The sequence below is a fragment of the Pagrus pagrus genome (genome assembly GCF_965226575.1).
Source record: "Pagrus pagrus genome assembly, chromosome: 2".
In the NCBI taxonomy this organism is placed as follows: Eukaryota; Metazoa; Chordata; class Actinopteri; order Spariformes; family Sparidae; genus Pagrus; species Pagrus pagrus.
In genome coordinates this window covers 28,539,561-28,611,649 of record NC_140186.1, presented here as the reverse complement: position 1 = coordinate 28,611,649, position 72,089 = coordinate 28,539,561, and the positions used below count along the sequence as shown (strand labels likewise).

The window sequence follows — 72,089 nt, the reverse complement described above, 5'->3', positions numbered from 1 at the left end:
ATGGGACAAACACACACACACACACACACACACATACACACACACACACACTTAACAAGCAGTGGAATCTTCTTAAATCTATACTAATCCATTATCCTCTGGGTGCGCTGTTTCTGTCTCCCTTTGGTGGGAGGGAGGGTGTGTGTGTGTGTTGTGTTGTACTGATGTTGTTAGTGGCAGCCATTGCAGTCTGTGTGTATATCCACATCTACATGCAGGGTACTTATAGGAATTGTATGCTCATTTTAGTTTCAATCAAATCCTCATTGCAACTAAAATTCCAGCTTGTCCTTTTTGGATATGAACAAAAAATTCAATAAAATGCATCATTTAAAAGCCAAGGCAAAAAATAAAAGCGACAAATGATCCATCACGCCCTCTTCCTGTGCACATTCTTGCGTGTGTGAGTGTGAATTCAGACAAGACTGTATGGGTAATGAGGCAGCATCTGTTGTGATTCTCTACTGCGACGAAACACCAATCAAAGATGATTATGATGTTGACAAAGTTACTCAGCAGATAGCACTTATTCAGCCTCTGCAGGAGTTGACTGTTTTAAATGGAGCCAGAGAAAACATTTTTATTGGGTAGGTTTTGGTGGAGTTGGTGTGTTTAGTGTCATACTTTCAAGTCTGTAAGCAATATAAATGATTTTTTGAGCTGGTGTAGTTATTAATGAATTCAAAATGCTGTACACAAGTAAATGATTGATGGACCATTATTGGGAAAATAACCTCAAGGATGAAAAGTACTCTCCCCCTCTCTGAACAGTTGAGCGAGTGAATCATCCTGGTTGTAGACAGCAAACACTGCTGTGTCTTCTGCCAACCTCTAGGCCAGATGAGGTCACGCTGGGTGTGTGAACAAATGTGTGAATAAATGAGTGAGTAAATGAAAGAATGATTGAATACACAAACAAATGAGTGGGGATTAAAACACAATGGAATGAAGAGGTACAGTAAATCATTCAAACACTGTGGCATTCTGTTTATACAAATAATGAATCACCAACATGTTTGATAATAAATCAATTAGGTCATTTATCAACCACCAATTTTCTTCTATGAGCTTCTCAAATCTGGGGACTCATTTTAAATTCAATATATTTGTGCTGTGGAGTGTTCAAACCTCCCGTGGATGCAAAACAATCAATCTGAATATACACTTTGGGCTCTGGGGAAAATGTTATTTTTCACAAAATGATGCATTGATTAATGATTAAAATAAGCAACAGATAAATACTAATGAAAATAACTTGAGAATTGTGCTTTTGGTAGACCTATAATGTCTGCACACGTAACATTTTTTTTATTATATATATATATATAGAGAGAGAGAAAACAATTTAAATACACCTTTTGGGGTCTGAGAAATTATAATTTTTCTATTTTTTTCACTATTTGGTGACAGTTTCAAGAGAAAACAATGAATAGATTCATGATAATCACAGCTCAGTTACACCATACCGTTTACACACAAGGCTTATTGTGCAGACATGTTCTTTTTCAAAGACATTTAGATGCAGGTATCCTGCACCACATCCTGTTTCTTCATCTAGTTTCTCTCTGTTTAATCTTTATAATTTCTCTAGAAATGGTCTTTATACTTTGAATTTATGATTTGACATCATATCGTTTATCACCAATCAAAGATAGTTATGCTATGGGGAGAGCACATGTGGATGAAATTGGTATATTAATAAACTTGTTAGATCTGAGCTTCAAAAGGCAGCAACAACAGATCTTGATTGTAAATGTGCTGACAACCAAACAGATGTCCACATGCATGAATATCCTCACCGCTAATGGTCTGATTCCATGAGCTTTAGGCAGATATATAGTACTTCTAATTCCAGGAACACATGTTGTTGAAGGATTGTTGCTGTATAATACCCAGGAGTCATCTAGGGATCGCATGAGCCCCCTGTGTTTATGACAAACTCTTAGCAATGACAGCATCCTCCTGACCTTTAGGCTGAAGTTATCGTAGTTTGACGTATTCATAGCATCATAACAGAACAGCTTGAATTCATGTATTTTAATCTTTTTCTTCTGAATACGTCCTCTCTTCCCTTCCAGCTCCACATTTCCATTGGATTTACTAATTCAATCAGTTATTGTTGACTGACTCACCACGCAGCACTTCACTGGTGAATGTTCACTCATACTGAGTGTATTTAAGGTTATTTAGATACAAAATACAAACTCAGATATATTTTTTCTTCTGGATGATAATTTCATCATCTGAAAAGCTACTCATCTCGGCTTTTATTTCATTTTGATGAACACTGAAAAGTCATTAATCCTTTCTTCCATCCCGCATCTATGTTCTTCCGACCCTGCCTCATCCATTATTCATGTCCCTATCTGCTTTATCCGTCTCTAACATAAACTGACTCCACTTGAGTTGAAAACAGATACATGCTACCTCCCTGTACATCTATTTACCCATATTTTCATCACCATGTCCTTTCGAAAAGAAACACATTGGTTTTTGACATGTGAATCAACTTTTTTTTCTCCTCCATCTTATTATAGAGCTAGACACAATGACTGCCCTATCTATTTACACAGCAATTATAGCCCACCAGTGCCAGAATGCTGTTACTTCTTGTGCTGCTCCTTGCTTTCTTACATTCATCATTCCATCTGATATTAAAGGATAATATATAATAATATCATATTGCATAAGCTTGTATCACTGTGCTTACATGTGGATACCTGCACTGTAAAAAGCTAAAATAAGTTTCTGTATACATTAAGGACCTAAATGTTGACATATGAGTGCAAAGTAAAAAAATAGGTTTGATATCTCGTCTCCTCATTAACCACTTGAAGACTGTTAATTAAATTCATGTGGGAACATCAGTAGCTACGTTAGCTTGACGATCTGGTTCATCAAATGTGTTTTGGACATACATGTTTGACATTTAGGGAAATACGCTTATTTGCTTAATGTCAGCTAATCAGTAGATTCAAACCTAACTCTTCTCTGTATCCTAATGCTAGAGCTAGAAAATCAGTTAGCTTAGGTTTGAACAGAGACCAGTGAGGTCTCTACTCAATGAGACTCTTGACAGACCTCTACAATCTGCAAGGCAAGGGTCATGTGACCAACAAAGAAAGCTGATTTGTAGCGTAAACAAACTGAATTCACGGTGACGACCGGGTCTAAAAACTAAAAGTGCATTGTGATAGTTGGGCGACTCGAACCAATTCAGGGCAGAGTAATACCGGATTCTGGGAACGCCAGAGCTAATAGGAAGAAAAGGTGTTTTTTCCTATTAAGCTGTTTTACCGCTGGATTGGGGCCAACTCAGGGCCGAGTGGAACCAAGTGGAGACAAGGTGTCTCTTAAGGTTATCACCGCTGGTTGGCTGCTTTTTCAGAATTTGTAGCGTAAACAAACTGAATTCACGGTGACGACCGGGTCTTAAGGATAAAGTGCACTGGGACGAGTGACAAGTAGAACAATGGGAGATTGCAAAAAACCAGGAAGCTGGTGTAAGAAACCTATTCTATTTTAGCCTACTTTCCTATTTCTTAACTTGTTTTAATGTTTTGTTTTAATGTCTATTTCTTAACTTGTTTTAATGTTTTGTTTAAATGTCTATTTCTCAACTTGTTTTAATGTTTTGTTTTAATGTATCTTAAATGTTTTACTGTAATTGTATGCGCCTGTAAAGCACTTTGAGTTGCCCTGTGTCTGAATTGTGCTATACAAATAAACTTGCCTTGCCTTGCCTTGCCTTGAAGATGTTAGTTTGGTATTGCAACTTTTAGCAGCTCACATGACGCAAACTGCTCCAATTTTGGCTGTTAAACAGCAACTAATTTTTTTTTCAAGCTTCAGAAGCCCCCGAAACATTTGGAAAGTTCACAATAGACATATGGATAAATTGTTTTATCCCATTCATGAAATCAGGAAGTCATGCAGCTCAGCAATCGAAAATCTTTTATCGTGGAATCCAGCTCTCCTTAAGACATCCATGGTAATTTGGCTTATTTTAGGTAGCCTTGCTAGCTCGTCCAGGGCTGCTGATAGCCTTCCCCAGTACAAGATAATCTCAAAGGCCCTCCCCAGCAGATTATTTTACTTTTTTTATTTGGGCCATCCCATAACCCAGGGCATGGGACATCTCAGCTGAATGTCATTGTAATAGTTTAAACAAAAAACATAATTTTCAATATTCAATTCCTGCTGAAATGTAATCATTGTACCCTTATGTACTCATCTTGCACTTCGTAGCGGTGCCTCAAGCTATTTCAACCTATTTCCTTCTGCTCCCAGTCTTTCTGCTATGCTAAAACTGCTTACTGGCTGAGGCTCCATACTTAGGCAAAGACATGAGAGTGCGTGTGTGAATCTTTTCATCAAACCTGTGTGAAGAAAGCAGATTAACTTGGCTTTTGTGCACCACTTTTTCATCAGAGTAATGACTTTGCCTACAAAAGCCTGGCAACAATATTTTTGCCCATTCTGAACTCCGCTCACGTCTTCATGTCTTCTTCTTTTCTTTCTCTTTTCTCAGCGTTTCTAAGAAAGTAGTTTGGGCATTTTCACTTTACCCCTTCAGTGGAGTCAGTCAAGAGTGATAAAAGAACATGTTACTGGGCACACAGATGCACCGAAGACAATGAAGGGAGAATCTTGGTGCTTCAGAAACACAGCATCCTGGAGTCTTCCAGTGTTTTGATGTGCGCCTCTTTGATCTTGTTGGCTGCTCCACTAAACTAGATGGCTCTCAGTCGAGACCCTACCTGTGCCAGTGCTATGTAATTGTCAGACTTTGCCAGCTTCACAAGTCAGAGTTTCTCTGAAAAGTTAATCATGTTTTTCCAGGCCTCATTACCAGCTTGTGTCACATGAGGAGACGTGCACATTTTTTATGTACTCGGGACGCATAGATGTGTCTGTTTACTGGTAATCACTACAGGGCATCAACACACAATACTTCACACCACAGCTCTTTTAAAGGGAGCATTGGAGCTGACCTTGTACTGCCGCAGCTTTTGCACTGATCTTATCATTATTGGGCAAGTTTCAAACAAACTGCTGCACACTGTCTAACTCCCAATTAAGATGGCTTCTCATTGTTGCAAACCATTGGACGGATGAAGACAGTACGCAGGTGTTAGTTTGCAACTCTGGACCCCCACCCATCCTTCTCCTATGCACCTGTCTCATGAAAAGATGTGTTCTGCTGCATACATCAGTTTGCCACTTCTGAAGTCACACAGTTTAACAGAGCTCTATTATGCTTTTCATTTTTTCCTCCTTTCCTTCAGTGTATAATAAAGGTTCTTGTGCATGTAAAAAGGTCTTGAAAGTTAAATTCCTGTTCAAGGCAACCAGCTGGTAGAAGGTATTTTAAGCCAAACATTGATCTTTTCCTGAACCTAACCAAGTGGTTTTTGGTGGCTTTCTTTTCAACATGTAAAGAGATGTTTCATGTTTATTATTTGTAACTAGAACCAGAGACTGTGATGTTTTCACAGATAGGTGAGGCTAAACATGACAGTGACACAGTTGACCGGCAGGTCTTTTACACGGTTTGGCATGATACCGAGTTGAATGGAAAGGTTAATCCATTTTGAATCATGTTTGTAGGTCAAGTCATGACCACACTGCCTTGCAGTCATTTGGTATAAATTGTCAGTTTGTCAGTCTGACCAACCTTGAGACAAAAAGATAAAAAAGATAAACATAGCCTCTGCTCGAGTCTTTAGATTTTGAAGGGGAAATCCAAACTGAATCACCATCAAGGCACAGACTGCTGCTGCTATGCTCTCAATGGCAGCTAGGCTATCAGTGATGTCACCTGCTGTTTTGCATCATCTGTCAAAATAAAACACTTGCAGTGACATCACCAGTCGGGGTATTGACAGTAGATCTCCACCCACGGAGAGCAGTACAGCAGCTGATGTGATTCAGTGCGGATTGAAGGAAACAAATATGTGACTGTGGAGGGGACGTGTTTTCCTCGTCTCCAAGAGAGGGAAGACACTGTGCAGTTTGTCCCCTATAGACACTTACAGAGGTTATTAAGTATAAAGAGTAGGCTAGGTCCATGGAAGTATGTGCAGCTGGAGCAGATGGAAACAAGCTGTAACACATTTACTGTAATAACACGTATTATATTTGTTAGACTGATCCCAGCGCTGTGTTCGCTACTCCCTTTATAATAGATGCAAATAGTTTATTCTATGGTGGAAACTTTGAATCGGGCACTTATGAATAACACTCATTTTGTGCCATTGCTGACGTCAGTAGAGTCGCACGACTGTAACTTCACAATCTTATTTATGTGATGCATTGCATTGGAAATAGAAAGCAGTATCCATGACTGAGAAAGAACTAACAGTCACGTTAGAACATGACCCTTAAATGTACAAATATACCACAATAGATTTTATTGTTACTAATGAATAAATGTGCCAGCTGTTGTGTCGTATACAGAAAATTTGCAGGATGCTTTGCGCAGATGGTTAACATCCCTGACAGTGTATTAGCACTAAAGCTTTGAAATATAAAGCTTTTATTTATGGGTCTTCATTTGGCAGACAAATGCAAGTTCCCAGTAAACAGTGATAAGAAAAGCCAAAGAAACTAAGGCTGGGTGAGCACAGTGTGTGTTTGTATGTGTGTGTGTGTGTTTGAGGAATAGAGAGAGAGAGAGAGAGAGAGAGAGAGAGAGAGAGAGCAATTTAAAGGTCATTGTCACGATGAGGCCTACTAAGGAGTGTGTATCTCACACAGCCTGACCCAGCATAAAACCAAGGCAATTAAAGCCCAGCCACGGACAGGGGAATCGACACGGCACAGCAGTGGAGCGATCCAACATGGCCCCGGTCGCACATAGTAAACAGAGACTGAGGGAGAAGCGGAGGCAACTGGCAGTGAGAGAGGGGAATAGGTTATGCAAATGACCCTGGCCTCCGACAGAAGGGAGTCAATGGAGTTCCTCCACGCTGACGGGAGCAGAAAGTTAACTACACAAACAAGTCACTGGAGCTCCGAAGCCATTCTCTCCCTCACTCCAACTGTCTCTTTCTCCAGCTTGACTTGTTTAACCGAGTTCACCCTCTGCATCTCTAAGTTTTGACCTGGATAAAAAGACATTTGGCAATCTTATAATTGCGCCCCTGATTCTGGCTTCAAACCACCCACGAAACAGATTCATGTAAATGCATTTTCGAGTATATTTTTACCCTCAGAAGGAGCATCTTGTGTCTCCATTGACCCATCGAATTCCTCTGTATCCTTTTCAACCCATCAACCCTGTTATCTGTGCTTGTAGTCTGCGGCTTGAGAGAGAGAGAGAGAGAGCGACAGGACGGCTGGGTATATGCGGGTATATTTTCATGCCATTCTGGTGGGAGAGACTTGGCCTGGTTTTCAAAGCCCGGTGCCAGATGGTGGGAGCAACTTGCGAGGCAAAGGAGGAGAAAAAAGAAAACAAGCTTGACTCCATAATGCCAAGACCAGATGAGAAGACGTAACCCAAATCACACACACTCATAAAAACACACACACACACATCTTGCATCTTGATCGCAACTTCAAAGCCCACGTTAAGAGATGTTCTTTCGCAGGAGCCTCAGATACGCTGAGGCATGCTATTGTTAGATTATAAACAAAACCCTATGTTCATCCCACTTAGAGGACCATACATTTACATTTACACTACAGTCGCATAGCAGGTTCAGCACATGTTCACCATTTACATGTTCTTACATGTACAGCACTTATCTGTTCCTAAGTGCCTTATACATGTGGATTCACTTTCATTACAGGATCTTATATGTAATTACATGTTCCAGCGCTGGGTTATGTAGCCTAAGTATTTCTCTGTGAGAGCAAAAATATACAGTCCGTGTGCTGCAGTGTTCTATATATTCAGTTTTGTTTCTTCCTCAGCCTTTCTTCTCATGGAGCATAGTTCATCCATACTGGCACTGTAGAAGTCGTAGATATTTCTGTAATCCGTTGAATCCATTTTGTTGGGGATTGGACCTCAAGGTTTTCTGTTGGATGAGGATATCATGGCAACCGTTCATGGCAAAGGAGCAGGTAGCAGGTAGCAAGCTCCCCGCCTGACAAGCCCATGTAAATTAACTGTTTTTTCCCCACATGGTGAAGACTAGGCTTTTTTAAAAAAAGGCTTTGAGTTTAGCTTGCTGAAGATCCCCTACACACATGTATGAAAGCAACACTATGGAACTATTTTACCTTCACAAAAACAGCTTCAAAATCATTTAAATGTTATTGTGACTTGTAATACGGTGATGGAGTCTCCCCCATCACTTAATTCTGCACTTTGTATCTTCAGTGAGAGTGTGGGATCAGAATCTGGGCCAATGATTTACAGCATTACCTGATGTCAGTGTTAATGTCAACGCCGATTGGCAGTCTCACGCGAAAAACTCACTTGAGTTCAATATTTTTATGTGTTTGTGTCATTTGCGTTGCCCGGCACAAATACATGCAAATTTGCATCTATTCACGTCGTTTCATTGACTTTGTATGTAATCTAGACGCACAAAAAATGTGCTTCGCATTTGGTCTGAACACACCATGGACTGGCTTTTTTTGTCATTGGCAACAGCTACGCTAAATAAACTTAGCAGACAGATGTCGAGCCGGACTTGCTGTTGAGTAGCTGACCTGTTATATGTCTTGTGTTGTTGCACATGCTTGATGTCTGGCCGTGTTGGCAAAGAGAGATTTAGCTGTTAGGGTGTTACAGCCAGTTGTGATCGTCTCTGGTTATTGGTTAATCGTGGTGTGCAGCACTTGTGCAGACTTTGAAAGCCACACAACAAAAATGTCCGAGCATGCATGTCTTTTTTTTGTAGGTTCCACAGTTACTGAACAACGACCAGACAGACATCATAAAAGGACAACAGGCTGCTCATACAGAAGACTATTTGTGTCAGTTTGGTCAAAGAGATGAACACAGAGGAGGAAACAGAGGGAGGATTGAGACCTCATGCTGCCTATGATGATATCACAGCAGAGATATGTGTATGGCTGCACCATGCCAAAAGATTGGGTTTCGCTACAAGGCAGTGCTGTGAACAGATATATGTTTGGATCACCAATGAGGTGTTGAGGGGGAGTCAAATTTTAATTGCTAAATGGTTCCTTATTCACGTAAAGTTGTTGTATCATGACATTTATTACATTTTTGTTGTTTTTTGTTTTACTGGACTGTTACATTTAAGACAGTTGCTATGAAAAGGGGACTCACACAAAAGCAAACAGTTACAGAACCTGTGAACACACTGTGAAAACTAGCATTTGTGAACACTGGTGGACAAAACGTGGTGAAGTCATGACTTTCTGCGCACTGGTGCCCTTTTTTTATTTTGCCCCTTGAACACCCTGAGTCCGCCACTGTTGTTTGTTCAGTCACCTGTAGAGGATATTGGGCCACTAAGTCAATGAGAAATGACAGAGAAACACAATTTAACATCATTCTGATGGTTTCTTAGACATCTGACTTTCATGATTTTAACAATAATAGAGGGCCATGTCACTTTGGCGGCAGTGATGCACTCATCGATGACGGACAAGTGAAAAGTTTTGAGTGAGTACCGTCCTTTTGTTGGACAAGTGAAGTGCTGTGCTGCTCACTATGAATTGATGTGATTGCTCTCATGTTCGGGGAACTGCAAAGCCATTATTGAAAAAGTCAATTATAAAAGCAATTGAGAAAAAAAAACCCTGTAATACAACAAAGGTATTGTCCCAAACAAATGTCAAACATAATCCAGTCCCACAGCCATGGGGGATTTGAAACTGACATGTTAGATAGTGCAAACCACTGCCAGGGACTATTTTTCAAAAGAATAGCGCTCATCCTTCCAGTCTCAGTCCAGAGACCGGTTGAATCTGTGACAAGGAGGTGACGGTGTCATGGTTACCTGTGGTGTGGTGGCACCTTTCTGACACACTTTGTCTTGATTTCCACTCATATATTTCAAAGAAGAGGAACGTAGAAGAGGGCCTGATGATGTGGTTGCAGTGGAGAAGCTGTTATGTCATTGAGAGGCCACTCGCTGGAACTGGGAAACAGCCCATTTCTGGTGCAAAATTGCCCGTCAAAAGCCTACAAAATCGTTCTAATCTAAGACACATTCAAAGCCATGACTATGTTGACTGCAGGTCTTCTGGTCTTCTGAGGCAGGGCTGAGTGGGTCCTTGATGGCAGGGGTGCTGTTAGCCGGCATATGGCGAGGCCAGACAGCTTAGACCCTATTTGGACCAGTAAAGGAGTACAAGTCAGGTCAGGCAGCTCAAGCACAAAGATTGTGCTGACATGACCTCACAAACAGATGATCCTGACTTGTGTGCACCCTCACACCTCAGCTCTACCCCCTCCCCTTCTACACACACACACACACACACACACACACACACACACACACACACACACACACACACACACACTGCATAAGATGAGCTGCTCCATTCAGCACAGTGCACTTGAAACAACCAAACACAGGTGTTGTCATATGCAGGATTTTAAGGCCTGAGATGAACTCTTGTCTCCACAGATGACTGGGATCAGACAAATCGGATGAGGCTGTACTTTGGTTTAATGCTGCTTTCGGATGAAACACTGTTGACACGCATTGTGTGCTTTTAAAGAGGTAATTGTGGTAAGTAATTGCATTAGTTAATTGCAATCTACTGCAAACGTAATTAAAGATTGGACTGTGATTGGCTAAATTAAATTATTTTAATCTGTCTTTCTGTATTACAAAAGAAGCAGACCTGAGGCTTAATATACATACAATGTGCATGGCTTAATAATAAGAGTACATCATGTATCTGCAAAATTGCCCTGTAATTCATTGTTTACATGGATTTCCAGATTCAGTACACAAAATGTAAATGCAAGTGTTTATTGCTCTCCACTACAGAGAGAATGCAGAACAGTTTTAATCACAGGGGCTCATTGCCACTGAATTTTCTCCATTTGTTCAGTAATTGGATTAGAACAAACAGCGACGATCACTGAACCCAGTCGACGGACTAAAGCCTATGCCACTCACAGTAGCATCATCGCCCCTGTCCGTGCACCAGACACAGAGAACCACCTGTAAACTGAACTAATGGATAGCTGACTTCACAGAGGTGTCAATCATCTCATGGCTGTGTCTGACAAGCTAACACTCTAAGGACTTTCTGAGTAGAAGTGAGGCCACGTTGCAATCTTCAGAGTGTAAAGCGATCAGAGAAGGCGGATGACAGCACGATGGCAGATTATGATGAGACATCAGGTGAAGGTTTTGGCTGGCTAAAGTCTTGATAAATTACAGATCAAAGCTCATCTTGCTGGGTTATATTATCCTGGTGACGGCGAATGTTTGGAAAATCAATAGTTAGTTGCACAACTGGGCACATTCTTTTCAGATCTGTCACTATTTGGTTCGGCCCGGTGTAGATATTTGAGGCACTTTCAGACTGAAAAGTCAAAGGGGAACATAAAGTCTGTTCACAGGCCTCGGGGAGTATGACTACCTGTGTGAAAAGAAGTTTTATGAAAAAGTTTTATGTTTTACCGAATCTGATTTCCTGAAGTGATCCCACTTTTTTGTCTGTACAACCTTCAATATCAATACATCCTAGTTGCTGAAACATTTCAGTCTGGACAAAAGTGGTTGACCAACCAACATCCCTTAAGCCACAGTGCTAGCATTGCTAAAACTACTTGAAACTTGCTGAAGTTTTGCAGCTTATCACACTGAACATCAAGTCTACATACATACTGTACAGTTATACATAAAGTTAAGTATCAACAATTGTATTGTCAATTACACAGCTTACAGCCTTGGAATGGTTTTTAACTTTGTGAACAGAGGACAGTGTTTTCTTTCTTTCCTTATCTACTGTGTGTCGGTGGCAGGATGCTGCCTAAAGGGAACTTTACAGAGCTCAATAAAGATGTATTGAATTCAACTGAACTGAATTGAATAGAATTGAAGCGCATATTTGAAAAGCCTGCACTGTGTTGCCTCACAACAATGTAACTTTATCAAAAATCAATAGAAACTACAACATGTGATGGATTGCAGAACTCAGCAAAATGTCAAGAGTCTGCCAATTGATTGCACTACCAAAGACAGATGAATGGAAACCAAAGGATGAATGGAATTGTGATATAAATACAATTTTCTGAAACTGTGGATTTGAAAATGTAGAATCATACGTGATTGATGTGGAACTAAAACAACTAACATTGCCAGAGATCCTTAACTGATTTGTTTGGGAAGATGGTTGACTCACGACAGATTTGAGAAAAGATTTGTTCAGTGTTGAATCTCCAATGGTGGTATTGTTTTGTTGAACTATGGATTCTTTAATTTTGGTGAATATTATTTGACCTTGCATAAAACCACCAGGATGAAGTCAAGCTGTTGTGAAATCTTTGTAAAGAAGAATTTGGAAATGTAAACGGCAGTGGTCGGTGCATAAAACCAATGATCTGTTACAAATCCAGTAAAAAAGAATGGCACTGCTGTCAGTGCTAATAAAAATGTGTATATAGAAAATTAAATTAAATCAAATTGTGACCTTAAAATCAATAACAGAGTCAATAATGTATTTGGAGAATTGTGACACCCCTGCTGCTTAGCCTGATTAGATATTTTCATCAGAGTTAAGTTGGGTTAAGAGGCCCAGAGTGAAGACGATGAGACGTCTGAGACTTGGAAGTGACTGGAACAGATATGAAACTCATCTGTGCCTGATTTGAGAAAGGCTCAGCCATAACTACCTCTTACTATTGAGTCTGTTGTCAACGCATTCACGTAATTCATCATCAATTTATAGCTCTGCTATGAGAGGGTTTTGTCTTCATTTCTATTCAAAGTGTGCTTCTGTGTTCAGCAAGGCAAATACAGGCAAGCTGAGAGACTCTCTCCAGCCTCTCCTCATTTAGCTCTATACGACAAAGGGAGATGAGTTGCATTTTCAGGATGCATTCATTATTCCTCCTCTGTCTCTCGCTCTCTCTCACACTCTGTCCTTGCTATTAAAATCTGTGGATATTTTTGTTCCCATTAAATGAATTATACCCATTACTCTCTCTGACAACTCTGCATTGAGTGTGCGCGCCCCGATTTAACATTGTTCTAATTCCTCTCACTATTATTGCAATAAAACATTCATCATAATAATTAACCATTTTGACATCTAATTTAAGCTAATTAATTTGAGAGAAAGAATGCTTGTGTTATAGGGAGCCCTGCGAATTGCTATGAAACTTCTGCTAATCACGGCAGCAGCGAGTTTCGCCGCGCTTTGAGACCGTACAGAAAACACACACATACACACGTTACATGGGTCACCTGTCCATTAAAAGACAATGACAGTGATCCATCTTGATAATGGCTGTCACGGCCAATGCCAGTGAGGATCGCCAAGGGTGGCCATTTTTCTGTGTGCCGACGTAATGATCGACGCTTCACTGAAATACTCCATTCTTGCATTGTTAGTACTGTGAACTATCTGGATAGAGGCAATCTAGCTTTTCAAAATCAAGTTATTGGTTTTCTCCTTATTGCTCCTGTGTTATGGATCCCTCTAGGCAGCACATTGATATACTATAATTTGCGTGTCTTTGTTCTCTATATTTGGCCAGAAGCTTTTTTTGTCGAAGAGACCTGCGAGCGCAAACAACAGTAGGCAGATATTGTTATTGGCACATTGTTTTCTTTATGATGAGGCAAACTCTTGCAAAGAGAGCATTTTGAATTCATGTATTGATTGTGGGATTGTGAAACTCCAGCCCAGAGAATATATAGATATTTTGCCAACTTGTTTGTTTGGCATTGGAACAGGTGCCGAGTGCAATAATAAAATAAATCTGATAAAGACATTTTTAGGTACTCTGTTTCTTTATCTTGCCAAGCGTATGCTTTCTATCAATCTTTCTATCAATCTATCGATCTATCTATCTATCTATACAAAGACAAAGCTAGGGAGTACACCATGTGTTGCTGCAACATCAGACAGGTTCCCACTCCGAATGCACATCTCCCACCACAGTGACACCATGAGATGATATTTAATGTGAAATGTATTCAGCAGTACTCCGACAGGTATATTTATCATACATGCTAATAGAGTGGAAACACTCATTTTGTCTCATGTAGTACAAGTCATTAATTACACTGACTCCCAAAGTGATTTGTTAGCATGCTCTACGGAAGCACACCAGTGATAAATACTTATGACCCAAGGAGAGCAGATTGTCAGACTGCAAATATAAATTCCTATTAAAAGTGCATGAGAGTGAGAGCTTGGGCGACTTTTCTGGTGATTTAGTTGTTGAGGTTTGATAGATGACAACCAGCTTTTGAATGGACTGCCATGAAATTTTGTTCGTGGTCCCCAGAGCAGTGGTTCTCAAAACTTTTTCATGTCAACAGCAATTAGATTACATATGCCAATTTGAACGCATCATAGGCTCTGTACCATATTGACAATTCTGCAAAAGATGTCATATCATGTTCACATTACATGTTTATGACCCAGTGGTGGAGTTATAGATGAGGGCTGCTAAGCCAGTGACCACAGTTCCAGACTGTTTTTCAACATTTAAGTGCGAAACCACTGGATATTTTTTTGAGAAGGGAGCACAGGGCTTCAATATTTGTAAGCGTGACACCACTGTATACACCTCGGGGCAACTTCCAGCCGTGTTTGTGGCAACACAAAACAAATTATGTTTGATGGGAAATCAGGACATCTTCAGCCGTGTTTGTGACAACCAAAGCTGGTGTTTTAAGCCAACACATAATATTTTCCTTATCCTAGCAAGTAGTTTTTGTGCCTACACCTAGCCAGACCATTTGCACTGTGTTGTCACAAAATACAATTTTAAATTGAACCTAAAGAAATGTTAAATCCAAAATTTGAGGAGAGGAGATTTCTGTGTTTCACTGGGGCTTGTATAGTGAGGTTTCTGCTGCCTTGTCCTCAGAGATGGAGTGATAGTGAAAGCAATGTGTGTGTGCTTGAAATCCAGTTATGTGGAGTTTTTCTGAATTACAGTCTTTTTTTTCAAAATATCTGTCCTTCAAATTGGCCATGTATTAGAGTTGCTTTTACACCGCACCTTGACTCTCAACAGCTTCTTCAAAACAACGATTCCACATCGCTTTCCATTCCATTTATAAACTCAAATGCCTTACCGTCAGAGGTTTTCTTTTGAAAATTCATCACAAGCTGTGTTAAATTCATACAAACGCGAAAATATTTTCTGGTCTTCTTGTGTGCACTTCATCATCATAGATCGGAATGGTGATTTTATTTTATTTTTTCATTTTTGGCATTTGTATTGAATTGTACAAATTCTTCAGAGATGTTTTGGGGTATTTTTTTAAGCAACTTAAATCACAGGGCATTCTAGATTGAGGACAGAATTACTGCAAGCAGGGATGAGATAAAGGACATGGAGATAAACATACTTCCTAAAAAAAGAACTTATTTTCCCTAAGAAATTTAAATCAACGAATGAAAAATATATAAATAAGTACAACACAAATTGTGCTTTGTGCTTTCGTTCCCTCTTCTGAATTCCTTTTCTCCTTATCCTGAACTGGTCCTTTATTATCTAGGTTTGTTCTGTGGTTGTTTTGACACCATCATCCCTCCTATGTTCTTACTTCCCAGTTCTATTATTGGTTGTATCTTCACTTATTTGTAGAAACCTTTTCCTCTTGTGTTTTCGTTTGACGCTGGTCTCTTTGGACCAAATTATTGTGTTGTGCATATGGTTAACAACCAAGCAGCTTGTTTTTTTTTTTTGTTTATTTTGTTTATATTTTGCTCTGAGATTCTGTTGTATGTCATCATCTTTCCATATGCCACAGTTTAAAGGAGCATGCCACAGATTTTGCATGCAAAGATCAAATTACAGTAAATGTTTTGTGTGGCTGTGGAGGAGCTAAGGGGCCTGTGTCTCTATAGTGTTTTTCTCTGCTAGCAGGGCACTGGTGAGCGCAGGGATAAACCTCTTGTACAGCGAAAGAAAAAAAGAATGCTACATTAACAGATGGTGGACTACAGTTAACAACAAGCTTACATAAACCCAACACTCACCAGCAGCATTCATGGTCTCAATTCTTCAAATGTCTCTGTTACAATAGTTCCTGCCTTATAAACTCAGGATAGACGTGGTCAGCAAGTCCCGTCCCATGTAATATATGATTGGGTGGACAGTAAGGACAACAGCACCACCACCATTTTCTGTCCGTATTTCAGCTGGTTGACTCCACAGGAAGCGGATGTATGTGGTCTAACGCTATGTTAATATGACTGCCTTGACTGATATTTAACTTTAACAGCTCTTCAGTGAAGTTAAATGAACTAAAGATGTGTAATGTTAAGTTACTGTTTGTCCTTGCATAAGCCTATAAGTGAAACATACAGTCTGAAGTATATGTTTATGGCCAGCTCGAAGGCAGTGTGTAGAGTGCTGTTAATTATCTATGGCAGAGTGTAACTTTAACTAGTGGTGCAGGTTTACGGCATATAACTACATATGTTTTAGTCAGCATTGCGTATACCCACTTCTGAATCCCCTCTGATGCGCATCTTCCTTACTTTGTGTGAGGGAATTATAGGTAACCGCATACTTGTGGACGAAACCGTCACTAATGCTAATGTAGCTCCTCAGGGATTTAAGCTGTTATTTTTCTAATTTTGACAATCTAACCCATGACAACACATTAGTTAAGGTTGTAAGGACTATGGCTGTTGGTAGCTGTTATTGATTTTGTTCAAATACGCCAAATTGTAGTTTTACGGGTTATTGTTCTTCAGATGATGGAGCCAAACTAGCTAATATGTGCGGTAACAGTGAACATCATGTCACTTTATGGGCTGATGGACTGTGAATACTGTAGAGTGCATAATCAGGCTATACAATACTGTGATTGTTGCCATATATTATTATCAATTTCTTTATTTGTTATTTCTGTTGTTATTATAGTAACTAACTAATGAAAAAAACCTACTAAGAGGTCATTTGAATGTCTATAAGTAGGCCCTACATGTTTTGTAAATGCAATTTTTAAGGTCATCACTATCCATGTTTTTCATCAATATTCATTTTCCTAAGCTGCTGACACAGTTGTGCAGCACACATCTGTAGTGTTACTGTACAAAGGCTGTTGTTCTCAGTTAAACAACGCACCTTTTGGGGGCTGGAAGACCTGCTGGACGATGGCCCATTAAGTGAACAAAAAGGTCCACGTAATGCTAATCAGGTGTTGTACTGTAAAATAAGCAGCTAATATCTGTGAACACAATGTTTAGCTAGTAACATCCATATCCCCAGACGCCCTTAAAAAATCACGCAATTTTGGGAGTTGTTGAGTTAGCAGAAACGTCTCTTTGTGAAACGACTTAAGTTATTTCTTCCTTTGTATAAATCCCACCCTCCAGGAAAGACACAACACTATGGTTCTTCAGTTACGGATGGATTTATTTATCAACAAATAAAATGTAAAACAATGCAGTAGGCCTAAAATACAGGAATAAACCTATAGAGGCCTATACAAATAAAGTACAGTGAAATATATAGCCTGAGTTTTTTCCCCCAACTTGTCTTGTGGTGTAACAAATCGTTCATTCCGAGGCTCACACATCTCTACGCGTTTTTTCTTTGTTTTGTATTGTTTTTTTGTTTCTTTTGGTCGCAAAAACAACACACTCATCGCATACAGAAGGCTATATGTGGACTGTGCACATTTATCTTTAAAAAAGAGCCTGAGTCATAGCGAGGAAAAGTGTCAACCAGTTAACACAAAGTTGTATTCAGTGTTGTCCATTCATTCATTATTTACCACATTTATTTATTTATTTATTTGTGCATTGATTTTGAGCCTTGTTTATTGTCTATTGCTGTTGCATTTGACATAAGATGAAAATAGCCATACTGTAAGTGCTTTACAATAATTGTTCTACCTGGAGATGATGGGCGAGCTCACACAGAGACCTGTGTGTTTGCACTGGGCTGGACAGCAGCCGGCAGCTCTGGTGGTTGCACTGTTAAGCTTTATTAGGCTACATTACAATTGCTTATTCATTATTAGTGAGGATTATTTTAGATGTTGCTTACTGTTTATAGCCTATACTATTTACAACACCAAGATCTAGTTTGTTGGCTAACAAAACATAGGTTTGCCCAGCGGGCATGGAGCCGATGTATGATAAACTAACCCTAACTTTAGATAGTCCTGAGTAACAAAATAATATCCAACGAGGATTTTGATTCTGACACACAGTAAACCCGCTACTTAATGCGGGTTGACACACGCTTTGATACACACTGAGTCAATGAGGAAATAAAACAGTGTGTCTGGTTCCAGAGGGAGGAGAGAGAAACTCGGGGCCTTGATGTATTTACTGTAGTCTGGATTGCTCACGTGCCACTTGGTGGTTGTTGGTGTACACTGCAGCTAATGCAAAATCAGCTGGATAAAAATAAAGTCCACCCTCGTTTTCTGCCCCGTCGTGGCACCTTTAATGCGCGGCAATAGTGTCCTCTGAAAGGATAAACATGTAGAGACAGGTGATTTCTGAGTAAATAACTCCAGTGGTGCCACAGTGATGTCATCGCAAGTTATCTCAGTTTGGGGTTGGAGATGATACATTCAGAACAAAAACGCCTAGGATACAAACTGGGAACTCGAAAGACGTTTTTTTTACCAGACAGGGACAGAAGTTATGCTACTGGTTACATTAAATGTGGGATCCACTTTTGAAAGTTCAACTTACAGAAAGGATGTCCTGGGCTCTGCTTCGTTGATTTTGTCCATTCTTTTTCAAACTGTCTCCTGTGAGTCCCCTCAACTTTATAAATCTACAGCACTAAAATGCCGGAGTAACCTTTTAAGGGAGCCTTTATAATTGCTTCTAACATGATTGTGTTGACCATCAGTGCTGTGCACAGGGGATGGAGGATTGCCACCTTTCTGCTTTAAGTGCCAAATTGTCTTTTTTAAAACCTTAATTTACTAGGCATGTGTGTGTCCTCAAGTGACATTTTCACACTTCATTTTTGCCTTAATATCACACCAGGTGGCTGAGGGGCACCTGGCGTGGTTGGGCTGAGTACCCTGAAAGGGCTCTTTTTGTCTGCCCAAGTGCCCCTGTTGTTATTTCAAGAGCTGTTCTGGTGTGATCTTTGTGAAAACACAACCCCTCACCTAATCCTGCACAGATAAGAGGTGCCCTTCTTTATTTTTGCACTTATCAGAGTCTGTCCATACCACTGCCCTCCTCTCTATGACCTGTATTCATGCATTTCCATAAGCTGAATTCTTTTAGTCATGACTAAACTAAAATTCACCACACATATCTCAAGAAAAATCTCTCATCATGTTCTTTTCAAAGCAGTGTCCTGTTGCCATTTCCAGACATGGTTAGCCATTAGCGTCAGTGAAATTGATGGGATGCACACAGGGTGGGGGTAGGGGGTGAAGCACAGGTATAGAACAGCACAACGTTCATGGTTCTGTCTGCCAGACTTCCATAGCTAACTGCATTAGTTATGCCTCAGTGACAGTTGGAGACCCCGCAGAGGAAGAGACTTAGCCACAATGAGCCACCCAGGAGAGAGCGAACGATCAACGCTCTCTGAGCGGAGCTGGTGTTTGTTGTGAGAGGAATCTGTGTAGTCATGGGTATTCTGAATCTGCTTTTACAATACCACCGTCAATGTCTCTGTGTGTGTCTGCGCAGGTGTGTTGTTGGGAGACGGTGGAGATGTGGGAACAGTTGAAATGTGGGTATTGCTGGAATGGGTTTGTGGAAGTGGTTTGGCATACGTATGCGTGGATTTGAGTGTCTCGCTGTGAATGTTTTTCATGGAGATGATTAAGGTTTATTAGTATGGGACCGTACAGACGCGCGCTACCTGATAGTCAGATGTCGCGACGGCTGTTGCATGAAATTCATTGACTTTATAAGAAGGGCATGCTGGGTTTTGGCTGGCAGGGGGGCACCGACAGCTTTGTAAATGTTTGGGAGATAAAAGGCGCTGTGTCTGTACGCTTGTGTGTCTGTCTGTGTGAAGAAATCTGTGTGTCTGGCTGGGGTGTGAACAATGGCTAAGGGAGTCTCAATAAAATGTCACCAGGTCGTTTGACCTTGTTTGACAAATTAAGGAGCAAATAAATAAATCGGCTTAGATTGCATCACCACAGGGGAGTAATGCGTAAGCACACACACACACACACACACACACACACACACAGAGAGAGGCACAAGTAGATGGAGGTGCCAAGGGTTAGTTTCAGACAGCTAGGTTGATACAAATGCTTGCATCATAACACCTACATTAAGGTTAACATGATGAAAAGCCAAAATGAATCCCTCAGCTATTCAACAGTTAATGTGCTCTCTCCAAGATGGTATCAGTATTTTTCCAAATATTGTTTCTCAGAAAAATTCCACAAGCACATGTGACTGTGTTTTTGCAGTTCAACAAAACAACAGTGATGTGTTTTCTGAAGTAAAAAAAACATCATGTGATGGTGCCACTACAATTTCAGTAATTGGAATCGCTCTAAAGACCACTGTAAAAACTGAGACTGGGGTTAATAAATATTTGGTAGATAAATAACAGTAAGATGTACATAATACAATAGACTGTGTGCAGTTTTGAATCACATTAAGCTCAATTCATCAAATTTGAATTAAATTAGATATGATTAGATTTGAGTAGATTAGATTAGATGCAATACATTTGACTATTTGGGCAGTCTTTAATGACTATTGTGTTTGCTAATATTTTATTGTATCACACTGCTGGAATATCATTCACTTATTACTTATATCTACAGGAAGTCATCGTAGCTTGTGATCTCTCTACATGTAGTATGAAGTCATTGCTTTTAAAAATGAGTGCCCAATATATTGTATAAAGTTGTTCAAGTTTATAATGTTGAGTTAAATGTGAGGTAAAGTTAAAAGTGGTGCTGTACTGAACTGCATTATTGTTGATAACAAATGTCCTCTTGATATATTGTAAAGTTCAAGTTTTTTTTCCCAGATTTAGTCATATGCATGAAGCAACACACCTACATTCCTCCATTTCCTTTTCCATCTCTGTGATACAGAGAGAGCTTATAAAGACTACAATACTTTACCACTCAAAAGTTTTATTTCTACTCCCACCCTCACACGTTATATTAATTTAACCTTGACATCAACACTAAAAACACTTTCTGAACAAATGGCTCAACTTTCTCTAAGAGGAATATGAATATGTTTCCAACCTGCATGAAGAATATTAACATCGTCACATCATTTGATAAATTAATTTTGAAAGCACAGTTATATGTGTAGAAAAATAATGAGGTCATTATGCTAAAAAAAAATGTTATTCTTTGAATAACTTCCAACGTTTTTTGGGTTTTTTTTTTTTGTGTTTGTCCAAATGGGGATACTTTGGTCAGAGGTGTGCAGGAGTGATTTAACATTAGCCAAAACAGAGAGAGCTGTCCCATTTTACTTGTAGCATTTTAATGCACAGACAGCCCAGATGCTCTTCATTCCCACAGTGCCCAACTTGGTGTGCAGCATGAATCTGTAACCAGATACTGTAAAAGAGATACACTCTGCTATCCAGCTACACTTCAGTGCATTAGCTGTCTGCATTAGCCGTTAGCTGAAGAAGGGGAATTTTATCAACCCCTAATAGAACAGGTAAAACTTCATGGGGAGAGCAATGAAGTACTCAACAAGTAACAAATGTTGCAAAGGTTACTGTCACTGTGTTCAAATTCTACACTATACAGTTACATGGGGCTATAATGTATATCAATATCAACTATATACTAATATGAAATACCTTGACAGTTAGTAGCCTAAAAAAGTTATGCAACTTTTGAAGTGCCATTTCCTAATTGGAAAACTTAACCGATAAGTGCTGAAACAATTAAGAATACAATAATGCATTTTATTTAAAGTGAGCAATAGTGAGAATACTACACTTTACAGGGCAAATACAAAAAAATCAGATTAGATTGCTGGTTATAGATTGGTCGATTGCCTGTGACTCCCAAAACAACATATATTATATTTTAGGCACTAAAACTACTTGGTTAGGTTAACCCACTAAAACTGCTTTGTTCAGTTTAGTCACTAGCTACTTTGTGGTCTTACTTCCTGAAATTACTTGGTTAGGTTTAGTGACTTACTACTTGGTGGGTTAAGTGACTAAAACTACTTGGTTAGGTTTAGTCATTAAATCTAATTGGTTAGGTTTAGTCACTAAATCTAATTGGTTAGGTCTACTCAACAAAACTACTTGGTTAGATTTAGTCATTAACTACTTAGTGGTTTTAGTAACTAAAACTACTTGGTTAAGTTTAGTCACTAAAACCAATTTGTTAGGTTCAGTCAACAAAACTACTTGGTTAGATTTTGCCAAAACTACTTGGTGGGTTTAGTCACTAAAACTACTTGGTTAGGCTGGAGTAGGCAGGAAAGCTAGTCTATACTGATATTATGAATTTGTACTGCAAATGCAATGCAATGGCTACATATTGCTGAATGTTTCTATAGGACCTTCGAGGTCCTATGACAGCTTAACAGCTTATGTTCTCGGAAATTGTAATGGGCACATTTTCCCCATTTTCTGAAACTTTATAGACTAAACAACATGTTAATTGGTAACAAAAGTAATCAGTTGTAATGCTTGAGTGACTATTGAGCAGAGGTGGACAGAGTACACAACTTCACTACTTGAGTAAAAGTACAGATACTCCTTGTCAAATATTACTCCAATACAAGTAAAAGTAGCTTAGTCAAAATATTACTTAAGTAAAAGTACTAAAGTATTTGTTTAAAAAATTACTTAAGTAAAAGTATTTAAAAAATATCTCAGGAAATACAGGAAAGGAAAGTAGCTTAATGTCATTATACAATACACTGATGCGATTCTGCTACAGACGTGTTTATAGCTCAAAAATAAGCAAATAAAGGCAAGAAGCCTCAGAACACAGACTCAGCTGCATTCATCAACAAATGAAATATATTGCAGACAGCTGCGGTCAGTTCAGTATATTTTTGCATCTGACATCCACGCTTTCTCTACATAAAAAAAGATGTAGATGTAGGCACTACAAGAACTGATATTGACATTTACAGATAAACAACTTATTGGCTAGTTTACTTTACTTATATCATACATCACAGCCAAAAATGAGCCGGATAACCCACATCAAAGACAGCCGCACCTCACTAACGCGTGCACATCCACTCTCTCTCTCTCTCTCTCTCACGCACACACACACGTGCGCGCGCGCACACACACACACACACACACACACACTCTCTCTCTCTTTCACAAACATTAAGCTAGCTAACGTTAGTAGCTACTTTACATACCGCGACGTGCTTTTTCCGGTTGGAAGACGAGTCTTTGTAGTCCGTGATATAATTGGTCCGCGGTAAGCACAACAAACATTTAAACTGAAACGAATCAGTTTTTGTGACAAAAATCTCAAACATGGGTTTGAGATAAGGCCACGGGTGCTCATGACGTAGTACAGGTACGGCAATACGGCTAAGACAAACCATACGCGAATCAGCAGAAACAGTTTATTTTCTCTGAATTTTGCAAAAAAAAAAAAAATCATCAGCTGACGTAAGATCAAAAGTAGCGAGTAACGAGAGCATTAATAGAAATGTAGTGGAGTAAAAAGTACAATATTTGTCCTTCAAATGTAGTGGAGTGAAAGTAAAAGTATCCCCCCAAAATAATACTCAAGTAAAGTACAGATACTCAAAAACTGTACTTAAGTACAGTACTCAAGTAAATTTACTTCGTTACTGTCCACCACTGCTATTGAGTAAAGGCTGCATTGCCATCAGCCATCACACCTCCATGCACACATTTGTTCCCTTTATTTTTCAGCTGCCCATAGCTGGGAGGAGACTCTGTCAATCAACAAATAAGAAGACTTCTGAATATCAAACAGTAATATCAGACCAGCTCAAGACAGCTATGTTCTTTCTGTACACTATGTTCTTACCCAAACAAGCTTAAGGAAGACATGTTTTTACACCAAAATATCAGATATTAAGGTATCGTAACTAGCACATGCTGTCACTGTGGTGCAGCCCAGAATAACATGCTCAACACATTCGGCAGATATAGCACTACTAAAAGAACTTGTGTGCATGTCAATCAAATATAGTAAAAAGTAATTTTAGCAATTTTAAATGCAAGTGTTCGAGTCCATTGGGAGATAAAATTCAGTGATCATATTTCAACTCTTTGAATATGCTACAAAAGTGCAACATTAAGCTGTGAAAATGCTCTTGGAGGCAACAACGCCGACTGCTCCTGCATGGGCGTAAATAAATAAACTTGCTTGCGAAATTAACTAACTCACAAATAATGTAGCGACACGAAACAGGCAGCTAACTGCCAAACCTAAAATTAGTTTAAAATTGATTGGATGTTATAATTACTTCAGGTTCAGGACTTGAGAGAGACTTTAGATGCTTGAGTAAAAGTGAGTGGAGGAGCACAGCTACCATAATTTGTACCATCTGCGGAATAGCGTCCTCTTTGAAATCTACAGTGTGAATTATGCACAATCCTCTACTCATCTTTCAAGTTCATGGAGAAATATGCTCAACCACAGACACGTGCACACACGCGCGCACAAACCCCTTTCCTCTTTCCCAGAGCTTCTCTTCCTTTATCTAATCTGTGTTTTATTGAATATGGTAATTATAATGAAAGGCCTATCTTGCACTTGGTTTAATTTGTTTTTGTGCCTTTTTTCTGCTCTCTTGCTCTCTTCCCTCTGGTGTGTGTGTGTGCTTGTGCGTGAGAGAGACACGGCATGTGTGCTAATGAGCGCGTGTGTGTGTTTGTGTGTGAGACAGTAGTCCCTGCTCTGACACACTGCGTTACAGTGGGACCTTTGTAATAGGGAAATAAGACATGGCTGCTGATGTCACTGAGGTTTAACTGTGGCTCGAGGGAAGAAGTCGCACATACACATACACACACACACACACACACACACACACACACTCACATGCAGTGTGCAGACAACTCAAGACATCAACAAAATTCTTCCAGCATCAGGCCTATGGGGGGTTTGGGGGATTAAATACAACATGTAACCTTGGAGACCCGCCTCTGGTTGGCTGAAACGTTTTCGCTCTCGGTGCTCCTGTGGGGTTGTTTGTTGTTTGTGCTCTCGTGTTTTGTCGATAAAACCTAGAATGCTTGATTATGCTTAAAAGGCTGAGCCATGCAGCGCCAATTCTGCCACCCAGGTAAGGACACATTTGATGTACCTTGTTCTTTTATTCTCTCTCCCCCTTATTCACTCATCAGGACCTCAAAGGCGGAGTGAAATTAAATAGAGAGAGGGAAAAGGGAAAAGGTTGTCGGTTCCTTTTCAACACTAACAAAACAGACTCTGTGCTCCAAGGAAAAAAAAAAAAACATAGACAAAGTCACAAAAAAGAGCCCATTTTTGCTCGCTTTTCACAGGAATACCAAGAGAATCAATTCCTTCTTTCTGGCCCTTATTTTTGTACCAATCCATGATTCTAATAAAAAACAACCCATCTTCAAAGAGCTTCTTCAAGATCCACACACTGCCAAGAAGGTAGCCTCTCCCCCCTGTTCTAGTTGCTATATATTTTAAGTGGCAATACAGTGAGAGGACACAGCAGGAGATGTATAGTTAGTGCAATGGGGAGTCTTTTTGATATAATGACTCCATTTGACTGGGGTCCGGGGAGCCTTGTTCAAAAGCATTACCTCTAATGTCCAGCAGCTTCCATTCACTCCGTCATCTCTGCTAGTCAATGTTAATAAGTAGGAGGAAGTTATCATTTTTCATGGCGTTTACTGTTACTGCAAGTCACAGCGAATGGCTGTGAATATGAAACCCTTGGATTGTGTACTTTTGTGCGTGTGTGTGAGAGCTGAGGGAGGGTAAGAGAATGTGCAGGAAATGTAATAGAGCAGTAGATGGCCGTAGCTGTCAGTATGAAATTACTGGCTCTGTGCTGTAGATGAAATACTGCACGCTGCTCTCTCTAAAGTTGACCAGGCAGCCAAGTATAACCACACATTCACATGCACACAGCGTATGCCTGGAGAACCTAATCTCCAGAATAAACATCGGAAATGAGCGTTTTCTTAAAGATTTACATTTCATTGTTTTGCAGCTTTAATTTTCAATTTTATGTTGTGACAAAACTGCGCTCATGTTATGGTTAGGTTTAGGCACACAAAAACACTTCGTTAGGGTTAGGGAAAGTTCATGTTTTAGCTAAAAACACCAGTTTTGGTCACAACAAACACAGCTGGAGAAGTGCCAACTTAAACCTACAACTACGAAGAGACGGTGTGGTAATACAGACAATCCACATGCAATTTCTCCACATGACAACTACGCACACCGGGTCCGGTGCAAATCATCCGCGGCCCCATCCCCCCTGTTCACGGAAACGTTAATAAGTACACATCATGATCAGATTTGGTCATTTACGTTTTGTGAATGAGGCCAAATAAATTCCCTCTGGACCCCAAAAGCCCCCTTTCGGTGACATAATCAAGTGAATATCAGCTACATGACCATCGTCATTGTATCCCAGATGCTAGTCGATCTCAAGCAATATGTTGTCCTTGACTTAGTTGATGAGTTAGTCGTTGTGGTTCTTGTCATACAGTATTGGATGTTGTGAGACCAAATTCAAAAGGTTTTCTCCAATTTTGACCTGGACATCAGCTGAAACGAAGGATTTTATTATTCAAATTTGTATTTCCACATGTGGAAATCCGCTGACATTGAGGTCCGTCCAAATATTTTTCTCTCGCACAAGTGTTCTGCAGCGGTGTGCATATGTTAATGAGAACCCATAAAATCAGTTTTTATAGATTTCCATGTTTATTTTTCAGAAGAAAATCTGTGCTTGGTGTTAAAAGGTTTTTACCGTCAAACATGATCAGTTTTCCCATGTCACCACAAACACGTCTAGAAATTGCCTCCAGGTCTGGAAAATATCCAGTGGTTTAAGACTTGCAGAGGTTGAAACACAGTTCTGAACTGCGGTCACTGGCTTGGCAGCCTTCTCGTCTTTAACTCCACCACCATCCCCTCCACTTACTGATATGAAAGTCAGGCCATAAACATGTGATCTGAACCTGATTTGACACATTTTGTAGAAATGTCAGTATGATACATAACCTATGACACGAACAAATGTGAACGTATTAGTGGTTGGCAGACAAGTTAACTGCCAAGATCTTATCCTGGATTAATACTCATTTAGTCATCTTGGATGTCCTCCAGTTTCTTTGCATTTTTTTGTCCGTGTTGTGTTTTCTTCACTTATTTCATGCAGATCATGGTGGATGTCAACATATTAATAACACAGGTCTGGACTCTATGTGTTTGAGTGTGTATGAAGCAGAGAGAGTGTTTTAACTGCTGTTTACACCAGAACCCTTCCCACCACTGCTCCCAGCAGCAGGGTGCTTTCTGTTCTGTTTTATTTTATTTATTTATTTTCTTGCTTTGCATCACAGATTATACACCATGATGTAATGGCATGCAACAGTTTGGTGTGTGCGCTCTTTATATTTTCTTCAAGATTGTTTGCTGTGTTTTGGCGTGTTGTTTGTTTCCTGTGTCATTTTCCATCGAGACGTGCAGCATCACTTGCTGACGGAGGGCCGGCGCTGCCTTTCCTCTCTGAGGGCAGACGTGACTTGTTTCCTCTTGTCTTGTCTGACAAAAGTGCCACACAGGTGTCACACCAGGGGTTTCCCATTGTGACTGACGGCGTTTCTTCTCCCTCCACCGCCACCGCCTCGCTCTTCTTTCATGTTTACATTTTCAGTCGATGCACCTTGCCTCTGTACATAAATATCCCACTTTTCTTTCAAAGACTATTGTCAAAGATAAACGTGTTCCCTCACAAACATAATCACTGAGGAAACAACACCTGAATGAGTGTATCACTGAACATAGACCCAGCTTTGATCTCCCATTGGCATTTGTTAACATTACAATGGTTGTTGGAAATAAAAAATATATGCTCATTTGCTGCCTCTCTATTACCCCTCTGTTAGTGCTTTTTACATCAAAGGCCCACTGACGAAATCTCTGGAAGGGAAGAAAGAGCCCTGAGCCAAAAGCCTGGGAGCCCATGAGGAATTGCACATTACTGTTGAACAGCCCTGTCTCCGGATTTACTGTATTTCAAGAGTGCGATGCTATCAGGGGAATGACTGCAACATAAGAAAGCAACAATATGTTAATGCCTCAGTGAAGCAGAAATCATTTCCAAGAATCAAATGTCGTTGCAAGAAAGGATTTCTGGCTTAAATTTTTTTTTTTTTGAAAAAGATTGAATTGTGACGTACAGTATTTCCTGAAATACCGCAGTGAGCTTGTGTCGTGCAACAGTTGAGGAGGTGCAGCGAGGTTAACATAACACTTCGACGATGAAGGAAATAAACTTATTCGCTTCCTTGCCTAAAGTTATGTGGGATGATTTATACCACTCCCAGGTGTGCGCATTAAGTACGGAGCTGCAGCCTGGAGGCGATAAGTGTGAGCGGGACTAAACAGTTAGTCTGGCTCTGTCCAAGTTAAAAAACAACTATATTTTCTTAATGTTTAAAGGATTCAAATTAACGTTTTTGAAACAGATTAAGTAAAAGATGTTTTCTTTTCTAAAGAAGTAAATGATAACATTTGTTAGGCTATGAATTCTGGACACATCACAACAGACCAGTTTAAGTTGGCCCAGGCATGTCACGGTAGAGACATCGCCGGTGTCTAATTCAATAGCTGCAAATGCATTAACTACTGGGACAAGAATAACCTAGAAGATATTGTAGGTTAGACAGGAGGCAGAGCTGAAAACTCCTGCCTGACTTGATTGTCTCTATATTGCCTTGAAAGCCTATAGACCATTTCTGTTGACAAAAGCTTATGAATTTACTGCACAGCGTGCCACTCTCTCTCTTGTTAAAAGTCAATCTAGCTCACCCAGCAGTCGATTTTTCTGTCTTCCTGCAATTCACTTAAACATAATAATCCAGTCAGACCACCAGGAGGGGCATTTCTTTATATAGAATGAAAATATCTGTTCTGAATGCATTCATTTAGTGTATAATGTGAAATGTCTGTAAAGTGACTTTACTTCAATTACCTCAGAATTACCAAGTAAAGTAGACTAAACTTATTAGCTCATGCAACTTCACTCAGTCTACTTTTCTTGGTATTTCTGAGGTAACTTTAGTAAAGTCAAGTCGGTTTCTTAAATTTTTTAGTGTTGGTGTACATAATAAAAAAGCAACAAAAACCATGACAGGATACCAAGTTTCACTGCTGTCTGCAATAAATGCAAACTATTGCGGGTAAATAATAAGCTATCTCGGCATTGAAAATGTTTCAGGAAAGAAGATAACTTATTCACTTCTGTTTCAGTGTGTCTACAAGTTGGAAGCTGTGAAACAAAGGCAAACACTGTCAAACTTTAATTAAAACCAAGATTAATTTGGCCCATCCAAAATTGAAATCCTGACACTGTACCTTCTATACACAACTAGATATGAACAGGAACTATTGCTGTGAGAACTGAGAGCAAAGAAGTCCAAGTCTGGGGGTGGTTGGGGTTGTTATACACTGGACCTTTCCTCTGGAGACTAGAGTTTGCCTCAAGTTTGTGACACAGAGTGATTTGTTTTTCAAGTTATGTTACATAAGTAAGTTAATGTACATAAATTACATAATTTATGTTACAGAGGTGATGTACTTACATTGCTTACGTCACGTCACTTTCCCTCCGGAGACCAGGAGTCATGTCCAGTTTGTGACCAGAGTCAAGATTGACTTTTTTTTTTTTTTTAAGTAAAGTTATGTAAATAAGTTACTTCCTTTAATGACGTAACTCACTTTATGTAAATTACCAGAGTGGACATCGTTATTTTAAACCAAAGCATGATCTTTACCTAAACCTAGCCAAGTATTTTTTGTGCCTGAACCTAACCAAACTGTGACCGCTTGACCATGCTAATAAAAGCCCAAAAGTCATAATAATTCATAATATGTGAACTGTTTGTCAGCAAGCTTTATATCGAAAGTCTAACTAGACATCTGATATTTCATATTGTTGACCTTACTGGGGAGCCCTTCACGTGCAAAAATTATGCTAGAGGGGTATGGGTATGCCATATTTAACCAGATGGGAGTGAGAACATGTTGTTGATTCACAGTCATTAGAGTGGTATAGATCTGTACTCTTCTAACTTGGCAAAAATACTGAAAATCGTTACATCCAGGCCAAAAAAATGTCCCATTTGGCATAAAAAAGGAACATTTTTTATAAAGCAGTCTTGCTGCTTCTTGAAATAAATATAAAGTTAGCTTTGACAGAGCGGGCCTCACAGACAGTTTTCTACATCCAGTTAATACATTGCTTCAATGTATCCATGCCCAAAATGTTGCGTGATTGGAAAAATATCAAACAACATGTCAAATTAACCCCGAGTAGAAGTGAGCATGAAATAACTCAGCCTTACAGTTCTTCTCGTTTTTCTTGTAATGCTGCCAGTTAAGCAGCTTCAGCCATACAGTATATTGTATTCGGGGGGGGGGGGGCACATTAAGTCTTTGATCAACTTTGAGGCTTATATTTTGGTCTTGGGTTACATCAGTTTTGACAGGGCCATAAGATCAATAGCGCAGGTCTGTTTTTGATGATCGAGTAACAAGTAAGTAGTCTGGCTTACGCAAAGTGACTCTGAACTTTCAATACACCAAATATGAAAAAAAAGTTGCAGAACAAAGTTCAGAGTCGGTGCTTACATTTTCTTTGATCTTGTCAGCATATCACACTGATAATGAAGGGCCTGTGTGCCCGCTGGTTTGATACTCCTATTTGATCTAATGAAGGCCCTTCTCACTTATCAGAAAACAGTGTCACGGACAGTTCATGTATGGTTATATAAACAGTGTTTATTCAACCTTGTCCACATGTGCATTTTTGGTAGAAAATGAAAGGATTAGTCAGAAGGGTTAGATAATAAAATTGACACTACTTCCATGTCCGTACACTAATTTTAAAAGCGAGGGTCAGAAGGTGATTAGCTTAACTAAGCATAAAGACTCGAAGCAAAAGGTAAACAGCTAGCCTGTCTCTGTAGGAAGTGAAAGAAAGAAAAGTACAGGAAGTTACACACAGGAAGTTCTTAGTGACCAGCGGCAGGGTGCAGTGACTTCCTGGAGTCTTAACTGGTTGCCCATAACATCTCAGTGACAAACCAGGGAGTCACTGCACCCTGCCAAGAAGTAGTTCCAGCATGCAATTCCCTGTAAAACCATAAAGTGTTGCTTTTACATTTTGAATTGTGAATGACTTACACAAAAATGAACTTGCTATGCAGCAATAGTTAGAGGTGCTGATAGCAGATTGATTACCTTTGGACAGTGCCAGACTGTTACCCTGCTTTCAGTTTTTATGCTAAGCTAAGCTAACTTCATACTTAAATGTAACATTAATAATATTTTATGTAGACAAATCTCTTATCCTTAAAAACATTTAATGATTGTGAATCAGTCATTTTAACATGTTTGTCAGGTCCAAAATGATTTCTGATGGTTGGTTCCGGCTGAGCCAATAGTATAATGCCATTGGTATCCCGTGGCATCTGTGTTTTGTCAGTGATCAACAGTCTTGGTAGTTGCCAGTTTGTGGAAAAAAATGCAAGAATGGCTGCGTTCTACCGTATGAGCCCAACATCCTGAACTGCCCTATGTTAGCTTGCTGGCATTAGCATTTCCAACGTTAGCTAGTGCTCAACCTGGCAACCACTTGAGGGGGCAGATGATTCGAACAACAGTTGGGTTGTGACGTGAATGCAAAGGAAGAGGAGGATGGAACAGCAGGCTGAATAATATCAATAACACCTTTAAAGGACAGAGATGAGAGCGGCCTTTTCATCTGACTCTCACCATGAAAATACTCACATAGAGCACATAGATCTGAACATTTCCTAAAGGTGCCTTTTTTTACATACCATACCGTAAGTGTTTGCTGCATATTTTGAACTGAAATGAAATGTGATTTTTTTCCCTCCATTCTGCTGTCCTCAGATGGAGCTCGTCAGCGCAGCACAATTACGAGAGTTGGGTCACAAACTTCCCTCTGGTGTTCCAGCCTCATCATCCAATTTTGATTGCAATCAACATAAAATATCTCCGTAGGAAATTTGTTTTTTCTAATGTTATCATATACATGTAAATGCGGGGCCACTGTCATGCACACAACACAATCAGGAGCACTGATTGGCTGTAAAAACTGACAAATGTCAATCATTCCGGCTACAGCTGTTTGTTTAGGCTGTGTCCTTCTTGGCCTGTTAAGGTGAAAACTCGTGCCATTGTGTGTAACGTCAAAATACGGAGGTGTTACACAACATGTGCGCAGGTTGGCAGGTGCTGACTGGTACACACGTAAATGCAGCATGTGTGTGCGTGTGTTTGTGTGTATGTGTGTCAGCGCATGTGTGTCTGGAGGCCTCTGTCCTCTCTTGCCCATCTCCCCAGGCAGAAGACCCCTGTCTTGCCTGCCATTTCTCAGTCTTGACAGCTGAGAGCTAGACAGCGGAACGAGAGAGGAAGGAAGGAGGGAGGGAGGGAGGAAGAGGAGATGCAGTGCTTGAATTTGAGAAAGGTGGAGAGAAATGTGAGAGAGGGGGGAAAGAGGTAGACATCCAGAGGGAGTGGCTATCGCTAGATCAGCCCTTACCCCTCCCCCGTCTCCCCCCTCTTTGGGGACCAGGTGTTCTCCTTCTGAGGGGGCACGACTGGAAAGAAAAGAAGCCTGCCCTCATGTTTCACTTGGCATCTCTGCACCTGCACCTGCAGGGTTGGGAGGTGGGGAGGGGGCAGAGACAAGGCGTCAGATAAGGCCGGTCTCTAGAGGCTACTAGCTTTGTTGTTACACCACCCTACAGCAGACCTCTATGCCCTCCCCCCCCCTCCAACACCCTCTGCCTCTGCCTGACACATCTCCTTGAAATGAATGCCAGGCTTTGAGTCAGCAACTCAAGCGTTTCCCTCTCCTCCGACCGAACTCTTTCTGTTTTCCGGTTGGTCAGGTATTTTCTGTTTGGCTTTTGCTGTTCCTGTTTTCAGCTGTTTCTGTGACAGCTGGGAACGAGGCAGGCGTTCTCTCTTGTTTTGTTTTTTTATGTGGCCTGTATTTACCTACGCATGCACACTTTCAATTGGGTTTGTCTTATTATGCAGCGGTGTGTTCGGCAGGCAAGTCGCAAAGCTCACTTTTTTTGTTGTTGTTGATTTTAAATTCTGTTTTAACAACCTTTACAATTGAATTTGTTTTTTCCCTGCATCCACGAAGGCAGTTTTCTTGTTAACTATCATACCAGCATTAACCCTGCCCTCTGTTTTGCTTTGCATGCAGGCAAGCTATTGCTCTCAGTGATGTTTGTTCTTTTATAGTACTCATTCCAGCACTGCGGTTAGCCTGTTTGTCTCTGTCAGGCATGTTGCATTAGCCTAGCGCTGGAGGCTGAGGTCTGTCCTCCACTGGGTTGTTCCCCCCTTGAGGTCAGGGCGTGAGTCAGAGGCCTGATTCCGTCACCCCAGGTTACCAACTCACTACTTCCTGTCCAGAATATAGAATGAGAGGGGATGGTGGCTGAGGGCAAGATGTTTCAGGCCCTGTGAGTGTGTGTGCGAGAGCATTTGTGTGTGTAGCTGTATTGGAAAAGAGGAGTAATTGTGATCTAGGCCAACAATCTTTTGTTTACTGTCCCAGTTTGACAGAGCCCAGAAGGGTGACATACCCTGTCTTTGTACTCAGAATTGTCATTTTACATACAGAATGATATCACACTGTCCACTGGCATTTGTCTTCAAATCAAAAAAGACCATAGTTTTTTTTGTGGCAGCACATTATCATCAGTTACAAAGAACAAAGGGTTTAGGCCTCTTAAAGCAGTGATATTTGATATTTTGATATACAAATGTTTAGTAACTATTTGCCCCATTATCACCTTAAAAAGTTAAAGTGCAGAGACACTGGATCCGTTTACAGATGTCAAGTCGCAGATCTTATTCATATTCTAGCTGGTGATCCGGCTGCACTGTGCTGAGTTGACCTACCAGTCCGCCGTATCTTCATTTACATAGTCGAGCCTGACCTCTACTTTATGCAACCAAGTCCATCCAGTGCAATTCACAAGGTTTGTAATAATCAAACTGTCAAACTAGGCATGTGCCGATAGAATACGAATCAAGATAGATACGTAGCCTATTGCTCACCTGATTTTTATTCATATTTTAACATATCTGTAATACAAGAAAGTTTGTAGCCCGGCCGCAATGTTGCAAACTGACGAGCCAAAACCGAGCGCCGTCCATCTCACCAGCCAGAGCTCCTAGTGGTCCCAAATGCATCCAAGCCGGATTCTGTGTCACCCAATAGATGCGTATTGAAAACATGGAGCAACATTAGCATCAGCATGTCTCTTTTATCTTGAATTTTTGCAATAAATGTGTGCAATGTTTTTAATCGGATGACCGATTAAAAAAAATGCACAAGAAAAAAATGGACTCGGTGTGTAGAGGCCTTAACTGTCCTTTTATCAGGTTTAGCTCTTGAGTAGTCTGACTTAAGCCGTCATTGGCGATTTACTTGTCTTCCTTCTGCTATTTGTGTGTTAGCCTACTGTTTTCAAAACCCCTTTGCAATGTGAAACAACAGCAGCAACCTCCGAGCTAGCAAACAACATGCTGAAAATGCCACATTAACCTAACAGGTTACTAACATTGTGAACCTAAACAAGGACCCCATCGTGCAAAACAACATACACATGCAAACAAGCCCAAGCGTTTTTACCCCTTTATAATGATGATTGGGTTGTTGCAGCCAGACCTTTCTCCAGTGCTGACAAAGCACTATACTGTAGGTCTGGCTATGCGAGACTAGCTCTTGAGTGAAAAGGTCCTGAGCTGCTAAATGCTTCACTGTATTCACAGTCTAGCTAACTGTGTCTCCCTGGTGTTCTCTCTGTGTTTTTGGACAGGCAGCATGAAGTAGATTTAAAAGAGCTTTTCGTTGCAAAAAAGGTAGCTCCTGCAGCTGGAGACACGGTTAACAAGAGTGGTTAGAGTGAACCAAAACAATTAGCTAAAAGATGCTAAAATTCTCCATTGAGCTGAAGAGAAAAGCAGACAGAGTAATACTTATCTGTGAGTTCATCGCTACAAAAACACATTAATTTTATCACCCCAAATGATAAGAATAAAATAAAAAGTTCAGTGCAGCATAATGATGTTATTAGTATTATGCAGTGTTCTTACAGTTACTGAATGCTAAAGACACACACACACAACTCTAGTCTCAGAAAAGTTTTGGAGCAAAAATGTGAGGGCAGAAGTAATTTTGGCTTTAGTGGTTTGGAGAAGGTCATCTTAGAAAACCGGAAAATAAAAAAGTACCTGACTCCCATTCATTCCTGAGAGCAGATAAGAGGAGCGGAGATGAGGGTAATTCTGGCCTGGATGTCTTTCCGGTACAGGTCGTCCACAGTGTTGTGGAGTTATCAGACTGTAAAAGAGGCTGTCAGCAGCATCTCTAATAAGACCTGAGGAAAAATATATAAATATATATATATAGACGACATGAGCATACGCAGAGTGTGTGAACCGCAGATTAATTAGCCATGTTGTGTCTAATCAAAAATGTAATTAACAATGTTTTGTCCTGACTTTGAAAACATTCACATTCAGAAGAGTCATTTCCAGAAGTGATTTAATTAAAAAATAATCTTTGGACTTTATGCATTCAAATGACTGATGAGCAACCACTATGTAAAAGGTTATTAGTTTAAAAGTGTGATTCCAATACGCTTCAGATGCTCTTTGGAGAGTAATGATTGCGGTAAAGTGAACTGAGACTGATTGATGCTGACAAGCCATTGCTCTTCCGTAACGTCCTGACATTGTGACATAATCCAGACAACCAATTGGCCCAGGTGGCAAACACAATGTCAAACCAGCCTTACCTGAGGTGAAATAAATAAAAATGAACAGTTGTTGGATGGAGTTTGGAGGGTGGAAAGATAGCAGGCATTCAGTTAAATGCTCACAGAGAACATCCAGGTCAACGGGGCAGCGAGGCTACGTCTCAGGTCAATAGGTTGTTGCAGACCGAGCCGGCCAGCAGATAAGGAAAGAGATGGGAGGAGAAATGGGCATCGGAGCACACACTGTAATAGCTGTCTGCTCTTGCCTGATGAGGTGGCTGGGGAATAGAGCCCAAGGATGCTTGACTGTGTGTGTGCGGAAAGTGTGTGTGCGTGTTGACTGATGGGGTGGCGAAGGGATAAGAAGGCAAGAGCAGCATGTGCGTCCAGTCTGTAGATGCGTGTCTGCATGGGCGTGCCATGTAGTGCATGTGTGAATAGCAGGGTGCGTATGTCTGATGAGCAGGCCGTGGTGAAAGGTGATAGGGCCGGGCTGTGTAAACGATGGCTGATGGGGTCTCTTGAAAGTCTATTTAGTCAGAGTAATGAAGTGCGTCTGCCAGGGGAAGAATATGAAGGACAGGCTCGGAGGCTGAGACAGACAGCTAGGTCACCTCACTCAACCTCGTATGGAGAGGAGAGGAGAGATGGACAAGATGATTCAGTTGTAATGACTCTTATTCTCTCAGTCTGCCATGGAGGCGCCTTAAAGGACAACCAGATCAGGTGAACTCACAGCCATTGACAGAATGTCAGTCTCTGCACGCAGGTCGTCTGGCTCCCCCTGTGAAGTCAAGATGTTTCTTCCTCACTGAGAAGCACCTGGGCTGGGTATCAAACAAATCAAAACCTTGGACATCCAAAGCCTGATTCATTCTTCGTTGGTTAACCAAACATCTCCTGTTCACTGTACAGTTTGTAAAGCCCACTGAGCCAATGTGAGTGTGATTTTGGGCTTTAATAAATAAACTGATTTGATTTGATGGTAGATAGCTGCATTTTACTAAGCTAGTAAGTGAATCTTGGGTTTAGAATATGTATTATCAGATTTTTAAACCGGTTCGAAATGGGTCTGTAGCATTGTGGTCCGCAAATCTAAATTGACATTGAATGCTTGGACAGATACTTTGATTTGTGAGCTTATTATCTGATTTCTTCTGCAAAACCAGGAAACATGTCTAATTTAAAATCATGATGAATGTTGAATGATGTGTTTTTTATATGGCTCAGGGACCATGATGACATGGAGCACAAACAGAACATCAGATATTACTCCAAGCAACATGATGTCAAATTTTTACAATGAATAATAGCTCCAAAATCATTTTGATGGTTCAGTGTCTTGTAGTAGGGTGCTGTGTAACATCAGTGGAAGGTAGGATCACAGCGTTACAGATATGTTTACTTCAGGATTCAAGTTTTTACGTTGTTATGATGTCATGAGTTTTGTGTGTAGTTAGCACCTACATTATGTCTGACAACTTGTTACAGACCTGACATTTGTATTTACCACAGACAAACTGGGGGCGCCAAATCACACGAAATGCCAATTTCTACATAATGTTTACAATGTAAGGACATTTTTCAAAAAAGCCCCCAATTTACAAATAACTTTTGGCTTCTCTGATTGTTATAACAAAATTAATTTAGATGGGCGGTTTAAATAATACAATACTTGTCTCCAAAACGATTGTCATTACAAAGGTTGCAGATCCTCTGCTGTCCATCCAGCCCTTTATACTGTATCTGACAATGACCTGAGGAATTCTGGTGTTATTCACTCTAAAATTACAGATACTTTTCCAGTCCTTATTTAAATTCTACATAGATTAGGGTAAGGGCTCTACTTCTGAGCTCACTTCGTCCCTTCTGCATTAACTGAACTTCTAGCCTTCAACAGTTAGTTTCAAAAAGTTGATGTTGTTACACTTTTGTGTGAGCCAGAGGTAAGGCATTAACCCCGGGTGACGCATATATCCCCATATCATGCGAGCTGAGCAAGTATTTAGCACATATTTCGCCTGAGTACATTTTCTTTACCTTCTAACAGCCTCACCAAGTATCCAATAATTCTCCTTTTACCTGCGGCACGGAGCAGGTTTCTTCCCAGCACCCATATTAATGCAGGTCGTCATTTTTTTCCCCACCATGTCTATTGTTTCAACCCCCTCCCCCGCACACACCGCACACACACACACACACTTTGGTGTAACTAACAAAAAGATCTAGTGAGATATCTACAGGTAAATTAAATGTTCTACATTTACAGAGAATGGCAAACATTCCACGGGAGGGTTGCTTATGCAGCTCCTCAATGGTAATCTTTTGCTACATGAAAATGGGTCATAAAATATGTATATACTGTACTTGACGCAATAATCAGAAAAACAATTGTTTTGGTACAGAGGCTCAAGTATTGTACTGGTAGCCATATAAAGTACTGTGAAACCTAGCCCTAGAAGGCCATTACATTCCAGCGTATAAGGAAGCAAAGGGCGTATTTAGGGCACAACATTGACCACTATGAATGCCCTCTGAAAACGATTATCGAATCCTCCATTGTCAAACCATACGCAGCCGCCGGTTGCCTCTAACACAACATTCACATTTCGTAGTGAAGGTATTAAGGGCGTATGTAAAACAGGGTAAATGTTGTGTAATGCAATGGTGATTACACATGTTACTGTTATTTTCATGGTAACAATGAGGGCAAAAATGTGTGTTACACCGTGGAAAGGTTTAGGGACAGAAGACACATTACATTAAGGTAAATCTGTCAATAATTATAGGGTAATACCACCGTTTTATCTTATAGCATTGAAGTACTTTGATGAAAATGGAGGTAATCGAGGAATACCACAGTATCACCCTGTTGGCACCAGATATAACCTACTAAGCTTGTTATTGTCAAGCTGAACTCTTGATTTTTCTTTTTTTTTCTGCCCCCATTTTCCAGACTACATCGACACATGCTGGACTGTGTCTGGGTGAGATTTTAATCAGAACCCCGGAGGCCATTCATTGAACAAGGCAACCACCAGACCAGCCCTTGTGCTGGTCACATGTGTGCTCGTAAAAGAAGTTAATCTTGTGATAGACACAAACAGAAGGTTTCTGTTTTTAGGTTGTCAACTGATGTACTGCTTTGTCTCCCCAATGAACCCAGACTTCATTTGCAGCAGTAAATTCAGACTCTTCGTTTTCTTCTTCTTCCTGTGTCAGTGATCTTGTGCCAGGCCATGTTTAGGTCAGACTGCACTGAAGGAGTTGGATTGGGAAGTAGGGCGTGGCATCAGTGATGTCTTAAGGAAACTAGCAGAAGGCTGGAGTGACAGGGACCAGAAAAGTTTTTTTTTTTGGTTTTTTTGATGAGATATTGAGGTCAGAGAATGAGGAAAGTGGAGCAAAACCATGGTGATTACATCTTGAAAGTCCATGAGAATCTTTTGGGATGCCTGAATCTCTTTTCAAGAAAATTCATGTGCTAAAAACAACAGTGACAGCAGTGGACGTGCTCTGTGAGGATTTTAAGTGAAAAAAGCAGGTTCTCGCTTTGATTGGACAAGTGGTCCAGCATGTTTCCTTTGGCTATAACAAAGGAGTCTCTTTCATCCAAGTTTATTAAATTATTTTTAGGTATGCAAGTGACATGGCTCTGGGGATGGAAGTGTCAGTCTGTTGGGCAATTAGTCAGTCCTCCTCTTTGGTCCATACTGAAATATCTCAACAACAATTGGGTGGATTGCTTTAAACTTTTGAACAGACACTCACTGTCCCCAAAGAATGAATCCCCCTGACTTTGGTGATCCCTTGACTTTTCCTTCCGCAAGGGCAGATCAGTGTAATATCTCCGAATGTACTTGATGGATTGGCACAAGAATTTGTACAGACATTCATGTGACCCAGATGAGGAATGTGAATGCCTCTGGGATCAGCTGACTCCGCTAGTGCCACCATGGAGTCCAAATTTGTGTTTTCTTTAAAAAGTTTCAACAATATTGGATGGATTTCCTAGAAATTTGACCAAATACCTGAAAAAGCCTCAGCTGTAGGCCTTCTACTACACCTGTCCACCTCAGCGCAGGTGAACAATTTTAGGTTCCTGGGAATCAACATCACAGAGAACCAATCATGTTCATTGCAAATCACCACCCTAAAATAGTATAAAAGCATACAAAAAGCTCTACTTCCTTGGGAAACTTAAGTAAGCTAAATTCCAAAGTCAAACTCTTTTCAACTTTTACAGAGGAGCAATAGAAAGCCTCCTGACACTGGAAACATCGAGAGCATCATTGGTTTCCATTGAATCAGCATCAGTGATATGGGTGAAGTGAGGTGTCGCCAGAGGATACCAACAGACAACACCCACCACAGCCACACCCTGCTGCAGAAGTATCCGCTGCTATACCGCCAGACTACAGAGCAGCTTCAATTGTCAGGCTGTGAGACTCATCAATTCATCCTCCACACTCTATTTTATAAAATATAAGTTTGTTTTTTTTGTTTTTCTGCTCTGTAGCATAGAGGGATCACACTCAGTTTCATTTTCCAAACCCAGTGTTGTAAAATTACAAATGAATGAACCTCTCACCTTTACTGTTCAGTGCTAATGAGCAAATGTAAGCATGCTAACATGATTAACTAAGACGGTAAATGTTATACCTGCTTAGCATACATATTAGCATTATCCTTGTGAGCATGTTAGCATACTGATGTTAGCACTTGGCTAAAATCCTGAGCCTTATGCTGCGTTCCAGTCAATGTCTGACGTGGGAATTCCCCAGTTGTAACTTCCAATCTCTGAGCGTACTAGGTGCAAGACACCAAAACTGAACCAAAAAATTGGCGAACCATAACAAAACAATGTCTCTTTGGTAGGTGTACACACAAGAGAACCTTCAGCAGTGCAGCCTCATCGCACATATACATGAAAAAGAGGAGGGAAACGACACACGAGGTAGCAGACGTTTGCAGATCAGTGACATGATATTCCCAAGTGAACGCAACAAAACACACATTAGTGAATTTCAATGACACTGTTTATTTATCACCACTTGACCTGTGTGTATGTGTGTGCATATGTGTATGTGTGTGTGTGTGTGTGCAATACTTTGCGCCTCACCATGTATTGTCTGTGTGTCTCTCCTGTATGATTGTAAAACCTTTGATATCTAGCCTAATTGTGATAGTCCCCCTTCCTGTACATGAACACATATTCTGCTAGTAAAAATTACACAACAGGCCAAAACAACTCAACTGGTGTCTTCGCTACACACAACAAGGCCCAGCGTCTGTAAACTGTGAAAAGTAACAATCAAATAAGAACATCAACTTAATCCTTGGTTGGTGTGAGAGGGGTTTGCTTTCCACGCTGGAGCACTCCTCCTCGTTTTGATCGATACAAGTCTTGATTTTGTAGCACTTGGTATTATTAGATTGAATGACATTATGAGGTGTAGAAACTAACCAATGGTTACACAGTTTTCAGAAAAAAGTATATTGTATATATATATATAGTTATATATATAGATTTATATTCATTTATAAGCTTTTAAAATAGCACAGTAAACACTTTGCACACATGATAAAAACCACTGAGTGTGTCTGATTGTTTATGTATAGGCCAATGGCGTCGAGGGAACCACATCCTGGTAAAAGGGTCATTTCCCTTTCTCTGCAGTCAGCTCAGGAAGGAGCTCGAGAACTTGTTAGTCACTAGTTTTCGAAATGAGAACATTCATTTGTGATATTTTATTGTGATATAAACTGGACGTGTGGATTGTTTCGTCTCCTTTTTCCAGTGTATGTGTTAAAAATCTCCTTCCTGAAGTGGCTAGCCTCGAAAGAGGACTGAACCCGTCTCCGGACCGCGTGTTCCTGTCCGTAACGGTAAGTTGGATTACGTTAGAGTCTGCACACTTTAACCACACAGAAAGAACAACAGAAACAAAAAAGAGAAGTTATATAAAGACAGTCAAGTCAAAAAACCGGAGATACAGAATTTATAGTACTGCACATCATCTCTGCTTGTCCCCTTATCCTTTTTTTTCTGCGTCATGTTAGACCTGTACAACACCTGCTCGCTCTCTGCCTCGCTCTGTCTGTCTAATTGTCTGTCTCTCGCTCAGTCTCCTTGTTTTTCCCCCAAACAGTCTCTGTACAGTTGGCTTAGTGGTGACCATAGAAATAGCTAAAGGGTTCCGTGTGACATTGGTTGAAGTTTGTACAGAAACATTAGTTTTTTTTTTTCTTCATGTAAACAGGCACACACAGATCTCTAGAGGCTAACTCCTCGGTCCAAAACAATAACTAAAAAAAAAACAAAAAAAAAACACCTCTGTGAGTTGATCGGTCCCTCTTCTTCTTCTTGTTTTGTATTCCTCTGTCCGTTTCGGTTCCTCTCCTCTGTCTGCTGCTGATGACTTTATAATTTTCACCACATGTCGAGTGTTGCGGCCCCGGTCTCAGTCCTGCTGAGAGGAATAAGGCCTTGGATTGCTCCTCACATATCTAGAGGTTTACAGCTACTCAGTATTTATCTCTCCTCTCCTCCCCCGGTGACCACCGCCAAGGCTTTGTTACAGTTCGCCACCCAAGATAATGAAGCTTAGCCAAGGTTGCAGTTGTCCAGGTTGCTGTTTGTTTAGTTTTATTTCGCTGTCTCTAGCATCAGTGTTGGTGGTCTAGTACAGAGATTCACGCTGTCTCCGACAGGTCCACGTGGAACGAGCTAGCAAATCCTTTTGCGGGCTGCAAAGACAGAGAACACACTCGTTAAGACAAATGGCACCCCTTCCCTTGAGACTTTTTAGTGACACAAGCGGCTCGAAATACCATCTCTTGAAGGATACGTGCCACAAAGGACTCTGTGTGAAGTTATTTATATACCCTAAAGGCTGGTCCTCGCAGTGTAATGGTAAAGCTAATTTGGGAATTAGGTAAAAAAAAAAAAATAACACGTCCATCAGCGGAGATAAATGTTGAAAATTTGGTGGGTATATAATGCATGCATATAAAATACACACAGCACTAATTGCTTCATTAATTATCTATAAATGGATCATTAAATATTTATGAACCCTTTATCAAGGCAACCCTGGTGATCAGAGCCTTGCCGAAGCCAGTAGTAGCATGTGCTGCTATTTTTAAAAGTAGAACATGATGCCTATTGGTTAATAGAGTCTCAGCCTCTGGGACTGTTCTCATATTTTTTACAGACTGATGAACAACAAAATCTTTGCCGTTGCAGCATGGGGTCAATTTATTTCAACAGACCGGGTAGAACGGGTGAAATCGTAAATCAAAAAAGTCAAATGAAATATAATGAAGTTGTGAGTTTTGGACCGAGCGAATATGGAGTGCATTTATCCTAACCCTGCGAGGCAAACAAGATGAGCAGACGCGCAGGCAGCTATATTTGGAGCAAAAGCAGGCTCGAACACCTAAAGGCTAAATACAAATTATTTTTCTCACAGACCTGATGTGCAAGAGAAAGATTGCTTGGCTCTGTTCGCTAACTCGCAAACAACAGGGAGGGAAAAAAATAAAGCAGGTTACGGTGCTCGTCTTTTACCTGCAGAGACGGCCCACAGTCAGCATGCAGTATCATGGTGGATGGTGGTTAACATGGTGGTGACTTGACTGGAAATGACTTCTCTACTGAATGTGTATATCGAATCCATTCTCTACTCTAAGAGCTAATAGAATATTCATGTAATGTGGAGCTCGGAAAGCAATTGAAAGCGGCCAGAAGTGTCCTGCCGTCCTTCTCTAAAGAATCCGATCCTGCTTCTTTACGAGCTGAGAACTCAATTTTATTCCAATGGATATCAATATGTTTCATTTTTTTCCAAATTAAGCCCTTCACATGGTGTAATAGTTTCCCTCCTTTTTCCTGCACACAAACTTTGTGTATGTGACTTTTTCCAACTGAAGAATCTTGACCTCGGGGTTGACAAACCCACCTCACCCACCCTTCTTTATGTCAGGTATTGATCCGCAGGCAGGCGAGTATAGATACTCGAGACATCCTTTTTAGAACAAAATGGACTTCAATCCGTGTGAAGAAAGAAGCAGCGTGGGTTGTGAGTTTCACCTTTGGAGATATTCAGTAGGGAAGTCATCGCGCTCGAGCAAAACTCAGTTGGTGAGAGAATGGAAAAAAGATGTCCTTTACAACTACCTTATATTCCCTGTCTATAGACTCAAAATCATGTTTTAAACTTGAAACAGCTTTCGATGGGAGGTGTGTGAAAATGTCAGGATTAGAGAGTGTGCTTGTGTTGGTGACCTTTACTTATATGAGCATCAGATTGGAAAGAATTTCGAGGGGAAATTTAGGGAAAAGGAAAAAGAAAGAAAAAGGGGCCACAGCAGTTTAACACGAGTCTAATTCAAATAGTGTTTATTTTATAATAATATAATCACATGTTTACAGACAGTATTTAGGGTTAGGGTGGGGTTAGATTGAATTTGTCAAGGTGGGTTTTTGGAGAAGGGGAGTTAGCAATGATAGAACATTTTACATCTGACAAAAGAAATGATAAGTTACAAAAGAAAAAGAAAAATAAACAATACAACAAAACTTAAAGTCGTATTTTTCTAAGAAAAACTCCTTAAAAATAGAAGAAATCAAAAGTTGATGAACAACATAAAAAGTCCAGATCAGAATCAAGAGGCAGATTCATGGTCCCCTCCTTTAGTATCTGTGCTGGACCAGACCAAAGTCATAGGGTCCCAGGGAACTTTCATACTGATACTCACAGAGAAAGGTGGGTTTGTACGGTAGGGTCCCCCTATCATACTCTTTCCTCTCTAGCGTGCTGGAGCTGTACTGCTGCTGTTGCTGATGGAGGTGATGGTGAAGGCTGTGGTGTGACTGTGACCTCTGACCGTCCTTGCCAAAGGTGGAGAATGACCTATCGCTGGACGAGGCGGTGGACGAGGTCATGGTGAGTTGCTCGGAGAGGTTGACGGAGGAGGGTACCTCAGTGTCGGGCAGCGTGGCGTCCATGCCGGGGACGTGCAGGTTGCTGCGGTAGTCCGGCCCCTGGCGCCCGTCGGACGGCACGAAAGACGGCATCCAGCAGCGGTCGGAGTGGCCCAGGGCTTTGCACTCCTCCGTGCAGTTGGAGAACAGGTCAGCGCCTGAAGACAGGAAACAGATGGAGGGATGGAAAGTGGAGATGAGGCGAGGGGAAGATGGAGAGGTGGAAATGTGGATGGAAGATTACAGAGATAAGTAAAAGGAAATAAAAAAAAGACGGAGCATGAGAGGAGAGGGGAGAAGCGGAAAGGCGAGATGGAGGTGGAGATGAGAGAAAGAGACCAGAAGAGAGAACATAAGTTAGCAATCATTTGCCAATGTCGCGAGCAGAAAAAGTGCAGCAAAAGCCATTCATCAAACAGACAAGGCCAACATTGATGAAGCGAATTGTTTGTTTTCCTCCTCACCTCATTCATTCCGAATGAAATGTGCAATCAAAGTGATGTGGTGTTGCGAAAACATTTCACCCCCTCTCCACGTCAACATCCTCAGACTCACAATTGATTCCCAAACACCAAGAGACAAACTGCGAATCCATATTCCATCATCCGCGCACAAAAAAACGACAATTATCTTAAGAAATGCGCCACAAAAACCAACAAAATCTCCACTGTGTGTGTAATCGCACTCTAATGTCAATCATCCCTAAACAAACCGACAGAGTGCGTAATTGACAGAGAGCTACTGCCAAAAAACAAAACACCAACATAAAAAAAGAGATTAAATTAACATCTGAAATGATATAATAGAATAACACACACACTCTCATACGCACACACGGCCGGCATGAAAGAGGTACCAGTTATGTTAATTACGCTCTCTTAGAGAGAATAAAGAGAGGAGAGCGAGGGGAAAGAAGAGTACCAGCGACATTATAAAAGGGAAGAGAAAGGAAGAAAGAGACGTGAACTATGATACTATGATGACTCTCATCATCGTAATGAGACTCTGCAGCCATTCTCCCCTCAGCGCGCAGATTGGATTTGTAGTTTTGCCAGTTCTCAAGCAAAAAACCAGGAGAATGCGGGGAAGCGGCGAAATGGCAGGATCAAAGCGGGAGATGAGCGTTTTTGAGGGTGAGGAGAGGGAAGGAGGATAAATAAGGAAACAGGAGAGAGATCGGGAAACAAAGAGAGCAGAAAATCTGTAATTCCCCGAGGCTGAGGGGGCTCCAGATCAAAGGGTCCACTTACACAAATCTATTCTACTGATCCATTCAACTGATAATGCCACTGTTCATCTATTACTAAAAGCAGGCGATCGCACACACAAACAATGCAATGTAAGCATGCTCATATACAGGTGTCAGGCTGCAGAGAAAGATAAGGCGGCGCAGAGCGGACGCACACAAAGGAATCATCTTCAATGCGGGTGAGAGAATCCCTTACATCACTATTAATAATCAGGACGGATCAATACGACCACCCCAGTGAAGTCATATAATACTCTGTCATAATATAAAATGGTAAAGATCTGTTGGTTTTCAACTTTACCTGCACCCTGAAGGAAAGAAAAACACTTTTTCCAAGTCCTGTCCACCTCTTCCCCTCAGCATATTGAGACTAAATCTCAAAGTGCCAGCCTGTCACAGATTATGGATTATCTCTACCGACAGCGGGAAGAGGCGAGTGCAGAGAAAGCGTCACCAGTCATGAAAGCGGCGGCGCCCATTGTCAGAGTTTTCCCTTTTGTTTTGTTTGTTGTGTCAGATTGGATGCCGCTGCTCTACTGGTCTGTGCATTTCAGACATGTTTCTACAATGTGATGCCAATTTAACGAGTCTGAGGCAAAAACACTGTAAGCAAACAAATAAAAACCCGTGTGGTGGAAACATTATCGTGGCAACGTCGTAGCTGGTCTTCTCATGACAACCAGGCAAGGGTGTGATTTATACTCAAAATATATTCTTCTTGCTCATTCTTGTTGCTTCAGCTTGATTTATTTTTCTTTTTTAAAGGAAAAACTTTCTAGGAAAGTGTCTTTTCTGTCCGGTCACTACAATCCAGATGCGGAGTGGATTAGAATGTTGATATCCTCATACACAGTGAGTCGTCTTCAGTTGTTACAGTGCAAAGCAATAAGCTTAACGAGTGAGCAGTGTGAGGTGCAGCAAGCGCTCTGCCAGCAACATTTTGACCTGAGCTTTGCCCCTCAGGCTACATAAACACCTTCAGACACAAGTGAGGGCTGGAAAATAGAGTCTTGCATGTTTCTCAAATAAGAAAAGATAATCATAGAAAGTGTATTTTTAGTTACAATTAATATTCTCTTAAAAGCCTCTTGAGTAGAACATCAATCAACAATTATGCTATGTATTTCCTCCATCAAGGAAACTAAATGTAATTTAAAGTAGGATGAGAACAGCAGACGTTTACATTGCATTTTTACTCTTTTTTTGTTATACTGCCATTAATATGGGAAGTGTAATAACCAATTTCATCATAATGTCTTCAATAAAACTTAAATTTAGCTTTAACCAGCAGCAGAAGAGGAAGTAGACTGATTAATGAGTATAATTGCATTAGTATAGTTTGCAGCAGTGGAGGGGGTTGATTAAAGGGGCACTTTTCAGTTTTGGAGAAGAAATCCAAACTCAGACTTTCAATATTCACAATGTTAATGAGGTGATAATACAAACTCAGATATTATTTTATCATAATAACTGATCGAACAAGCTGTTCTCAGAGGAAGAAAAGGTCCCCAGAACACTGTTTGAAGCCAGACAGGTGGCAGGGTCCGCCACATACAAAACAACATAGATCTCTCTCGTCTGATTGAAATCACTTCCCCAAAGCTACATAATGCACCTTTAAATAAAGTGAATAAAAGCATTAGTTTGTTTCTGTCCTCGTCGTGCCCCCCTATCTTCTGAAAACAACTCGACATCATAGACCGAAAGGAAGGAAGACAGGCGGAAAAATGACAAGGCAATGTGTTCAACTCGACCAATCAAAGACCGCAAACTTTGAAACGCCGTCTAAATATAATTCAGTAGCAGAACAGCTACCTGCCATCATATCAAAACACCTTTATAATCGCCGATATTACGAGTTATTCTGACCTCAAGAGTCACCCAGTGCAATGTAAATACTGCACAGCTCATTATTACCTACAGCACTGTCACCACATTGTCTACGAACCACCACCGTGGCTGACTGTATTTCTGCGTTTGTGCGCATCGTGTGGATCCAATCGTGTTGCGAATTCAGACCTCACGTGGAGCGAGACAGGCAACAAAGACTGTGCCGTGGCCAGAGAGCCAGAGGAGCCACGAGGGCTCGCAGACAGGGGACAGCGAGGGCCAAACAGACGGGGAAGTCACAGATTTCACAGACAGAGACAGCAGGCAGGAGTAGCAGCAAGACTGCGGGAACCATAAGGAAGGAGAGGGGAGACCTGGGCGATCGCAGATGGAAAGAGCAATGGCCAGAACAGACAGGGGGGGGGAGACCTGGCCGATCGCAGATGGAGAAGAGAGAGGGGTCACGCAGAGAGGGAGAGGAATTTGATTTAAGTACCAGAAGTGAAAAGTCTCCAATTAAACATTAGCTTTTTTATGCACTTTAACCAAAAAGGAATTGTTTTCGGCCTATCTTATCCTCTTATCTAACTATCCATGTGGGGCTGGAGCCTATCCCAGTTTAATAATGAATAAGAATGAATGTATATAATGTAAGAAAACTCGGGAATGTAAAATTATGATTAAACTTTTATAGACTTAATTAAATAAACCGAGGATTAACGGCTAAATCTTGCTTTCCTGTGGGACACACGGAGCCCACATCGATCTTTAAGACTGTTCTGGGTTATTTACTTTTAAAAGAGGCAGCGAGGGCAAGTAGCTGCATACAAGAGCTGACAGCTACTTTCTTTGTATTTTATTTTTACATATTGCGTTTGATTCAGCAGGTTTTGAATACGTCTGTTCTACGGAACCGGCACCAGCCTGCGCTTCTGCAGCCAAAGGGGTTCGTTTGTTTCCTTCACCTCCTCGCACATGTGGCTCACGGGTCAACGGCAGCTCTGCACTCCAGAGAAGTCGGAGAACAGAACGAGCGATCTCAAAAATCCCAACAAGCGCAGAGCGGGGAAGCTACTCCGGAAGATCTATGGGAATGCTAATGCAGATCCTGAGTGGCGTTGACTTGCATTTGCCCTCCAATTCAACCCTGGAACTAATGTTTATTTATGTCTGTCTTTAAAAGGTTGGGGGCACTTAAATCACGGCGTTTCTGCTAATTCCCACCTTGCAGTTAGCCTTTAACCTTTTAATGGACTTTTGGCAAATTAACTTCCTCCTCGGACACATAGGGGTGTTGACCCCGGGCCCTCCAATCAACTCTGTGCCGTTGCGCTGATAAAGCCACGATGCAGAGATTTAAGCACAGGTGCAAAACCGAACGCAAGTGTGCAGAAAGCGCACAGACATGCATAAAGATAAAGATACAGATTTAATGTCAGAGGATTAAGAGGAGTTGCTCCTCATTTCTCATATCGCTGTATATTATTAAGCACTGTGCTGGGGATACGATTTGCAAATATAGTCTGCAGCAGTCGCTGTTTACCGTACATCAGGCGAGGAGAAACTCCTGTCACCAGCTTCCAAACGACTCGGTGATTTTTTATTTTACTTTTTTTTTTTGCCCGCCTGCCGGCTCTCTCTTAAAAAACAGCGACATCAACACGTATGTTTGCAAACACACACTCCGCCTTAAAAATACTCTCTCTCGGCGCGCAGATATGTAAATGTACACGGGTAAACAGACAGACAGGCCATGACACCACATGACACCCAGTGGCTGTTGATTCCCGTGAAGCACCTTTTCTTCCTCGGGCAGGAAGCAAAACAACAACCAAAACAGTGACTGGCAATGACAGGCCCTGCCAGCAGCCCTATCTCTCATCGTGACCTCATCTAGGCAGGAAGAACAAGCGCACACACGCATGCAAAGCTCGCTCGCGCACGCACACACACGGACACACACAGGGGGAACGTAAGCGACGCAACACAATGCAAACACAATCTACTTGCTAATAAGCAATCAGCACGTCTGTTCGGATCTTTTTTTTTCCGCTGCTTCTTTTTTCTTCATTACATCTCGGAGTGTTTCCGAAATCCCACGTCGCTGTGATTTGACTAATTGCGCTGCCTGACATACATCCAGCAACTGGGAAGCGGGGAAATGGAGGAAAACAAATCCTGGGAAAACACGAGCCCCATGTTTGAAATCACTTTTGTGGGCATCTATCTGCAGTCGTTCCCTCCCTGCATCCTCCCGTCTGTCTCCCTCCCTCCATCTCTATTAGTCCCTGTGTCTCTTTCTCTGTCTCTTGTTATTTTCTCTAACATTTAATCCTCTCTGCCCGTTTCTCTCTCTCTCTCCCAAAAAAACAACAACTCTCCATGCCCCAGGTGGAGGGTGTCTTCTATCCATACCTCTGTTTTTTATCTTGTCCTCCTCTGTTCCGGAGAGAATGCAGACACAAAACGTCAATATTTGGACAGCAGCTCAGGACGGCAGGGGAGTAGCACAGCTTCCCTACACGAGTTGGCCGGCGAGGCTGCGATGAGTAAACCAGAGACCTCACAGGGGCTAAAGGAGAGCGAGATGGTTTCCCGCCACATCCAGTAATGACAGACAGAGAAATTGTTCCGAGTCTCTGAGAAACGGCGACCACTTTTCGATGTTTGTTACACGGCAACCGGGCAGGGAAGGAGAGCCCAGATGGCCGCTTGCCCTAACAGTGTCTGTTTGATTAATATGGCTCCTTAGATATTGTTAGAACAAAGGTTCTGGATGACCACTGATTATTGATCTCTGGTTTGCACGCCTTTCATCACTTAGTCTACTCTTATAAAATGCAACGAGCTATTACACAGAGCCTTGCCGAGACTATGACTCAGACCAAATGCATTCAAACGCTGAGACCTCCCGACTGCACCATTCTGGCTGAGGGTGATGCTGGTTTATTACAACTAAATATTCAAACTCTCTTCAGAAGATGACTGAATAAACTGACTACACAAACTAATTTTAAAGGCCCACATAATGTCATACTGTTTTACTTTGTTTATATGTGGCGGACCCTGCCACTTTTCCAGCTTCAAACAATGTTCTGGGACCGTATTTTCCGCAAAGAACAGCTTTTTATTCAGTTATGGGGAAAATGCACAATAAAATACTACCTGTACTTGTATTATTACCTTATTCTTTTTCTAAACATTAAAATTCTGAGTTTGATTTTTAATCTCTTAAACTGCATAGTGCCCCTTTATTTGTACTCACCGCAGTATTTGTTAACAGGGTGACACTGCAACAGAGTCCGAGGGGTTGGTTGGGGGAAGCTAACAGGTTACTGAAACTGTGTTAGCAACTTTCTTCAAGACTTGCAAATGGCAAAAAAAGTGATTATGTCCAAAATAAAGGTAGAGCGAGTTATATGTTTGTACATTAGAGCACCTACATGAGGCCTTGTGTGTCCCATCCCTCTCTTTGCTCTGTAGTTATGCTAGCTAGCTGATTGCAATAGGAACAGCGCACGCAGATCGAGTTGCTAAGTAGCTAATTTTCCATCTCCTTCCCAGCTTTCTCTTTATTTGAAACACACTGTTTATATTAACTGTTTATATTGTTTATACTATATTTAAAATGCTTTGTGTCACTTTTAAACGGGAAATATTCATGTTCGTCTGTGGCGTCAGTAGCAGCTTGTGCAAGTTTAGAAGCAGGTTAGCTCAGTCGTAAAACATAACACAGCCGGTGTTCATCCAAAAACTGCCTTTTTGTTGCATTTGCAGGTAAGAGAAGAGCTATTGACATTCATGTTAAGTTTATTCTCATTTGTGACGCCGTGTTGGATGTTTATGAAGTTATTAATGTCAGAAAATAAGGCTGCTAACGAGCTTTAGAATCAGTAGCTTACTGCTGCTAGCTCAATGGCTTCACAGTAATTTAAGGGACCTGACCTTAGAGTCAGTACAGATAAAAGTGTGATTGATACAAACAGTATTTTGTTGGTGAACGCTTTCAGGGTGTGTATCAGTAATTTATGTTATCGTGACTGCAGGGAAGCGGACGCTCACCCAACAACTCTTTCTTTTGGTCGCATTTGCAGCACAATAAAATCATCTGGCACCTGAAAAGAAGCGGTCCTTATTCAGCGTGTAACATTTGGCTGACGTGGGTGTTTGATTAAAACCTGTAAGATCTGTAGTCGTAGTAGTTTCTTGCACTGCCGCTCTTATATAACCGCACAGCAGCGTCCACAGATCTCAGCAAAGAAGTGCACGAAAAGTGGAATTCTCCTTTCGAATCTGTTGTCAGCAGCATGCACTTGTGTACTTATGTGATGCAAATGTTCACAAAAGTGATGTAGTTTATGTTCTCTATCAGAGAGAAGTGTAATCAAAGCCACTGGCCACAGATCTTGACATCACAGGCTATGTTGTGTTGTTTTTGTTGTCGTCGTAGGAAGTGTAGCGCGGCTGGAGCAGATGCACGCTGACGCTCGGTCTCTGGGCAGGAAGGACGATATGTGTGTTACTCATCGCGGACTTCGCTCAGATTTCCATTCTTCTCACTGCCTTGAGTTCAACTTCAGGAATACATATCCAAGGCCTCTCTTTGAGGCGGCGACAATACATCTTTTTCATATTTTCATCTTGTGTTTTCAGCAGATTCGAGGCGTACTCATATGCTTTGGTGCTGAGAGTGAAGAGGGCTTGTGTCCCCCTTTTCATCCTTTTCAGGTTTGGAAACACTTGAGCTATTCAGTTCATTCAGAACGCGCGGCCTATTCATACCAAGAACACATTCATCTCCACACTCGACGAGACGTGTATTGGTAATCATTACATTACACGTGTAATGTAATTCATGTGCGAGTGCGTCGAAATGAATACAGTCGTTCTACCTTTAGCAAGTTATACAAAGCTCCTTTTTCTACATGCTGAGCGCGAGATCAGAAAGCGGAAGCAGTCAGGTCAATTAGTTAATCAAACTGATTGATCTTCCCCTTTCTCTGCTGTGACTGTTATTGATATCCAACGAGCCAGTGGGCTCAGAAGTGGTGACATCTCCACCTGTTACAGACAAAATGCAAATTGATTTTTTTTAATGAGGCAGTGTTTTTATCCTATTAGCCGTAATAGAACTGTACCGTTTCATGTCACACTGAGATACTTTCCTCTTGTTTAGGTTATTGTCGACAAATGGGTTCCAGAGGCCCGAGTGCAGCTTCACTCGTGGTGCATTTTTAACTACGTCAGCCCCCGTTAGAGGAAGTGTTCCGGTCTCATTACTCCTGATTGACTGACATTTGCCTCTCTCACGCTTTGCTGTTCTTTTTGTCCTTCATGATAGCGAGCTGAAAATCTTTGGGCATTTGCACAGTGTTTTTTTTTTTTTTGGGATAAAACGAGCAATTTTGACACATCACTTCCGACTCTGGGAAGCGTTTCTCTTTTTCCTATGTTCTGACACATGATATGCAAATTGATGATGAAAATAATTGTTAGTTGCAGCCTTAGTCTGAAATTGCTCTCGACTGCGGAGCTGAGGATGTTTTCTCGACTGAAAGGTTTTCTGTAAAATGACCTTTTTTTACTTTGTGTTATTTTATCGCCATGCGGGCAAAGTTATTGTCTTTCGTGAACGTTCAGCCTTTTGAGGTGAGGTCTCTCCGTTCCTTTCATTCCTGTGAGCTTTTGAAAAATCAACCTGAGACCTCCTTTATGTTCTCCCCCGTCTCGTCAGTATCTAGGGCCTGAGAGGAGGGTGTCTCAAAACCATGTATGCTAAATCCCTCTGACAGCTCCCTGACATGGTAAACTGCAACACGGTGCCCGCCACTAATTCATAATCAGCCATCTAATACACCGTTGCCACAGTGATTTAATTGTCCCATTTGTCACGGCTGTTGTTCTCACCAAAACAAACGTCATGATAATCATCGTTTCCAGTCTCCCACCCGTCACGCAGCCTTCCACAGTTGATCGAAGGTTTCTCAGATGTCACAGTTTTCGGCTGATGAATATTTTATCCTCTCTTATCTGTCACCGTTTTTGTTTTGCTTGCTCACTCTTGCTGCCACCTCCTATTAGGAAGATGAGGGAAATAATGAGGAAAACAGTGTCTAATTTGAATCAAGCAACCTAAAATAAAATAGCCGGTTGGGGGGGGGGTGCTGGGAGGTAAAGGGTGTGGTCGTCAATCAATAGCGCTTCTGGCTCCTGACGCGGCGGTGCCTCACTCCAGACACGCCGCTCTCAGAAAAGCCATTTGCCCACTTTTTAAAGGTATCTGCTGATATCCCAGCCTCACAGGCAGTGTCCCTTTGATTTAGAAGCACGTCAGGAGACTTATTTTCTAAAGTGTCAGACGAGCGGCCGAGCGGGAAGCTACGGCAGGTGTAGTTGATGATATGCCAACTGGAAATGGTTTTCCCTTGATTTGAAATATTCCGAGGTGCACCAAAAGAGGGAGAGTGTGCCGCGCGTGTCCCGTGAGGAAACCTTGCCTCTAACCCTCCTTTGATAATTGCTATGCAAAGGTTCTAGAAATGAATTACTGATCAGCCGAGTGTTGCGGAGAGCCAACGTGTGGGGGAGACAGAATGAAGGATGAGACCCTGCCACAAACCCTGGAAGAGAATGTGTGTGCCTCTCTCTCTCACACACACACACACACACATACACACACTAGAGAATGCAAATATGTATACTGTTGGCACACGCTAAGCATATGTGTGTGTGTGTGTGTGTGCAGAGACACATACATACAGTGGTCTATACATAGCGTTGGCTCAGTTTGGCTCTTCATGGCATCTTCATGCAAAACTGAAGAACATGCACTCAGCTTAAAACTCTCACAGGCCAGCGCACACAACAATATAGACACACATAGTATGCAACCCACACTAGATGAGCAGCAGTATTCTAATTCCTATATTTACACAGGGAATAAGTCACACCTATACACACACACACACACACACACACACACAGAGAGAGAGAGAGAGAGAGGCAAATGAACAATAGGTATGCCTATATAGAGATGATATACAGCTGGCAGCGTGCCAGGCACAAGCTACCACTCTCTCCTCTCCGACTGAATCTCATTTAAGCCTCCCTGAGTACCGTCTCCAAGGAAAACTCCTTTTCAACACAGACATCATCGCCCAGCCTCGTTTCTCTCTCCCACACACGCGAGCGGATTACATACAGGTATCATGTATACGCCGCCCACACCTTCAAATCAAACAATGGTATACCTTTACGCCCGCGCGTAATGGCACACGCGTCCCGTCTGGGTTTGTTGTTTACAGACGTCTGTGCAACTCCAAGTGTCCCTCTTTCCAAAAGTACCAGTCGTGTGATATTACCTCCCGCGGAGTGGTAAGCTGTTCCCCTTCTAAATCCAACATGAGGAACAAATGTCGGTTCCCTCGCATGGATTGCAGAGAACAGCACCAAACTGGGTGCGCGCCCGGGCCAGCGCCAAACGGGCACGCTCGGAGCCAAAGTGAGCTGAGGAGACGTGCTATCCGTGCACTGTAACGTGTTTTGAAGCACACTCGCAGGCCGGAGCGCCGCGTCAGGGCTGATTCCTCACTCAGGTCTGAGGTTAGCTGCTAGATGAATAGACTGAGATGCGCATCACATATTCATGCAACCTACACTCCTTGTTATCCCGTCTCTTTCCTCTGTGTCTATCTCTCTGCTCTGAATTGCAAAAGCGTTTTTCAAAAAAAAAAAAAAAAAAAAAAAAAGCAAAAAAACACGCTCCAAACTCTGCGTGACTCCGCTGCATTCTTGATACAGAGAGGAGCGCATTTCTTGGTTTTCTGCGTGTGGCGCCTGGCACAGCTTGACCTCCGAGGGCGGGCGGTGACGCGACCACTGCCGCCGCTTCGTTAATAACGCCGGAACACCGTGGATCCTAACAGGGGGCCGCTCACTATCCTAACAGCACCTATCTGATCCGCTTTATTTGTATTCCCAGCACCGACATGGTATTTGGCAGGCTCCGGTCTAGACAGGGGCCTTGCGCGAGCCGCGTGGAACAATCCCTCAGAAGGGAAAAGGGCAATTCAATATGAAATGAGATTTTGTATTGCTCCACTTTTTGTCTGACTCCACTCTGATCAATAAACAGGTACTAACCTAATAGAATTTTAGAGAGAACAAGGGGGAGGCTTATGATAAGACCTAAAGCCTCGTCAAAGACAAATCCAGCGCGATGTAAAGTGTAGGAGAGAAACGGGAGCCGGTAAATAAACCTGAAGTGCGCAGAGGGGGGAAACGTTCCCGCACACCAACATTTTACCGTCACCTTTAGTTATGGAGGGGAACCGAAGAGCGCACAAGCTGCTAATGTGCTCGATCAGCTGAATCTCTCACCAACAAAGGCGGTGCTTTACGCCGACTGCGAGGCTGATTGAAATGCATCTCATTATATCAATTTAGCCGCCATAGCTTTTCTTTTCTCCTCATTGAGTGAGCCTATTGATTGGTGCCACTAAAGCGCTGCAGCGGCTCGCTGCGAGTCGCTGTCCTTTCAGCACCACGCTCTGAAGCAGCCGCGGGGTTAGAGAGAGACAGAGAGACACACAGAGAGACAGAGGGAAAAGAATTCCACCCTATTTTTTTTTTTCTTTCCCTTTCCTCCTTTTCACCCGGGTGTGAAATACAATCAACGCCTCTGGGGCCTGTTCATGCCAGCCAGCCAGCAACACCGGAGCCCGGGCCTCCGCACACTCTCAAATTAAGGAAATTAAAAGTCACCGATGCGCACCAACAATTCAGCATTATCCAATTCACAATCGCAAACACACACCACGGAAACAGATTAGGGGACTGTGCGTGTGTGTGTGTGTGTGTGTGTGTGTGTGTGTGTGTGTGTGTGTGTGTGTGTGGGGAACTCACCGGCCGAATGACCCCGGTTGGTGGCATCGTGGTCACTGTCGCCCTGTTCGCTGTCACCGTGACCACTGTCTTTGGAGCTGACGATGTCTGCCTCTTGGAACGCCGAACTGGGAAGGGGGAGAGGGAGAGCGCGCGGGAGGGAGGGGGGTGGGGGTGGGGGGAGAGAGCATCGAGACGCGAGTTTGGGGAAGACGAAGGGAGAGGAGGGGGGATTAGATGAGGGGGCAGAGAGAGGGAGAAAAAGGGAGGGAGAATCAGAAATCAACACCACATTAATACAGTCACGGTGGCCGTCAAGAGTCTAAATTGGATGTTACACATGGCATGTAATGAAATCCAGCATTAGAGCTTTAATAGGCGCTGCTCTGTCAGTTATGGGACTGATGCCAAATTGAAGATGAACGTTATGGACACGTTGGGAACCATGTAGCCTCTCCAAGCCGCAATTAACGATGCGGAATATACAGGATTCACACTGATGGGTGTGATATTCAATTTTATTGATATGTGAATAGGCTGAGGTTCCATGAGGCCTATTGGAGGTTATAGGTCCTCTGATGGCGGATGGTATGTGGCTCACTAGGTATTGCACATTGGTAATAATACTCTTCATGCGTGTGTGTGTGTGTGTGTGTGTGTGTGTGTGTGTGTGTGTTCTTTGCTACCTGTTGACACGTCTTGGTCTGTCCACCAGATAGCTGAGTTCTGCTCGTTGGTGTTTTGTCTGGAAAAGCCCACAGAAACACACATTTAGAGCCCAGAAGACACTTTATTAAATACATAAGAGGAATGTTTATGCTACATGAGAGGATCGTGGCTGAGGACGTATGCATACATCGGCTGTCAAACGTGTTAAGTGTGTCAGAGAGAGCTGTGTGCCGACGGGTGCGCGCATCCACTTGGTGAGTGAGTGGGCGAGAGGAGACGGGAGCAAGGGAAGAGTGGGTTAGGGAGGCGATTGAATGCGTAAATGATTGAGCCGCCCGATGCTGAAACTGAACAACCTTTGTTCACGGTGCTGCCGTGCTGGGTCGTGCGCGGAATACTTAACGCGCAGCAAAGGCGAGGCTGTGACTGGCTGTCTGGCTGCGCTCCAGCCACACCGCAATCAACAAAAAAGCCCCCCCTCCAAAAAAAAAAAAAAAAAAAAAAGGCCGTGCGCAAAGCAAGTCACTCCTCTCCTCCTTACTTCTGGTAACATTGTATAACCTTACTAAAAAATACCAACTTAACATTTCCTGGGCTAAAGGAGGGCCTGCTGATGTAACCAAACGGTGTCATTACGCACAGGAATGCTCTTTTACAGGGAGAAGTTTCTGGCCAATTTAAGGATTTCTTTTGACGCACAGGTAACCCAAACATTCAAACCCGAGATGTGGACTGCCCGTGCGTGCGCGCTTTTGGGAACAAACGAATATGTCGGGTATATTAAATGAACAATGGCCAAACTTACGTTCAAAACACAGAATTTAAAAAGAAATGCGACTAACTGACTGAAATCATCAGCACTTTCTGGCCAAGTCAGCATCCCTGCCACGCTCAGCCCATTGCGCACGACATAAAGGTTGATCTGACAGCGCTCTATCACGAATAAAACTAAAAGGCCACATGAGATTTCACAATTGACACGTCCAATCACCATTACGCATGACAATGATTAAAGGCCGCGGAGCAGAACAGCCGAGTCAATATCTGATACCCCTTCCATCCTCTCTGTGACTTTTGCTGCGCGTGACCTGCATGGATAACACACTTTGACATGAAGCAGAGGCAGCTGCTGATTTCTGGAGGATCTTTAAAATGAGGTTAACACCTTTGTGCACTTTTATTACATCTAATGTGGCGTTCTGTGGGAGCCCTGGGCGACAAACGCTGATTCAGCCTTCTCTTACCTCATTAGAGAGAATACTGCCATTGGATATGATGTCCGGTTGTTGGTCACTGTAACCCGTGACTATGGCGCCGCAGGGGTTGGTGTGGTCCGTGTCAGTGCTGCGGGTCGGGCTGCACGGTTTCAGGAACATCAGATCCGTTTTGGCGGACTCCGGTGTCAGACACACCTGGTAGCAGTAGGAGTTCTGGTTCTGGTGGTGGTGGGAGCCGAAGCCCCCTCCCACGCCGCCCACACCGGACTCCTCTACGGGCACCTGCCCCACGGGCCCGACCCCTGACGTCACGTTGGTGCTCTGAACTAACATGATGTCGGATTTGCTCAGCTTCTTCTGTTTCCGGCCGCGGGCCTGCCTGCTGCAGCACGAGCCGCAGCACATGCAGCAGTCACCGGCCAGCAGGCACGTGTACAGGTTGAGCTTCTTGTCCTTTTGGCAGCGCACGGCCAGCACGATCATGGCCAACAGGAAGATGAAGGACACGGAGCCCAAGGCGATGATGAGAATGAGGGTGAGGTCAAGGGAGGTCTCCTTCGCCTTGGAGGCCGAGCCGCGATCCCCGCTGCGGCCTTCGACCACGCTGTCCACTAACATCACGCTCACACTGGCCGAGGAGGACAGAGGGGGCTGCCCGTGGTCCCTCACTTCGATCAGCAGGTCGTAGTAGCCCTGCGGGTCCCGCTTGGGAGAGATCCTGCGGGCTGTCCTCAGCTCCCCTGTCCTCCAGTCCATGCGGAACATCCCCATCTCGTTGCCCCGCAGGATGCTGTAGGACAGCCGTGCGTTCTCGCCATCATCCGCATCCATGGCCACAATGCGCGTCACCAGGTAGCCGGGCTCCGCGGAGCGCGGCAGGTGCTCTTTGGCTGTGCCGTTCTTACCGATGGGGGCTATTACAGTGGGAGCGTTGTCGTTTTGGTCGACTATGATCACATTTACAGTGGCATTGGAGAAGAGCTCAGCGGCACCAGAGTCTTTAGCCTGGACCATGAAATTAAACTCCTTCAGCTGCTCGTAATCAAAAGAGCGCAGCGCGTAAAGGTAGCCGGTGTCCTGGTTTATGGACACATAGGTGTCCACGGACATGCCCTGTATGTCACACTCCAATATGGAGTAAGTAATTAGAGCGTTCTGTCCTATATCAGGGTCCAGAGCGCTCACAGCGTGGATGAAAGCGCCGGGCACATTATTCTCAGTCACATACACATCATAAACCGCCTGCGTAAAACGGGGCGCATTGTCGTTCTCGTCGGAGACGTGCACTTTAATGGACTTGCTGGTGGCGAGCGAAGGCTGACCCTTATCTTTGGCCACCACGGTGATGGTGTAGGCGTCTGTGTTCTCTCTGTCCAGCGGCCCGTCCGTCACGATGGTGTAGTAGTTTTTAAAAGAGGATTTCAGCTTGAAAGGGACGTCTCCTAAGATCTCGCAGCTCATGTGTCCGTTCTCGCCGGAGTCCCGATCCGAGACGCTGAAAAGTGCGATCACGGTGCCCGGGGCGTCCTGCTCGCTTACGGATTCAGTCACAGTACTGAAACCGATCTCCGGTGTGTTGTCGTTCACGTCCACGAGTTTGACCAGCACTTTGCAGTGCGCGGGGACCGCGTTGGCCCCCAGATCTTTCGCCTGGACGTAAATCTGGTGCGTGCTGCTCTCTTCATAGTCCACCTCACCCGCCACCTCTATCCTACCTGTTCTGGCATCGATGTTGAATAAGTCCTTCACCCGCGGGGCGTTGTGGCTGCTGAAGGAATAAACTATCTCCCCGTTTTGTCCCTCGTCAACATCCGTGGCGTTGAGCTGGATAACCAGAGTGCCGACGGGGGAGTTTTCCCGCAGGTTAACCGAGTACACAGTCTGGTCAAAGGTGGGCGCGTTATCATTCGAGTCCAGAACTTTAACGACCAGCAGCGCCGTCCCGGTCCGCTGCGGGATGCCCCCATCCACCGCCGTCAGCACGTAGCGGTGCACCGCCTGCTGCTCCCTGTCCAGCGACTTCTCCAGCACCAGCTCCGCGAACTTGTTCCCGTCGCTCTGCGTCTGCACGTCAAGGTAAAAATAGTTATTATTCGTTATGGCATATGTGCTGAGCGCGTTTGTGCCCACGTCCGGGTCGAAGGCGTTCTCCACCGGGAAACGGGTCCCGGGGATGGCGCTTTCCGATATCTCCACGGAAATGTCCGTCTCGGGAAAGCTGGGCGGATTGTCGTTGATATCCATCACCTCGATCTCCACGCGAAAGAGCTCCAGCGGGTTCTCCAGAAACACCTCCAGGTGCAGTAGGCACGGGATGGTCTGCTTACAGATTTCTTCCCGGTCGATTTTCTCCTTCACCAAGAGCGCACCGTTCTCCAAGTTCACCTCCAGATAAGGTGTTCGTGAACTAGGCACCGTCTGAAAGCGGCGAGCGGAAAGTTTGGTAATGTCCAGCCCCAAATCCTCTGCGATATTCCCAACCACGGAGCCCGGCTCCTGCTCCTCTGGCACGGAGTAGTGTAGCTGGGAGACCGCTCCATCCAGGATGGAGAGCAGGAATATTAACCAGATCATCTCCTCTCCCTCTCACAAAGTGCACTTCAAGACGAGAAAAAAAAAAAAAAAAAGTGTTATTCCTTTTTCTTACAAGAAACGAGCATTTCCCATCAGCTCTGTCCGTAAAAAGGCAGTGAAATAAACAGCAACAAGGCTGTCCGGTTGCGAAATTCCTCTCCTCTGCCTCGGGTCACTGGGACATTGTGTCGTTTCAGCTGTGAGAAGCACAGCCATTTGATCCGAGCTCCTCTGTTTTAATCAATTCTGCACCGGTCTGTGAGTTTTGGCGTCAGCGCAAACATTGCAGGCTGGAGCCAGGACGCATAGCCAACACTCCCTGTGCACAGAACAGACTGCCCCTTCTTCACATAAAGTCACACAAAAGCACGGGAAATTCCACACGAGCAGGAAAAAGAAACATGGGGAGAAAAAAAAAACCTCCCTTTAACGCACCGCGGAAACCTCCAACAAATGCAACTTGTGAATAAAGACTGGCGAATAACAGGACTTTCTCTCTATCTCTCTCTGTGAGGATGTAATCACTGCGCCTAAGCGCTCAAAGCGGATGATGTTCTCAGCTCGGCTTCTGTAAGGCGAGTGTGAGCAGCGGGGTTGGTTTTGCGCACAGCTCCTTTCCCCACCAGCCAATGGTATTCTCAAACACCGGGTGTAATGGCACCTGATTGGGGCTCCGCGACGCCAGCCAGAGCGCACATCGGGCCCTCATAACAAAACCAGTTAAGTGCCGCTGCGCTCCTCTCTCCTCTCCTCTCCTCTCCTCTCCTCTCTCTCCTCCAGGCCCCAGCCTCAGTTGTAGCAGGAAAATTAAATGTTTTACACATCCAGTGAATTAAGAAAGTCGAATAATAGTGGGTGACAGTTGGCATCGGCGGGGATGTGTGCAGAAAATACAGCAGCTGGCAGGAGAAGGCGACTATTTCTGATCATTCTGACTGCAAAAAAAAGGGACTTTTTTTTTTTCTTGTTATGATCATGACTGTATTTTGTCCACGGTGTGACAAAAAGGCTTTCAATTTGCCAAATAAAGAAGCACGACCCCCATGAGGTCGGCCTTGACGCAATTATTTTCAACAGTTTGATATTGAAGCTGCGCTCTGGTACCAACGCGTGAGTCAGAATGGAGCAAGAAGATGCCCACAGCCGAAGACCACCATGTAAAGAGCGTGCGCAAGTAAAGACAGCAAGTGACGCAATACCCCACAGTGCCACGGCCGTCCTCTCTCTCTCTCTCTCTCTCTCTCTCTCTGATACGAACACACATCAGGGCAGAATATGAGAGACAGTGAAACAATTTCAAACAAAGTGACATCTCCAGTGTTTGGCGGCTGAGCGTCGTCGTGAGATCCGAGGCTCCATCAGAGGATCAGACTCACACATGACTTCCTTTAATTCAGCGTAATGAAGCTCGCTGCTTTAGTCCTACCGTGTTGCTAATAGCCTGGAGCCTATTAGTTCCCCTATCTTCCCATTCTTATCATTAACCCCCTCACACGCCGGCCTTAACTGGAATGCACTTGCATCATGCGCTAATTTAATTCATAAAGCATAAATTAAGTATGCAAATGGGGGGAGTCAGGGAGCCACAAATAGTGGGGGTCTAACTACTTGCGCAGCATTTGGAGGATGATGACAAAAAGATGAAAACGAGCGTAATTGAAGCTAATTAACATAAGTCTCTAATTCCGAATGTAATAGACGGGAGCGCAACAATGTCGGGCCGTAATGCAAAGCGACGTGGCCATTGTGCGCTGGATTAAACAGCGAGTGATTCGGCGATTCTGCATCTCGCCATACAAGTCAGAAGAAACAAAGAGGAGACGTTGGATGAATTTCCACCCATGTCTGAGCCGGAGCTGTGTGACTGAATCGAGCTGACACCGGAGTCGGATCTCCTCTCTCTCTCTCTCCTCTCTCTCCCTCTCTCCCCCTCTCTGTCAGGGTGTTACAGAGACCAACGTCGCCCCCTCGCGTCTGCCCTCTCTCCTTTTTTGAAAAATTCCTGGAGATGATGTGAGGGCACTGGAACTTATTTCATAGACAGAGAATATCTAAAAAAACAACAGAGCAGATTAAATTGTGGGTGTATTTTTTTAAATAAAGTGCAGTGCATGTGTTCCGCCTCCGAGTACTACTTCATCCACCACTGACACCTCAAGAGAAAGGCATTCAAGTCACAACAGAAATCTAATATCAAAGTTTTTTTTAAAGGAATGCAACAAATGATAATTTATGTTTATATAAAATGTATACATTTGTACTCATTTACACATTTTTAATTTTTTTTATCACTGTTTTTCTTTTGACATGCTGATTTGTTGCCAAGAAGTGAAGTACACTCAGATCCCCGGTGTGAAAATACTGAATTTCAAGTAAAACTCCTGCATTCACTTACAGTAATCTTATTATTATTTTAATGTATTTGAAGTGTTATGAAGACAAATGGCCCAGTGAGTGTCGTCATTATTATCCCATGGGATCACTGTTACTGACACATTTAGTCTCATTTTACTTTACTGGTTGTTGTTGGTCGAGATGGAGCTAATTGTAACTAATGTTGGATATTTTAAAGTTGCTATTTGTAGGAAAAGTTGATTTTTGCGTCTCAGTCCCAACTCGTCAAGAACTGACGCTCTGCCGATTTGGGAATGAGACTCAAAAATCAACTTTTTTTTTACAGTAGCGCCTTTAACAATGCATATTTTAAAAGCTGGTCACGTGTTTTATTTAAATGTATCTTAATATGCACTATGACAACTTACTAGGCGATAGGTATCAGGGTAAAGTAGCAAAAATGAAAGTAGTCAAATTGAACTGAATTGAGTAAATTTAGACGATTACATTCAATTTCTTTCCTCTGAAATCTGCTTTTCCTCCTCTCCTTGTTTCCTTACGATCAGGGCCGTAGAAATACAAAGCAGTTAATTCAAATCTCCGTTGTGTCCTCCAACCCACCTAAGAAATGTTGACTTTACACTAAAATCTCAAACCCTTTATTTCTTTGAAGTGTCTTCATTCATTAAGCTGTTATGTTCTGTGAATTTGATCTCCCAGTGCAACGGTCGGAATACTTTCACTTCTGAAACTGTTGTCTAAAACAGTTATATGAGTAGTGACTAAAGAATTTCAGAATGAGCCCTAAATGCTCTCAGATATCAAATTATTGATAGATATCAATACAGAATATTTGAAACTGTTTCAATACTCATTTTCCACAGTATCGCTTCTGATACCTGCTGGGCTTTATCATGCTCTCTTGTCTCCGACACACACACACTGTCCACACAGACTGCCTCCTCCCACTCCCCTGACTATGGTCAGAAGTCATTTTATCTTAAATGCTGTTGTGCACACACACACGCAGTACACAAGCCTTGTTGCATTTATCTTTTACAAAAAATCCCCCAAATTTGCCGTCAGAGTCAACACTACTCTCTATGTGTACTTTTTTTTGTCACTGTTGAATGTAAACTACTCCTAAGGTCAATAAAATAACCAAATTCTCAGATTAAACAATGATGACAGGACTCTGGTGTCTTTTAATGGCGGCTACTGCCTGACACTACTTACCTGTTCAATGGAGGTTGGACTGTGGCAACAATAAAGCCTGCATACTGCGAAAGGTGCTAAAACTTGTGATTGTTTGATGTAATGTGTCACATATTAATACATACACAGTGAATTAGAACTTTAAGACTATACTTTTAAGCCACGAGATGTACTTGTGTTTTGGATGCACCCTTTTTGTTACGTGTGGTTATAAAGGCCCTGCACAAGCCTACATGTGCTTTCAATCACTGCGGCTAATTAGAGCTCTGGTCAGATTGATTTGTGGTGCAACTGTGCTGGGAATTACATGAAGTCACCAAACTCTTTGTACAAACAGCTGTAGACAGTGTGAGTTGTATTAGTGGAAGAAGCAGGACTGGAGCTGAGATTTTTTAGAAGTGTGGGGGTTCTAGGGTTCGGACGTAGGCACCGCGACCCCTGAGTTTGGCCCCAGTGGACCCTTTTCACGGCACGTATTTTGACTTGTCAAAGCAGGAACAGGCACAGGTGTGACCAATAATGTTAACAATGGCTCAATTCTATCCAGTGTCCCAGTAAGGCATGTTAGTGAGTGAGCAAGCACAAAGCCAGAGCCCTGGAAGTAGCTCACCTAAATGGAATGCAGCCATCATTAATGTTATAAGTCCCACCTGTGCTTTTCCTGCTTTGACACGTAGAAATGTCTGCCGTGAATAAGGTCTGTTCCAGTCCCCAGGCATGCCAAATCAAATAAATGCTATGCATTTCTACATATCTTCACCAACATATGTAAATAATAATGCATTTAACATTCCATAGTATAGAGACTTTTCAGTGTCTGTTAAAAAAACGCACCATTCACAAAAATATAAGAATAAGACTATTTTGCCCGTGATACAAACAATGTGTGGTTGACCAAATGCCTGTGATTGGCTGGATGGCCGTTAAACCAGTCCGACTTCACCAACAGGTGTCACGTATTTAGCTTTCATTCCATCAATGACTACAGCGAGTATAACGTGGGCGGTGGATTCATGTTTCTGTGAAGGTGCGGGTGTCACAACACCCATAACACCCATTGGTGTGACGTGCCTAGAAAAAAGCGCAGGTGTTACTAATAACATTAACAATGGCTCGATGACAGTGTGACACAGACCCGGCATAGTGAAAAACATTAATTTTATCATTGACACCTGGGATTTTTCCTAAGGTGACATGTCAAAACGGCTTTTGTGAAAAAGGCCCATAAGACTAACAAAGGTGTTATATTTCCCAGGTAGAGTGAAAGACATGTCAGTCAACAACAGTCTGTGCACAGTCCTGAGAGGAGATCTAATCAACTGAAAGATGTGACCACATCTGTGAGTGAACCGTGGGTGTGCAGGGCTTTTAAGACTTTCAGCTGTTTTCTGATCATCACTGAAATGGGCACCAGTAGTAACAAATAACCATCTGTAGTATCATAAGAAACATTATTCTTGAAGTTTGACATTTTGGGAAATGACCTAATTGACTTCCTTGCCGAGAGTTAGATGAGAAGATTGATACCACTCTCACATCTGTCAGGTAAAAATGGAGCCTAGCCTAGCTTAATTAGCATAAAGGAAGCGGGGGTGGGGGGTGGGGGCAGCTAGCCTGGTTCTGTCCTGAGGTAAAAACCATTCTGCCAAACAGCACATATTAATAGACCTTTTTCACAGCAGAAACTCTGACTTGTCATTGTAGGAAAAGTACAAACGAAACTGATTTCATTAATGATGGCTCTGCCCTATCAAGTGTCTCAGTAAGCCAGGAGAGTGTGCCAGCATGCACAATATCAGGACCCTGAAACCAGCTCACCTAAATGGAATACAGTGGCTTCTGCTGTTATTAATTACACCTTTGCTTTTGCAGCCATGACAAGCCTAAAATGTCTGCCATGCTCTGTGAGCTTTACAGGTGCATTTCTGAAAGTTGCTCAGCGGCACATGAAACCTAAAAAGTTCAACTTCCATATTATATTCAACATTACACATATTCTGCATTTTCGGGCCCTTAGAGTATGGGCACTAGAGACTTTGTGCCAGTGTCAGTTTAGCCCTCCGCTAACTTTAATTGAAATTAAGTAGTTTAATCCAGAGACTGAAAGAGGAGACAGACCAATAGAAGTATTTTGGAAAGAAAAGTCTATAATGCCAGAGATGGCGGTTGTATGACACATAACCCGCCTGTTCCTCCCCAAAAACCAATCATGCGCTTCATCGCAGCCAAACCGGAAAAAACATCAGCCAGTGTTTCCCACACGTAGACTTTACTTGGGCACCCAAGTATACTTGGCAAACCATTTTAGCATTTACTTTTATTTGTTTTATCCATCCAAAAGAACATCCGATTTTATACATGCACTCTTCATGTCCATTGAAAGTGAAGTTATGGCTCTCTTCCCATTCACTTAGATAGGAGCCTGGCTTTGTTTGCCCAAAATAACTGCCCGGGGACGTTGCCAAGATTGCTTCTGAGTGGCGAGACTTGCCTAAAAGGACTTTGTTTAATCATGCCGCTCTTCAAGACTTTCAAAATGTTATCAGACTGAATGGATCAAAATCTGATACTGAAACAAGTGATTTCGTAGGGCTGTAACGTATCCACCGTCGTACAGCATTCCTTTCACAATGTTAGCTTATGGGGGAAACGACTTTGCGGGCTCTGTGTATGTCCTATTGGCTTCAAATTCCTGGAGGTTTGGGTGCTGGTAGACGGATTGTTTTATCTTTAGATCAAGCTAGGCTAACAGTTTCACCCTTTTTTCAGTCTTTATGCTAACATAAGCTAACAAGCTGGCTGTAGCTGACAGATGTGAGAGGGGTAAATGGTAGTGATCCTCTCATTGAATTCTTAGCAAAAACTTGAATAGTGAAAAGTGTCTTTCCACATATGACAAATTGTTCCTTTAGAGGGCCTTTATATGAGTGTATTTTCCATGATGAACCTACACTGTATACATTCATGTTAGCATAACACATACATATACACACAAAAAGGTTTTTGTTACCCGCCTTTGGCTTCATTCCTGGTTGTTTCCTCATGAGCAAGATCAACATCAGTGGTCATTCTCCTTTTAGTGGTGGCGCATTTATAATTTAGTGGCTCCAAAATGACAAATGGGACATAATTTTTGACAAATGATATCATAACTGGCCATGATGTGAGGGGCTAACAGACTAAGGCTTGGTCTGTAGGTAAAAGCTCAGCAGGCCATTAAAATTTCATAATATGAACAAAAAGGCAATTAAGATATCATTAAGGGGGTTAGCACCCAAAGGATATACCTCAAGCCTATTACAGTGCCCTTCGACAGGCTTGTACCCAGTCGCTGCTTAAAAACTGCACTTCAGAGACCGCAATAGAACTGAGTTGTGGTCCAATGACAAACTAGTAAATGGGATGTATAGACTCTTTCAACATGTCAACAGAAGTCTGTGGTGTTTGGATTTAAACACACAATCACTACTCAGGAAAATTAGTCTGAGCCTGGTTTTAATGCCCTCTTGGTGATCAGTACAGAGAGAAAAGCACCTTGTTAATTTCTGTGATGTGAACTCATAGGCATACTGAAGCCCCAGAGTCGTAAATGCCAGCGAAACAGTAAAAGAGAGCAGAATAGGTCAATAAACAAACAATACAAATGTGGTCACTGGAGTCAGTCCCTCTCATTGTTGCAATAATCAAGGCTGAGGAGAAAACTGATCAATACTCAGCAAATACAATTTGTTGTTAATAACTGTCCCACTCCTACTTCATTCACCCATCTCATAGGCCTGTAAAATGTAACACACAAACAGTGGAGATACAGTTGTGTATTAAAAGCACAATATATTCACCCTTTAACCCCACTGAGTGTGATCGGCCTCATTTGTACCACTTGGGCTCATGTAATTGCTTCAGCCTAGAAAGTACAGTGGGCTGTGAGGCGGATGAGACCATGTACAAAATGGATGGCTGTGCCCTCAGCCCAAAGTGACTGTGTGTGTGATCAGTGTCTGTCCCAGACAGCTGCAGGGTGACTCCCTGCCCTGATGGCCATTACTCAGCCTGATGGATGGAGGGATAGCGGAGGGAGTGGTGGGGAGGAAAAGCAAGGGGTGGTAGGAAGGAAAGAGGGAGAGACGGGGCTCAAAGCAAGAAGGGCCAGTAGATTAGGGCAGGAAGAGCAAGAGAGCGTGAGGGAACGGCGGTATGGATGGAGGAACGGGGCCCTCAGGAGGTTGAGGTGTTAAAGTGAGATGAAGGAAGGTGAAGGAATGGGGGTGGAGAGATGGTGATCTGGGATTCGGGCATGACAGCAGTGAGTGGTGCTGATAAGAAATGGAAGAGGAGGAAGGGGGAGAAGAGAAGAAGATGAAGCTGATGCTACTTTAGGTAATTGGTTTATTTTCACAGAGAGAATCCATCACCATTTCTGTAAATATATCAGTAACTGTCAGCAAGATCATTTTCAACTCTTGCATCTTGGCACGATGCTAAGAAAAATATATATAAAAAAACCCACCATAAAGAGAGTGGGTGTCATTTAAAGCAATAAAGAACACAAACTACATAAGCAAGCATAAAACAGAGCGAGCAAGTGGAGACGACAGACTGAATAAAACAAGTGGAAGCAGCCGGTTACAATGTAAAGCATGATTTTTTGCACCATTAAGTTTCATAAAAAAGCGTATTACTGAATCAAACAATTCACATAAAAGACACAATTCAGCAGAAAAGCGGAATTTATTTCATTTGCTCCTGTCTTTCGCGAGTAATAACATCCCAAGCCACACCACACGTGGCAACAGCTAAGAAGCAATGTAACGACAACCGCATATAACCCTATTGTTTATATCTCACAGCAGCCAGCTCTCTTTGCTACAACCCATAACAACTAATTTATTGGCATTTTGGACTGATCAATATTAGAATAGCTATTTTCAAATGCGAGACATCATCCTGGTCATTGTGCTGAATCTTTCTCTGAAATAAGAGAGGGGGGGAGCGTTAAAGCAGCACTGATTTATTTTTGGCCACTCAGGGGCAGCAGAGCAAACTTTAAACATAATGTTGACATATTTTAGCTTTATAAAGGTAAGATGGTATGTGTGTTAGCAAACATTTGCTTCTTTACACATTCAGAGGTAGACGGTGCAACATTAGCATTCATTTGCATCATGTGTTTATAGCCATCCAGTGAATGTAAGTCCAATTTTCACTCTCTTTTAGCTGTGCTAATTGATCTACACCGGGTCTTGAGGGAAATATCTGGCTCCTTAGCTGCTAAATGCTCCGCTATATTCACCAGCTAGTTGCTAACTTGGTCTGTCAGCTGTCTGCTGTAGTGGAAATGTTTCCACCAGAAACAGTTGTATCTGCTAATACTGTAAACAGATTGATGATACCAGAGAGAATGAAGCCAAACACTAAAGATCATGTGTATTAAGGTGTACATAAAAAATATCTAATGTGTCTGTCATGGCTTTTGCAGAACGAATAAGTTTAATAACCACAAAATCCTACAAATTGTACCGATTCCTTCGCCGTTATAAAAATAATATATTCAAGAATATATGAATTGCAAATATCTTTTTCATTTCACAAGAACAGAAGACGTCTCCTGCTTCACAGTAGAGTCCATTCTGAGAGTATGTGCACTGCACTGCCACATCACACTTGTGTATGCTGAATATTGGACAGGGGTTGGCTTTTAAACTATTTGTGATGCCACAAATCATGCATGTAGGCCTGCCTCTTAAATTCAGATTTTCAGTAATAAATAAATAAATAAAAAGAAAATTTAAACTTTCAGCAGATAAATGTTAAAACATCCTGCTAGTGTCAAGCTTTGCACATACATTGTTCTCCACAGTGAAGCACATGAAACACATTTTGGACCGGGGGTATAATATAAAAATATGTATTCAAAAATAAAATGTGTCAATCAAAGATGCAAACTAATGACTTTTTAAGTTTTCAAAGATTGGGCCCCCTTTCATATGTCTCACAGTGGTTCGGTCCACTGCCTACCAACCCCGTGCACCTCTGCATAAACTGGAGTAGTCTCTCTGGGAGTGTGTTGCTGGTGCTGGCCGACCTCTGGTGAGCTACTTTTCAATAGTTTTCTTAAAACAAACTTACTTCTACTGCTCAATAGAACAAAACACCACTACCGTTATGTGTCCTCACGGTGGAATCTTGTGCGTCAACGCGGCCACAATAGTGGTATTTAGCCGCCACGTATTGAAATCTACCAACACTGGGCTGTGAAAATGAGGGAGGGTGTATTTCAATTGCTGCCCCCCTTCAGGAATTGCTCACCAATTGCTGCCCCCTCTCGAGAATTTTGTTCTGTTTATTGTCCCAACAGTGAAATTTAATACCCACCCTTAATGATGAGGGCGAATTAGCAATTTAGGACATGGATAAATAGAAGTAATATCTCAGGTGCCAAACTAATGATGATGATGGAAACAGAGAGGATGGAGGACGACAGAAAAGATCACCACTAAACCAATCAACAATAAATATTTCATTAGAATTTCATTGCCATTATATAAGTGCAGGGAAATGTATTTGTATACAATCACCATCTCCCTGTGGCACACCATCTGCACATTCCATAGACTGTCAGGCCCATAGAGCATGAGCTATTCTGAGTAAAAACACTTCTTCCCAACCATATACTGTTAATACCGTCACTCTAAAAACAGCTCAATAAGCAATCTGTATCTGTCTCTGCCTGGCCCTTGGCTCTGATGTGCTCCGCTCGGGGTCTGTTTGGTTATGCAGTGATTGCCTCCTTCCCTGCCCTCCTCACTCGCTGCCTCCGAGTCTCGCAGCTCCGGCGTACACAAAACTGCATTTCTGAGTCTCCCCAGACAGTAGACCAATCTATGTGCTCATATTCATCTTAGCTGGAACTGATCTGTTCTCTGTCTAATGCACTGGCCTTTCCCCGGAGGTTAGGTGAGGCCCCCATCATATTCCTCCCACTCTCTCTGTCTCTCTCCTTCTCGCTCTCGGAGAAAATGAAAGATTTAATCCAGTGAAGACGGCACG

General features: G+C 42.3%; 1 protein-coding gene across 3 annotated transcripts; it reads right to left on the bottom strand.

The window, feature by feature from the left end:
- Nucleotides 1-41,103: 41,103 nt before the first annotated feature.
- Nucleotides 41,104-62,080, bottom strand: pcdh10a (protocadherin 10a). Of its 3 annotated transcripts, none has more exons than XM_084342657.1 (5): nt 58,947-62,080; nt 57,720-57,778; nt 57,055-57,161; nt 44,846-45,229; nt 41,104-42,832 (listed from the first exon to the last, which is right to left on the bottom strand). In XM_084342657.1, the coding sequence occupies exons 1-5, from the start codon at nt 61,491-61,493 to the stop codon at nt 42,813-42,815; spliced, it is 3,117 nt and encodes a 1,038-aa protein (XP_084198783.1). In that variant the 5' UTR covers nt 61,494-62,080; the 3' UTR covers nt 41,104-42,812. The 3 variants fall into 3 exon arrangements, with proteins under 3 accessions (XP_084198783.1, XP_084198784.1, XP_084198782.1); XM_084342658.1 differs by having other exon boundaries at nt 45,069-45,229; XM_084342656.1 differs by lacking the exon at nt 41,104-42,832 and having other exon boundaries at nt 44,470-45,229.
- Between the last annotated feature and the right edge of the window lie 10,009 nt (nt 62,081-72,089).

Bases quoted from the DNA above. Each gene is read 5' to 3' on its own strand.
- pcdh10a (XM_084342656.1), bottom strand. From the start codon at position 61,493: ATGATCTGGTTAATATTCCTGCTCTCCATCCTGGATGGAGCGGTCTCC. The intron at 57,779-58,946 runs GTAAGAGAAGGC...GGGCTTTTCCAG, and splicing joins GCAGTATTCTCTCTAATGAG to ACAAAACACCAACGAGCAGA. The intron at 45,230-57,054 runs GTGAGTTCCCCA...TCCTGTCTTCAG, and splicing joins CAACCGGGGTCATTCGGCCG to GCGCTGACCTGTTCTCCAAC.